The sequence below is a fragment of the Uloborus diversus genome, chromosome 5, assembly GCF_026930045.1.
Source record: "Uloborus diversus isolate 005 chromosome 5, Udiv.v.3.1, whole genome shotgun sequence".
NCBI lineage: Eukaryota > Metazoa > Arthropoda > Arachnida > Araneae > Uloboridae > Uloborus > Uloborus diversus.
Window position 1 is genome coordinate 33,630,025 of NC_072735.1, and position 57,565 is coordinate 33,687,589.

Sequence of the window (57,565 nt, forward strand, 5' to 3'; positions counted from 1 at the left end):
AATCGCACCCTGCATGCTTGTGCAAGCATACCCATGCCTTTAAACTAACATATGCAAATTTTCAGCTTCCAAGATCGAAACTCTAAGGTTACGGATCTGTACAACTCAAATGAAGGGTTCCAAACGTTGCCACTGCTTAGTAATACATATTGCCATGTTTAGGCTAAGCTTGCAGAAAATTTAATTATGGAAGAGAGGCTGAAATTTTGAGAGCTTAAGAGTATTTTTTGCTGTATACGAGGTGTGGCTAGAAAAAAACCGAACTGATGCTATAAAAAAATTTTATTTTCCATTATTTACAATTTGATGTTATCTCCTTCAATGTACTCTCCTCCTCGGTCTATACACCGCCCCATACGAATTTTCCACTGTTCATAGCAATGCTGCAGATCATTTTCGGTAAGTCCATACATTACTTCCGTCGCTTTTTCTTTTACTGCTTCAACACTCTCAAATCTAGTTCCTTTCAAAGCTGACTTGACTTTAGGGAAAAGAAAAAAATCACAGGGGGCCAAATCAGGGGAGTAGGGTGGATGGTCTAAGATGGGAATGTTGTGATTGGCTAAAAACGTCTTCACTGGCAACGCATTGTGAGCTGGGGCATTTCATGTGATTCAAACTTTCATGAAGAATCTGCCTAACACTTTCCTTGTCAATTCCTGTCAACTCAGACATTGCTCTGATTGTTAAACGGCGATCTTCTCGAACAAGTTTACCGATTTTTTCAATGTTTGCTTCAGTTTTTGCTGACAATGGTCTGCCAGTGCGAGCGTCATCACTTGTGTCTTCGCGGCCATCCTTAAATCGTTTAAACCACTCAAACACTTGTGTTCGCGATAAACAATCATCGTCGTAAACTTGTTGCAACATTACAAACGTTTCACTTGCAGATTTTCCAAGTTTGAAAAGAAATTTGATGTTAACACGCTGTTCTTTCTGTACACTCAACATTTTTCCGACGCACAGACAAAACGTCAACTACTTAGAACAGACGCCACGGGCAGACTGAGTGCAGGAGGCAGATCGGCAGATGATACTCGAGCAGTAGGCGGAGCAATAAGAGTCACGTGACAGGCCAGGCGACTTTCAGCGTTATTCCATTCGTTTTATTGTTTCACCTGTGCTAGTTCGGTTTTTTTCTAGCCGCACCTCGTAAATACAGTCCACAATTTTTGTGTTTAACCACGATAACTTTCGTGTAGCAATACTTGACAAACTTCCGTGGTGAAAAGCTTATTCAAGTTTTAGGCTGTCATAAATTCTGAACAAATATCATTTAAAAGCTCAATATTTTTTCAATCAGCAGGGGTTACAAAAAATGTCAAGCAGATCTTTCTGACATTTAAAACTCTGTTTTCCAACAACAAAAGATCCGTTTCTTATATGAGTATCAAATTAACTTCCTCAAATTATTTAGGTTTATTTTCGGTAAATTTAAATTATTAATGAGTTTTCCATTGGAACACTTTAAATTAAGGTATTCTGACAAACATTCATGGGTATAATTTTAAGAAGCAAATTGAAGAGCAGATTTACAAATAAAAAATTTATTCCAACAACAGTTAATTTCGGATCTGGAAATGTAAAAAAATTAATAAATATACAAATAAAATGACAGAAGCAATACAAAGGCAGTTAATCTATTATTATAAAACTTCTTAGTCGTTTGCGAAATAAAAAAGTAACTCGGATTTCTTTGGGTGTTTTTCTGTTGCCAAGCCTTAAAAAAATACTAACTTTAGAAATAAAATTAATATATATATATATATATATATATATATATATATATATATATATATATATATATATATATATATATATATATATATATAAACGATATTAATAAAAATACATCTAAATGATACATTTTAATCAAAAATAAAATCGGCTGCAGCTCTTTCTTACAGATAAAAATAGAGCCATCTGAATTTCGTTTTATTTCCTGTTGCCAAAAAGCTCAAAGAGTTATTGACCAATCGTTCTGAAAAATTTTGTGAATATTCTTTATGCAATTATAATCTATATGAATCTAACTCTGGAATGATTTTATTAATAAAAATATTTCTTTTAGTGAAATAAATGAAAAAATGGTAGAAAAACATCATATTGTAATCAAACACTTCAAAAACATACAATTTTCAACTCTTTTGATCACAATTAGGTTTATAATCTTAGGAATATTTTTTTAACGAAAAAGAAAAATTGTAATCATTACAGATAAAAAATGTGGTTTCGGTAATGCCTACCAGATGGACAGTAGCGTTCAACTCCACTATTTCTGGTGGAAATGACTTGAAAAAATCATAAAGTGTACTTAAAAGATGAAGAAAATATCCTCCAAGTTTGAACACTCTTATTTATCCCTCTCTGTTAAGAAAAAAAACATGAAAAACACTGCAATTTCGGCCTCTTAAACTAGTTTCCAACCTTAAATTTCCTCACTGGAATCAACGTTAATTTTTTTTAAACTTTATTTTAAAAGTTTTTTATGAACATGTTCCTCGTCAAGAGGTTGTTCAAAAAAAGTTGTTTCAAACACACCGGCGTTTAAGTTAGGGATCTTTGGCTTAAATTTCTCACTGGCCTCAATGTCAAGTTTTTTTAAACTGCTCAAAATTGAACGAAAAATTGTTCAAATTGAAAAAGGAAATATGGGAGTTCTTACCGAGATCATTCAAAAAAAAAAAAAAAAAAAACATTATGTTTAATTCTCCAAAAGTTAATGTGGGGGGGGGGGGGCACACACAAAAAATCCTACTTTCTAAATTTTTACGCATCAATATTTGTTTATTTATCTCTTTCATTAACATCTGTGTGCGTCTGTAACCCTATCTACCAGGTCAATACTTGTACCAGGGAACAGGACAACCAGGGATAAGAAAAATTCAAATCTTCCAACTCCTAGTTTGTGAGCGTTTTAATTTCACATGGAAAAGTAACAAGTGCATGATATACGTAGAAGAAAACAATTAACTTTTTTTTACACTTAAAAAAAAAATGCTGATTTTCTGCAATTCAGACAATTGTTTAGTTTTTCAATAGGATATTCAAAAAAAAAAAAAATATTTTGTATCATAACCAAGATAAATTTGTACTACTTAGAAACTTAGATGATCTTAAAAATGAAAATTTACTAAAGTTTTAATAAATTTCCTTTAGAAAGAAAAGTTCTGAAGCTGTTATGAAATGAAATCTAATACAAAATGAACTTTGTATTATGTTTAGAGATACAACAGATAAATTTGAGTACTTTATTTAAATGAATAATTTTATTGAAGCTATTGAAAACTATATGTTGCTTCACTTTTAGAAACTAAAACAAATTCTAAACCATATATATATATATATATATATATATATATATATATATATATATATATATATATATACATATATATATATATATATATATATATATATATATATATATATATATATATATATATATATATAATAAAAGTGAAAAATATTGAAAAGACCACACCAAGAGCCCATAGATGCGCAACATAGCAAAACTAAAAAGCCAAGTAAATATAAAATTAATCAAACATTCTCTTTTAGTTCTTAGTTAAAAATTTTGGTCTCTTGACCATATTTAATGAATCCTCCACGGCTGATGAGCTCTGGATTCATACTTTATCTTTTTCTACTTAATAGTTGTTTGCAATTTTCCTTTTTCTCATCATTAATTATTTATAATTTGTTTAATATTTGCAATTCTGTTTGATTAATTTTATATTTACTTGGCTTTTTAGTTTTGCTACATTGCGCATCTATGGGCTCTTGGTGTGGTCTTTTCAATATTTTTCACTTTTATTATTATATATATATATATATATATATATATATAAAGTATTTTTCACAAACAAAGGATTTTAAATTGAACAGCAAAATTTCAACAACCTAGAAAATTAAAAAGTCACAACTAAGGGCTTCATATTTTATATAGAACTTTTATTTTAGCAATGTGAACAAAATATCACAAAATCAAGAAGATAAATTTGTCACAAAATAATATTTGTCATATAAAAATCAACACTTGCTAAAATTTTAACTAATTTTTACATTTATAACAGCACATTATTTTTAAAGAATAGTCATTGATAAAAGCACATTTTAAACATAACAAAAAATTATTTATTGCATTGTTCATTCAAGCTAAGTAAAAAAATGTTTCACAATGAATACCAGGTTTTAATGAACAATCATATTATTTGTCAAGAATGAAAGATATATGGAAATGAAATACATTATGTGAAAATGAAATATATTAAAATTTCAAAAAAGGACTCAACATGATTTCGCTGTTTTGGTGGAAGTTATGATGTAACTGCAAAATTAATTGAAAATGAGTTATTGGGTCCAAACATGGTCACCTCATACGGAGGAACACTGGCTGATGAGTGCTAATAAGCACAAAACTGCAGTCCTCGGCTGGAAATGACTGAGCTGGCGGTGCATTTCACGTATTTCTGCTTTAGCCCTGGCTAATGGGCGGTAATTTACTGAATATACCTTGCCTCGCGTTCAATCTTCGAGTTGAACCGAACCATTGCTTCGGTCACTCGTCTGGTCTGCTAATTCTATATTAGCTACCAGTTTGTTTCGCACTCTTGGCTTCCTTAAGAATTTTTCCATCTCCAGCTCAGTCACTTTCCTATGCCGGGCTGATGAGTGCTAATAAGCACGAAACTGCAGTCCTCGGCTGGAAATGACTGAGCTGGCGGTGCATTTCAGGTATTTCTGCTTTAGCCCTGGCTAATGGGCGGTAATTTACTGAATATACCTTGCCTCGCGTTCAATCTTCGAGTTGAACCGAACCATTGCTTCGGTCACTCGTCTGGTCTGCTAATTCTATATTAGCTACCAGTTTGTTTCGCACTCTTGGCTTCCTTAAGAATTTTTCCATCTCCAGCTCAGTCACTTTCCTATGGCTGGCTGATGAGTGCTAATAAACATGAAACTGCAGTCCTCGGCTGGAAATGACTGAGCTGGCGGTGCATTTCACGTATTTCTGCTTTAGCCCTGGCTAATGGGCGGTAATTTACTGAATACTGACAGATTTGTTTTTCAACTTTTAGCCACCAGGGCAGTAGCTCAACTATATGTTTCATTGTATGAGGTTGTTGCATGTATATTTGGTTCTACTGTAAAATTACACTTTTTGCAGTTAGGTCAATGTTTCACTGGAACAGCGATTTGATCTTTGCACAGAAAACACAATAGTTACAAAATATGAATTAAATCAATGCTGGATATATTTCAATAAATAATCATCACAAAAGTAGGGATGCATCGAATATTCAGTTCGTATTCGGTATACTGCATATTTGACAAACACACCGAATATTTGGTTCGGTCGAATATTTAAATACCTCAGCAGCCAAATAATTAACAAATTTAAATATTTGCCAATTGTTAAACAAACAACTATTTTTTAAATAAAAAGTGAATGAAAGTTATGGTATAATACCATGCAAAAAATAATTCAAATTATTACTGACTAATTAATATCAAATTTAATAATTTTAAGTCTTTAGTAAATATTCGTTGCATTTAAATGTTAACAAAACAATATGTATGTATGTATATATATATATATATATATATATATGGCAATGTTTGAATTTAGATTCAATTTTGATAAAATTGATTACCATTTATTGATGAGACTAACTGAGATAGAAGAGAATAACTTGAAAAAATTGCAATTTGTAATGATATTTTAAGCAACTTTGGGTTTGTACTTGTATGTAAGGGTAGTTCTCAAAAGGGGGGAACAAGAAAATTAGTTCTGAGCAATTTTGAAAATTTTAAAACTTGACATCAATTTTGTTTTTGTTGCATAGTACCACAAGCAGATGGCAGCTGGTACCACTAGATGCACCTAGAACATCATATACAAACATAAAAAGACAGCAGGTATTTATAAAAATTAATAAATAGCAAATTTAATGATCGGTCTGTATCTAACAGATTTTGGACATCATCAGAATGCAAGTTTCACAGTTTTTGAACTTTTCCAATGAAAATTTTATCCGTTTTTAAATTCTGCAATGAAAAATTGAGGATTTAAAGTACTTTAATGACTTTATATACTGGTCTTTAAATAATAAAGTTTTGTTATAGTTTCCTAGAATCCGGAAAAAAAAAACATCCAATTTGCCAGCGCAGGTGATTAAGTCGCCAAAACTGACGCTGTTGGCGAAAACCGGAATTCCCAACTGGTAACCCTTTGGTTATCGTACGTTGCGAGGTCGCCAATAGGGGTTTGCTTGGTGATTTTTGTGCAAAGAGAGAAATATCTAAATATTAGAACATGGAAGAATAATTTATTAAATAATTGCTGTTTAGATATTGATTTGTTATCGTAATTTGAAAACATTTTATACAAAATTTCAGCAAAAAAACAGATAATCATGTTCGAAATGTTGCAGAGTTGTGAGCTGCCGCCGTTTTGTTTACTTAAATGCGTTTGTTACGATCGAAACTTGTGTTTCTACTGTTATTTATGTGATGTTTGTGATGTGGATCGGGTAAATACCCAGTGGGTAGGTAAATATTTTTTAGGTATTTACCCAAGGCCTCGGTAAATACCCAAAAAGTGGGTATTTTACAAAAAAATGCAAAAAGCGAATGGGAAATTTTTTTAAAAATCTAAATATGAAATAATTGGTAAAACTGATACATACATATGTATTACACAGTTTATAATATTTTTTATTGAAAGACTTGATGAAATTATGAAAGAAACATATTGTGAACCAAAGAATCTTTCTTTTCAATGTCATAACTCGAGAAGTATGAGCAATTCAATGATGAACTTCAGGATTTCAAAATCAAAATTTAGGTTAGTCGTATCCAAAATGAAAAAAAAAGGAAGCATGAGGGATGTTTGGAAGAACAAACTGAGAATTTATTAAGACTATGATGTTATTTATTTATTTATTTTTATTGCTGTTTAAGTGATAACGTGGCAAATATAGAAACAGTTTGCACATTAATAAGCAAAAAATAAAATCAAAATACTGTTTTCTGTTGCCATGCTCATTTGCATTTGCTCCCCGGTACAAATTTATTCATCATGAAGTTGCATTGAATTTCATCTTTGAATTGCTTATACTTCTCCAATTATGACATTGTACGCATATCATATACATATATATATGAGATGTAGAATTCGCCTGTACACTTGAACTAGTTTTGGAGGAAATTTCTGCAAAAGATATAGGTAAATAAATAGTAATAATAAATTGAGCGACATTTCGTTACATATTACTGGGTTATAAAAGACTAGGACCTTAAAAAATTGATGTTTGCTTTTTTTTGTAACCAGTTAAGCTTTTTACTTTTTGTAGAATAACTTTTTATGTTTGAAATTTCGCTATCAACATTGATTAGGCATATCAACATTTAATATGAATATCATATTAGATTGCTAAGTTGTTGCACACAATAATTCTTTGAATATGTGATCAAAATAAATTTTTTTGGCAAAAATGTTTTTTTTTTTTTTGTATATGATTGGTTATATATATACATAGTGGAATACATACAGAAAAGTATTTTAGTTGAATATAAATTTTTGAAATAAATACCCAGGTAAATACCCAGTTTGGGTATTTACCTTGGGTATTTACCCCTAAAAATAAATGCCCGGGTATTTTACATCACTAGTAATGTTCAATGCATAACGTATTAATTGAGCAAAATACAAATGAATTAAAGAAATTAACATTATAATACTAATTTTATTAAGGTTACAAGACAGAAGATCATTTAACATAATGAATGAATGGACAGAATTATCGGCGTTCAGATCGTAACGCGATTTGGATATCTCACATATATGTTTAAGAAAAATGATTTTGCTTCAAAGATACTGCATAAAAACAAATGAAAACACTTTAAAATAATATTATTATTTTAAAGTGTTATATATTTAGTTCTCAAATAATAGCATTGTCTAGATCGTAACTTTTGGACATACATCAAACTTCCAAATTCCTTTTTTTCTAAGATAGTTTTCAAAATAAATAATATGACTTTACTTGTTTAATTTATGGAAAATATTATCAAAAAATTATTCAGTTTGAGATTTATACCCTTAATTTTTTTTTTAAACGTATGAAAATAGTTTAATTTTTTTTTTTTTTTTTTTGCATTTGCTCAGTTAATGTTTTGAATGTCCAAAAAAAAAAAGTGTGCCTTTTAGCAAAGAAAATATTTTTTAAGGGTATTTGAAGATCATTTTTTCCATAATTTATGTCAATTCTTGTCTCTATACAGTATTATAATTTAACTCAAAAACTTTTGAGTTAATTAAAATGGAAGTTATTTGGTGTTGAAGCTTCAAAGTTGAGGTCTGTGTTTGCTCCCACCTTTTGAGAACTGCTCATAAAAAAATATAAGACTTTTTATCTATAAGTGTTGCCATGACTTTATTAGTGATGAAACCATATAACAAAAAAAAAAAAAAAAAGAAACTGATAAACAATTTATGCAAGATTTCATATAAACTTAATCCATATTAGCAATTTCAGTGCCTTTGAGGTAAACTGTGATACATCACAATTAGGGGATTATACATGACTGCTATTTACGCTACCAAAAATCTAAATCAAAGATTTTTTGGGGGAAAGGGGGGGGGGGGGTTGAACTCAACAAAGTTTACCTCTAAGGATTGATTTGCTTCTGGAATGATTTATTTTAAATTAATAATTGTACTTCATGTAAATATATTTAGGGTACTAAATCGAAATGAATTCATATTTTACAAAAGACCCAAAATAAATTAAGCATTTGGTGTTTTGAATTGGCATAAAATAAAATAAAGTATTGAAGTCTAAAATTTTTAACTAAATATTTGGTAATTGGCTGAATGTCCGGTTACAATTTTAACCAAATATTCGGTAAAATATGGTATTCGGTGCATCTCTAATGAGATGTTTGTTGTTCTATAATTCTTGAGAAAATATGTTTCATTACACATTAAAATACATTGATCAAGAAAATATCGATGAAAATGTCAAATTACAATACTTTTAAAATTAAAATAATTAGTGAATAATGTTACATATAGTTTAACTATATCACTTAAACATACTTTGAATTAAAGAAAACAACTATGTTCTTTCTTCGGCAACCAAACTTTCTGACATTACTTGGGGTCCAGAGTGACTATCATTATCATTTAATGACGTTCCATTTAATAACTTTGAGTTTTCAAGACTCGGGGACACTTCAATCTCAGCTTTATTATTTTCAGCTTGTGTTTCATTTGTTGACACTTCAGTCTTTGTCTCTCCATTTTCAAGGCTAGCAAGTTGCCATACTGGTATGGAAGGCGAGGATACTTTTGGAACAGCAGGAAATTGGTGCCTGTAATATTTTTATACATAAAATGAAGCATAAGAAGAAAGAAAAAAAGAACTTTAAACAATGTTTATGAAGAAAACTTCTCAATGGTACGGTACAACTGCTGCAGGCAGGAAGGCCCCAAACGACGAGAAAAATTCTCAATTAACAGAATGATAAAATACGAGCGTATACACATAACTAAATCTGATGAGAAAAGACCGTAGCCATCATCAAAAATTAAAAAGAAATTAAAAAAACCAACAACAACAATATTGCAATACTGTCTTCAAGAGGTCACCTAATACATTTTAGAGTTATATAAAGTTAACTTTTCAAAAGAAAGACATAAAGGATTTAACTACTCCAAACTTGATGTTATTCAATCTGCAAAAGCAAAGTTTTTTTTTTTTTTTGTAGTTTTCTTGACAATTCTAAATTGAGTTAACTAAAGGAAAGCCTTCTATTCACCTTCTTACAATGATTCAAATAAGATAGGAGCCATAAAGAAATATTAAAGATTCAAAGAGTGTAAAAGTACTGTTAGTGTTAAGGATTACTTACAATAAATATTTTTGATTGTATGTACTGCTTGAGCTTTAATGGTTACGTTAGTCACACAAAACCTGAAGTAAAAGTAAAGCTTAGGACCAAAAGAAATTTCAGCTTTTATAAGTGTGCAGTACATTTTTAACGTTAAATTGTTTGCCTTTTTCAAAAATATCAGCCAATTTTAAATGCCCGCTGAACTTTTTAAAAAATCTGCCTCATAACATGAGCCCCATTTTTCTGGGTTGCAAAGATGTTACGTTAGTCATAATGCCTTTTTTGTTTAAAAAATATCTATCAGCAATTACTTTCTTTCAAATTTCTTGCAGATATGACACATTATCAACCACGTACATTGTAAATCCACACACAAATTCAATCATTAATTATTCTTCATACTTAAAGTTTTAAATAAAAAGAGATGAAAACCGCTGTGAATGTTACGTTAGTTACTAACGAATGACCCTCGTATATTTAAATAACATCAAATAAATTAAATTTTTCTGTAGTTTTCTTAATGTGACCGATTACACCTTGGAAAAAAAAGTCCTCCTAGTTACTTAAATAGCTACATTAGTGATAAAATACATTTTATTTTTAACCAACTTTAAATAGGAGGTTATGATTTCGTATTGCGGCTTTTTATGTGTTTTTCGAATTATTCCAACATTACTGGACTGATTTGAATTTTTTTTTTTTTGTTTAGAAGGGTATACTTCCCAGATAGTCCCATTGTAATTTGGTCTGGATCTGATAAGGGGTCCCGGAGAAATCCAAGGAACTTTAAATTTCATAGGTCATAGTCACGTGATGTTGCTGTGATCGGTGTATTTTCACATCCAAGCTTTTGGTTTTCTCTTGAACGATATTTAATTCTCGCGGCACATGGATGATTAATTTTCTCAACGCTGCGCCGCATGGTAATTTTTTATTAGAGGTATTACTAATGTATTTATTACTGCGTAGCAAAACAGTAAATTAAATATATTTTGCAACTTTAATAGTTGAATCAATTGCCTTAATATTTTATTTAACTAAAAAATAACTTTATTTAGGCACTAAAATATAAAGTTCTTTATTTAATATCCCAATTTTTAAATATATTTGGTGTTCAACCGAGGGGGAATTGAATACAGAACACCCCTCCCCCACGATTTAATTTATATTCTTCAATAATATACATTACAACTGTGTATGATTTCTGAAGTTTGACCAATATTCTGGATTTACTATTTCACGATGCCGCCAGTTCAATTTGAAATTAGGGTTATATTAATTAGCAGGCTTCAAAAAAAGGAGGAGGTTCTGAACTCGTCGGATTTGTTTTTCCTTTGTACAATGTTCCATAAATACTCGAAGACACCTGTACCCAGGGGCGTGCACAGGGAGGGGCACCTGTTGGCCTGGGCCTGAGCATGGAGGGGCCAATATTTTTGTAACTAACGGTGAAATATAGGAGTAAACAATATAGAGAGGGGCCCGGAAAAGTCATTTGTGATGGGCTCCAAAATTTCTGCACACGCCCCTGCCTGTACCGATATGGAAAAGCCTTTTTTTTGTTTCAAACAGCATAGTTCCTTGGTGGTCTAATGTTAATCAAGCTCAGGTTTGATGAAATTGAGGGAACTCTTCAAATATCATAATCACATTTAAATCGATTTGTACTTTACTAACTTTGTATATCGTCTCACTTAGTGAACCGGTTTTGATGCTTTTTTTGTTTTGTGGTGGTTTTGTTTAGGGGTGGTCTAACTTAGGTTCCAAATCTTTGATTTACTCTATTTGTTCTTTAGGGAAAAGTTAAGGGTAAAACAATAAATTTCATGCAACTTCCCACACAAACGATTAAATATAAAACCCATTGATAAACAAAGGCCATAAAACAAAGGTTTATACTTTCTTTACCTATAGTTAAAGAAAGTACTAAAAATATATATTATTAAGAGTAACGGTAATGAAACTTTTCAATTAAGGATTCTCTGAAGCAAATGAAGCAAACAAAAAATTCATTCTAGTGGAATTTTTAATCTTCATCTAGGGCCATGTGAAGAAACATGCGACTTTTATCACAAGTTACATGACACTAATTGCGAAGCATAAATTACAATTTACAATATTACAATTCTAAAATTTACAATTTTACAAATTTAAACTTAAAGCGATTTTTTTTTTTTAGTGACTCGTGCATTTGCTTTTGGAAAGCAAACTTCGATAAAGTTGAACAAATGATGAAGACAATTTTTTTTGTACACAGTTACGCATTTGAAAAAGGCTTTCTTCACAGTCGTCGGAAGTCTCTAAGACACTCGCCGTGTTATTTACACCACTAAAAAGCAAAAAATAAATTATTTTTAAATTAAAAAAAAAACACCTTCAAAAAATACCCAGGAACTAAAAAGCAAAAAATAACTGATTACACTTACATTCTATTTCCTACCGAAACATAGAAATGAAATTTATTTTACAATTCCAGTACAAAAATCAGCTAAACATCAAATTATAAAATAACACTGATTTAAATTAATATACGATGAATTATTTTAAATACTTAACTAATTATATAGGATCTCTTAATTTTTAATAGCCTTTTGAAGTCGGGCCTCCTATAAACTACTACCTAACTGAGTAGGTTTAGTTTTAAAGACTAATTTCACGTATAGTTAAATTAGTGTTTAATTCAGGATTCGCTGGGTTGTCCGACTTCAAAAGGTTATTAAAAATTATGAGATCGTATATAATTAGTTAGGTATTTAAAATAATTCATCGTATAGTAATTTAAATCAGTGTTTATTTTATAATTCAGTGTTTAGTTTAGTTGATTTTTGTACTGGAATTGTAAAATAAATTTCATTTCCATGTTTGGGTAGGAAATAGAATGTAGGTGTAATGAGTTATTTTTTGCTTTTTAGTTCCTGGGTATTTTTTGAAGGTGTTTTTTTTTTATTTAAAAGTAATTTATATAAGTACACAGAACACTCCAAAACAATTTCGGTACCTCTAGCACTGATAGAATTAGCAAATACTTGATGCATTTTACTTTTACCCAGGAAATGCACAGGGTGACTTTATTAATTAAAACTATTTTAATATTCATAAAAAGTCCAGAGCTTTAAAATACAGTAATTATGTATAAATATATTACATAATATTATAATTTTACATATGAAGATATTATTACCTGTTCAGTAATAATGATTTAACACAACCAACTTCAGCCTTCAAATCCTTTAAAGCCATTGGGGTGGGCATATATTCATTCACCTGAAAAGAATATACATATTTGTTTACTATGTACAGTATTACCCCGCATTATCCGGCATGCTGCAAAATTTGTGGGTAACCAGATTTTCAATAACACTTCCCTGGTCTTTTCCGGCATACCGGAAAAATCAAAGTTAGAAAAAAATTTGAATACTGTAAAAAAAATATATTCAGCTTAAAAATGAGTATAAGTTCCATACGTAACTTATTAGCATTAATAAACAGTTTAATTTTGCAAAAATAATTACTAACAATATCATTTATTATTTTAACAAGAAAAATATTGTTTAATAACGAATAATTTTATGAAAATTGAATTAAAACTAAATAAGCAATTATTTAAACAGTAAGTTACAGCCCCTAAACCAAGAATTTACCATAACTATTCAATAAATTAAAAATTAAACTTACCTTTCTAAAAGGAACCTAAAATAATTTATTTTAAAAAATTAGGAAAAAATCACTGTAACAATGATTGCTTCTGAATTGATTACTTTATTGGCATATAATTAAATCCATTCATAATGCCCTACCATAAATAACAAGCACATATTAAATGCAATACACATTTTTTTTTGAAAGAAGGTTACTTTCGGGATTTATTATTATTATTTTTTTTTTTCAGTGGTTTGCTCTCTAATTAGAACTGAATGGGGAAACTTGCTTTTGTTTTGTTAAACCTCAAATTATCCAGCATGCCGAAAAATTTGAATTTCCCAGCATGTTGGCCAACCTCGCTTTTAACCCCATTTTTGCTCATTTCATCAGCTTTGCACCAAAACGAAATTGTATTTATATGAAATAATAATTAAAAAAAACTTTAAAATGTCATATTTTTTCCATAAATGTAGATGAAAACAAAAAGCTAGTATATTGTAACACAATATGACGAAGAAAAGCATGTGTTAAAAACTAAAAACTAATTTTACCAAAATTAACTTTAAAAAAAAATCTTTGAATTTGATTGATGATTTTGACATCAGTAATAACTTTATGAATCGTAAGAGTATATCCAGCTTCTGGTTTTGGAGAGGGTAATTTTTAAAATGTGACCACATAAATCAGAATGGTGGAGGGGGGGGGGGGGATAGAGAGTGTTAGACATCAAGTAGGGGTCATGGCATTCTACTGGTAGTTTCTCAAAATTGAAGTCCCCAAAACAGTTTTAAAGTTTCTTTGGTCCATTGGAAGGGGGGGGGGGGCATGAGCCTTATGATTCACATGCTGGATTGATGTTTAATCAAAGGAATAGTATTTTAAATGATACCACTTTTAAAACATAAATTTTCAATACTGACCATAGTTTTTTCTTTTCTTCTTATGCTTTCATATGTTAGTAAAATAAATTACACACTTTATAATTTTTCAAATCAATTCAATTCTTGCCTAAGCTTTTTCGATAAACTATTCGAATGCATAAAAAAACAAATAGCATTTAGATGTATGACCATACTCTCCAATAATTGTAATTGTTTCATAAAAATGTCCTGGTGCTCCTGAACATCCAAGGCACCCCAGTTCAGAACTTAAAGCTACTTTTGCACAGAAGTATACTAAACACCAGAAATCTTTGAAAACTAAATTACAGCTAAAATCCAAGTGCTGAAAGAACAAAGTTTCTAATATCAAATGAGACAGCTATATAAACTTACCTCATTTTGCAAATATCTTTCTAACTGAATTTTCTGCTGATTAATGGTTTCTTCCAATGCTGACACAGTCTTTTTTAAGTCAGATAAGGAATGATTCATTTCAGAAAACTGCTGTTCCATTTGATTCAATTTATTTTGGGGGGACGTTTTACCAAATAGCCAAGGTTCAATGTATAGCTGTAAAAATGATACCACTCATAAATGTAAAATAAAATAGTATAAGTATCCAATGAAAACACAGCAAAAATAATGAACAACAAAACATGGCAAGTCACCTTTATCATTAAACTTTAAAAACTCATTGAACACAACTTGACACGTTTAAATTTTTATTCTTCACCTGTTAAACAAATGCTTTGATCTTACTATATTATAAAAGTCTACTGACTGTCGTTGCAGCCAATAAATCACTGAAACATCATGACGTATGCACTAAAAATAACCATGTTCAGCAATGACCACTGTTTCAAGCTGAAGATTCACCTGTATTTCTGCTTGAAATTCATTTAAAACAATTATAATTCATGTTCTAACTACTTTGGAAAATTTAAATAAATTTTGTTTCATGTAGAAAAATCAGGGCTTTCCATTGATACATAATTTTAATATGTATGAGTTTTTTTTTCACCCACATATTCGAGGGTTAATGCGATTTTTTTTTATATGGAAGTAAACTAATTATTAGGGGTTAGATAAATTAATCTTATTACACCATATTAAATGGTCACCAGGATTATGAGGTCGCATAACTAACTTTCAAAAGAATCCAAGCACAGGAAGTGGGTGAAAATTGACTTCAAACATTTCAGTGAAATTGTTGAAAAGTTATGAGGTAGACAGGTCAAGATGAATTTCTATATCAATGTTCAAAATTTTGGCATTAATTGGGAAAAGTTTGAAATAGATCAAATGCTATATTTTGTAATAAACTTAAGTAATACTAGGGTACCAATGTTACACAAATTTGATGCATAACAATTTTGCATTTGTTCAACAAAATCATTTCTAGTTAAATTTTGCTTTCGATGAGAGACATTTTGATACTTGAAATTTCGGCACAATTGCAAATTTTGTGTGTGAGCAATTATCCTTTCACTCTGGCAAGATCGACAGGGCTGAAAACACTTACTGTTAGAATATTCTATTATTATTAAATCGATATTTTACTTGCACATGCTAGACTATAATGATGAAGGAAATGTGGTGACCGAGAGCGGTGAGTTTGGATCAAGAAGCCAATCAGGTGTAATTGCTTGCAGTTTTATAAAATTTGACTTTACCAACCGCTATATTGAGAATTACTGACCGCACACAGTGATTGTATTCTAAGTTAAACAGCTTGAAAAATACTCTGTATGACGCATTTAGGGGAAAAAAATGCCTTAACAGCAAATTTTCCCAGCTTCTAAGAACAAACTGAATATTTCTGATGTCTTTATACATCAGCATTTTGTACAAACAGACAGTATGACAACTTTCGCAACTTGAAATAAAGCTGAGTGTTGAGCAATTAGTGTGAATTGAATTTTGCATTGAAATGAATAAACACAACACAGATAATTTTAAAACAAAGTACTGCTAATTCTGTTTGAATTCTATTGAGAAAGCAATAAAAGGTGGAACAAACAAGATATGTAGAACGTTATCTTTTTTAACAAGTTATTTCAAATAAATAGTACACATCCTGCAATTGGACCAATGCCCTTACGCAATAAGAGTGTCAATTACCCCAGCTACTGCACATAAGTAATATAATGCATTAATTATTTTTAAGGATCTTAATTCAAATAATTTTACAGTCATAGTATAATTTAGAAATTCAAACACAGGCTTGTTAAAAACTGAGCATAAGCTTATTGTACATCACATAGCAAACAAGATGTGCAATAGTAACTATTTTTAGGAAAAATACGTTTAAGATTTCTGATGATGCAAACAGATATGAAAGTTCATCTCAGGGATTGTGCGCTGACTTGAAAGAAGAATGAAAATATAAAATCAAATAATAGGTTCTTAAGGCAAAAATATTCACATGAATAAAATTAAGAAATAATGAGTCAGAAGTTTATTTCTTTTCTGCACAAACTCAAAAGTATAACCGCAAACCAGAAGTTCAAATTGCTATAAAATCTGACGTATAAGTAAAAAGAAATACACGCCAATTAATCTGAACAACTGAAACAGTTAAAATGTCACTTAGTATGTTATTCACTACCGTGTAGCAAAACCGTATCCAGAAAGGGGGCTCGACGCCCCCCTCCCCCCGAAACCTGAAACGTTTTGTACCATAAAACAGAAGATTTTTGTTTCATTTTTAATGTCAGAAAAGGAAAATAATCAAGTTTTTTTTTCTTAATTTTGTAACTATTAAACAGTGCAAATTTGAAGAAATACAGAAATTTTGGGGCTCGTCACAAATGCCTTTTTCGAGCAGGGGCGGATACAAAAATAATTTTTGAAGGGGGCACAAGAAATTGAAAAGCTCATCCCCCCCCACCCCACATTTCAATTTTTCTTAGCGCTTTTCTAGACACATCTTCACACATTTTTTTCAAAATGTCAGTTACTGATTCCATCAAAGAAGAATTAATAGAAGAATGGTGGCATTACGTTCCTTTGAGTTCTGAACCAGTAAGGTTAATTGCCGCTCAGGTCTCTGACTCCAGCTTCTTTAGGAAACAAAAATGCTTTTATTCAAATAAGATTTGTGTCTTTTGTCTTCTTTTTAAACCATGAACTGTAAAACATTTCTTCATGTTATATGGAGAAGTCAATTTAAAAAGAAAAATAAATAGATTAATTTTTCCTTTATTAGGGGGGGGGGGGTTGGGCACATGGACGGATTTATGGGGGGCAGAGGGGGCAATGCCCCCCCAGTTTTGGGAGGACTTTATATAGTAACAACACATCTTCCAAAAATTTTTTAAAAAATAATTTTTTTTTCTTTGTTGAATAGTTCAGAAGGGCATGGGTGGATTTATAGGGGGGGGCATAAAGGGCAATGCCCCCCAGTTTTGGGAGGACTTCATATAGTAACATTACATTTTCCAAAATCTTAAGACCAAAAAAAAATTTTTTTTTTTTTTTTGAATAGTTCAATGAAAATGAAGAGATTAGCAAATGTCATTTTCTGATAGGAGAAAAAAAAAAAGAACATTAAATATAAATAGTACAGCTGTCACTGGGGTGCTGAAAATATGTCTAAATTCACTATTTGACTGAAAACCATTTGGGCAAGTATATAAATGGAAATATAGGCTAAACGATTTATGCATTCAGCTGCAACACTTATAATAATTGACGATTATTGTTACAAATTAGAACCTAAAACAAAGGAAACTCTCCTCCCCCATTTGCGCTAACAGAATGATCTACTCGTTATAATTTGTTTTCTTCCTTTTCAGAATGTTTATTTTCAATTTGCGTGATTTCAAAAACTAGATATTTTGTGCTGTTACAGATGAAAGATTTTGAAGAACCTTCTGAATTCACACATTCAGATTGGTAAAATTGTAAAAATCCTTTAACCGTAAAAACTGACGAATTTTCGTAAAAATTACAAAAATCTGCAAGTAAGAGTGAATCACATACAGGAAAGGATTTGCCTATAAGATAAACAAGCTATAGCTTAGGGTCACTACTTTGAAGTGGGCCCGTAACTCGCAAAAAAATGCATCATTCGCTCCTTTTAAAATATGGAAAGTGCTTGAAAAAACTAATTTCATTTTCAAGAGCTTGAAAGCCTTGAATATTTGGAAACGTGTGGCTACAAACCTTAGAACTACCTACAAACCATTTGTTAGAAATTTTTCAAATTTCTAACAAATGGTAGGGAGAGGAATACCAAAGTGTGTCAAATTCAGCTCCTTGCTACATATTGCATCAAAAAAGTAAAAATCATGGTTCTTAAGTTTGTAACATATTGCTTGAAATAAATTTTTCTGACTCACATGTTTCATATCTTGCTATTTATTTAATCCCGAATGCAGTATTTTGGAAGTTCTTTTGTATTGATTGCTTTTATCTTGCTTCTACTGCATATTGTTAATCTGTTTAGCCCAGGAAAAAAAATGATACACTACCGCCATTCCTTTTCGTTTTCTGCACTGCTTATAATTTAAAAAAAAGTTATTGTAATGAGAATTCTATAGTTTATTTTTTCTTTTAAACTTAAAATAGCTGTTTTTTTACTAAGTTTGAACAATACTGTACAACTGTATAACCTAGTACTCAATTTCAGAGACTGGAAAGTGCAAATGAGTTGCCTTAAATTATTAAATGTTCTAAAATCCCTGAAAAGAATTGACGCAGTATAACCTATTAGGGCTCTTGTGCCAAAACACCCAATCTAACCAACCAAATCTTGAAAATAATATAATAATAAATAACAAGTCTTTGAAACTCCTAAGCAAAGTGTGCTTCAATTTTATTTCTTATCAAGTGTATAAATTATGAATTGTTCAAATAAGTAGTATGTTACTCTCATGTTACTTATTTTCTAAATCTGTACACCATTTCTTTTAAAATATTAACTTACATCACAAAGCACATTTAAATCATAAAACTTTTTTTTAAAAAAAATTGTCTATATTTTCCTAAGATTTTCGTCTATCCAATTAACCCTTATAAGGCTTCAAAATGCAGAATTTTATATCTATTTTACAAAATATCCTCCGGGGGAGAAACCCTCGGACCCCCTAAAACTGGAGATATTCTATATCCAACTTAAAAAGGAGCCCTGCGTCGCTCGATACCAGTCACCCCTCTTAACGTAAATTCAAAAAGGACAGCATGAAAACACACATTAATGAAAACGACACACGAAAAAAAAGGGCAAAGCATGGTCTTATTCATCACAGGAAAACAGATCAAAACATGGGGGGGGGGGGCAATTAAAAATGTTGCTCAAAAAAAAAATCCTGCCCCCAGGAACTTAGTCCTAAATCTGCCTATGGCTGGGCACCCATAAAGCTGCTACTGTTTTTGGGCCCCCCTCCATATTGATTACCCCTATTTTCAACCCTAGTTTTAAAAATATTGGGCCCTCTTCAGGCTCGGGCCAGGCCAACAGGTGTCCCTTCTCAACCCTGTGCATGCCCCTGCCCCCTCCCTCTAAAACTCTTATAAAACTTACACTGCACAGATTTTGAGTCGGGGTCTCCCCAACGGCCGGAGCCCTAGTTTCCGATTAGGCTAGTATCTGGTTACCAAGATGTGCCAAATTCAGCTCCTTGATACACCCTGAGTAAAAAATGCAAAATCAAAAATATGCTCAATGTCTTGCCATTTTTATAATACCGAATTCAGTATTTTGGAAGTTCTTTTATTATTGCTTGTTTTTATCTTACTTATACTGCATACTGTTCATATCTTAAGCATGAAGAAAAAAATAACACTTACTCGACTCTATTTCATTTTCTGCACTACTTGTGATTGAAAAAAAAACAGTTTGTTTTGAGAAATATTTCGTTGCATTTATTTTTAACTTAAAACGGGTGTGTCTTACAAAGTTATAATCATTTTGTAAGACTGTGCAATCAACTTCTGAAAAGTGCAAATAAAGTGCTTTAAATAATTTCAACTGTTCTAGAGTATTTGAAAATTATTTAAATTTTTGAAATTCCTTGAAAAGTTCTTCAATTTTGTCTCTTACTGAGAATGAATTATCCAAATTGCCAGAATATTACTCTTTCATTCTTATTTTCTGAATTTCTGCACCATTTCTTTTAAACCATTTAGTACAATTTTTATACTGTAAGACATTTGATGAATAGGGGGGAGGGGATGTTGGGGAAGTGATCAAAAACAAACTACACTAAAAGCCGATATGAACAAATGACGATGTGCTTCTCTTTTCTCCTCTCTCGTTTTTCTTCTCTGTCCATTAATGTCAATGATTTGCCAAGCAAGCAATTTTTCTTTTGTTTGATCTTGATTTGCAAAAGAATACATGACTTTTAAAAGACTTTGTTTGCCTATTTTTCTTCATATTTTTGTAGCCTCAATTACCCCATATAAGGTCACAAAATACAGATTTTTATATCTATTTTTCAAAAAATTTCCCGGGAAAGAAACCCCCAGACCCCCTGAAATTATGAATGTTCTACATCCGACTTAAAGGGACACTCTCCTGTTATCCGTACCACTAAAAGGTGAATAAAAAAATAATAAGAAATAAAAAAAAAAACAGCCCAACAGTGGAATCATTAAAAAATCGAGACAAAAAAACATTCTCTATGTTAATATTTTTATGCTTGTATGTGTGACAATATGTCTGTGTGTGTTAGGGTAATTTGCGAATCCAGGCCTCTCCCAGAAAAAATTTCTGTATACGGCCTTGCCGTGTAGCTTAAAAAAAAGAGGGGGGGATAGCATTTGAAGTTGGAAGTGCCATTTAAAAAACAATTGAACTAAATCAATACAGCAGCAAAGTAATACAAAAGTTTTTAATATGTTAAAGAAAAAAAATTAACTAAGACTGATATTCTGCTTTATTAAAATTCTGTTGATTCGGTGCAGTTAGGTATTTTCTCCCCCTCCCCCACACCGGGTTCCAAAATATTGAAAATATCCAATATTTTGTATAATCGGATATTTTGATATGTGTCTGATATTTTCAATTAGCAAAAACTAAAGTCTTCAAAGTAGTAAATGCATCCTCAAATCATCAGATATTTTCAATAATGAATGAACAATATTACTATGATCAATATAACTTTTAGATTGAAAATACCTTAGTTGAAAAAATAAATATTGAAAATATCAAAATATGATATTTTCAAAATAAATATCAGATATATATTGTGATATATATTGACTGATATATATCGCGAACCCTGCTCCACACACAAAATAATTCGCTCTTTTTATCAATAATCATAAAATATTCTCTGTAAAGAGACTGCTGAGTTACTAAAATGTTTTACTTTAAGAAATACAAAAGTAAATAACTCACAACATAAAATCTGTGAAGGCCATACAAAGCAACTCCTAAAATAATGAGGGAAGAGCTAAGGTTACTTATTCTCATAAAGAGTGAAGGCTTTGAAGGAACATAAGGCAGAGGAGGAGGTACCAATCTGTTTTCAACCACACTTCCTTTTACATTGTTGTTAATGTAATCTGGGTCATTTTGTGCTTGCTTAAATGCTTCAGTTATCTCTTCATCTGTTAAGCCTAAGGGATGAAAAAGAAAAGTAGAAAAAAATTATTATTCTTTTACCATGAGAAAAACTCTTGTTACATACTGTAAAAGATGAAGATAGAAAAAACAAAACATTAGCATTTCACGAAAATTATGTTTAACTAACATGTTGACCGCAATGTACGAGATAACTCGTAGATTGCGTTCTTTTCTAGGATGCCAACTATGATTAGACTATAAGTATATCTGTGCTAATATCGATATATGGCTTCTGAGAAAAGGACAAAAAATCAATGCTGGCTTGAATAAACAGAAAATTTATTAAAAAACAAACAAAAAGTATAATTATAAAAATCAATTTAAATTCAAGAACAAAAGATACTTTATTGTTTGCGGAAATTCTTAAAAAGAATTTCCACACAAAGGGCTGACAGTTCTTCATAGGCTGGACAGAAACAACACGTTTTTTCGTCCGTTTTTTGCTTGGATACATAAACCACATGCTTTGTCAGGCACTTTTTTCTTAGGGGTGGTTTCATTTTCTATGCTTTTTAATGATAACTATGCACTAGAATTGGAGTTTTTAATAATGTAATGTGGTTAAATCAAATTGGCATTTTAGGCCAGGTTTTTGAAAATAGCTGTGGCAGTCAACGTGTTGACTCTTAATGTTCCTTTGGCTCCACTGCACACATCATTTGCTCTGTAACTTCAGTGTATCTGTTACATAAAGAGAAATGTTTTCTGCAAGATTTAGCTTAACATGTTATGTCATTGTCAGCAACTGATATAGTTAAAGTGTGCTAAGCATATAATATTGTGCTCAAACAACTTTATCATCTATTTTATGGTTAGGAATGTAGAAAAGAATAAATACCGTATTACCCAGCATTATCCAGCATGCCGGAAAAAAGCGAAGTTGACTAGTATACCGGGAAATTCAAATTTTCCGGCATGCTAGATAGTTTCAGGTTTATTTTGCAACAAAACAAAAATAAATTTCACCATTCAGCTCCAATCAGAAAGCAAATTCTTTCAAAAAATTGTGTATTGCCAGGGTTGCTCACCGGCAGGGGGGGGGGGGGGTCATGAGGTAGACTGCACCATTAAATTTTTAAGGGTGGTGTTATTTTATAGGGCATTATTCCATTTTTTTGGGGGGGGGCGGGCGGCAGCTTTTGATTTTGGGAGGAGGTCTTCCTGGTACTGAAGGGGGCGGGAGGTGCGCCCTCGCTCTTAGGGATGGCACGCCTGCTATTGCATAAATATGTGCTTGTTATTTATGATAGGTCATTACTAACAGATTTAATTACATGCCAATAAAGTAATCAATTCAGAAGCAATCATTGTTACTGCAATTTGTTCATAATTTTTTTAAATAAATCATTTTAGGTTCTTTTTAGAAAGGTAAGTTTAATTTTTACTTATTGAATAGCTTTGGTAAATTCTTTAGCACTGGTTTAGGGGCAGTAACTTATGGCTTAAATGTTTGCGTAGTTTGTATTTAATTTTTATAAAATTATTCGTTATTAAACAACATAAACAATATTTCTCTTGTTAAAATAACAAATGACATTGTTAGCAAATATTTTTACAAAATTAAACTGTTTATTAATACTAATAAGATATGTATGAAACTTATATTTATTTTAAAGCTGAACATACATTTTTTATAGCATTATTTTTTTCCTAACCTCGATTTTTTTGGCATGCCGGAAAGGACCAGGCAAGTGTTATTAAAAATCTGGTGACCCCCAAATTTTGAGGCATGCAAGGTAATGCAGGGTAATACAGTAGTCTGAAGTGAATTCAAAGACATGGAAGAAGACGGTACTGATTATGACTCTGATACTTCGTGCAGTTGTAGCAAAATTATATTACCTAAGCAACAAAGAATGAAAAATATTGAAAGTGTAAGTGAAGATTTGAAAGATTTGGATTAAGTTTTTTTTTTTCCAAAAAAAAAAGATAATCTAGAACTAGAATGTGGGGGAGGGGGGGGGGGGGAGAAGAGGCATAATATATATTTATTCTGTCTTGTTGAAAGTAAAATAATGGATCATAAGGGCTTTTCTATCCATAATTACATAGATTAGCATGTAAACCTAGACCCGTTTCCTTATTCAGGATAATATGATATAATACTTACAAGAAAATGTAAAAGAAACTGAAAATTTTGATATATTTCAGGAATAATTTTTAAAGAATAGTCTAAAAAAGACTCTAATTTTGAAATTTGATATATTCTGTCGTGGGAAGGTAAAGGGCAGTACTGTCCGCCCTGCTTAATCTAATATCATTGGTTCTAAGAAACATTATTCAATTAAGTGGGATATTTGATTAAGTGGGGAAATTTCCTTTACCTTTCTAAATTAACAACATTTGTCTTAAAAAGGTAGTAATAATAAATCAATAGCTATAAAAAGGGGAATAATTAATGTTTTGGATCAAAAAATTTTCAATTGAGCTAAATAAACATCAAATTATTTAACATATGAAAATTATAAAAAGTAACTTACAACTTGAGTAATGAAATACAGTGAAACCTCCCTTAACGGACACTCCCGAATAACGGACACCTCTAATTAACGGACATTTTTGCAAGTCCCAGTCCCTCAATATAGGCCATTCCATGTAATTCACTCTAAATAACGGACACTCCGAATAACGGACAGTTATTTCACAAAAAATTTCCCTTGCGATCGAAGCACTTACGGTTTTTTTTTTTTCTTTTCACAGAATATCTTAGTAACTGCTTGCTTTTCATCCTCCACAACTGATATCCCCCCCCCCCCGTGAGTTCCTTATCACTGTTTCTTGGAATTAAAAGGGTGGTAATGGGCAGAGGCAGCGATTGGGGCTTAAAAGTTGGGGGCAGAAAAAAAAAGAACTAAAAGGCATGGTACTTTTTGCGGGCAGCAAAAAATGAAAAAGAAAATAAAAGTCATAATTTTGTAACGGCTAGTTTTGAGAGTATTGAAGCAGATAAGTGAAAACTGATGTCAGTCTAACAATTAACGTACGTTTTTCTTAAGATTTTAATGAATTTTGCACACAATAACTATTCAAAAGTTACGATAAAAAAGAGGAAATTGGGCGCTTTTTCTTACTGGGGCTCTCAGGAGATGCAATTGAGGAGACCGGCGCCGGTAATAGTCGGCTTTATGGCGCCGTGGTTTCGTTGGGTTGTTTAATTTTTAGATATGAAAAAGATTTGCCCATATTCAAGGTCATATTGCCAACTGTCAATCATGCATCATGCAATAGTGATACTTGAGATAAAATAAATAAATTAACCATAAAAAGTGTGGGGGGGGGGGGTGCTCCGCCGAATCGCCGCCGTTGGTAATGCAAAAAAGAGATGTCAAACTGTTTTAACTGTTTACTTTAATTGATTAAATGCTTTTTAAGACAAGTGTGTGCTGTCAGTATACCTTTATTAAGAAAAAACAGATTAATTACACTTGACGTAAAATGTAGTAAACCTTTCGCAATTGTTTCGATTGTGTTCTAAAAAGGGAACAACAGCCCATTATGAAAAAGGTAAATTAAGTAGTTCCTCCTAATAGCGGACACCTCCCAATAACGGACAAAACTTCTAGTCCCTTGACTGTCCGCTATTGGGAGGTTTCACTGTATTTGTTTTTGCATGTTTTTTTCCGTACATTATTTTTTAAAAAATTCCATAATGGGGTATTGCTTGCTCAAAGCCTTTTGGGAACACATTTTCTGACTCTCTGTTTCCCCTCCTCATCTACCATATTTTACATTTAATCTTTATATATTATTAGGCAAGCCGTTTTTTTTTTCGGTACCGATTTCTCCTCTGTTTGTGAACCGATTTCCTTCATTCTTTTTTTGTTTAGTAGCTATTGCCGAGTTTTAGTGTCATCAATAAAATTTCTTGAAATCAAACCCTAATTAACGAAAACATTAATTAAAAACGTATTTTCTACCTAAATGGCTCCTTCTATGCGAACGGATGGTCCATTTTTTTCGAATTTGATATTGTTGGAAAGGTCTTTGAAAAATACTCTTAACAAAGAAATTGTCAGGGCGCCCAAGGTTCAATAACCTAAATCCACTAGAAAAAAAGTTATAAATGTGTTTTAGCTAGCGAAGCTCAAAAACTTTAATTTTATCTCTTTTCCACTGTTAAAATTCATTGTTAGAAGCTGAAACATTAAGTTTTAATTCTTTTTTAAATCGCTTTTTCTACATGAAAAATGCATTTTAGTGCTTCGAACTTGGCACTTTTTTTATTAGCTATTCTAGAAAATAATCAGTGAAATATGACGGGTGCAAATTTATTGGCATTGCCATTCTATTCCATTTGTAGAAACAAGAAACCCAACAATATTGTATTCATTATTTAGATATTAGTAAACCAATTTTTTTAATTAAACAAATTATACTTGTTTAATGAAATTGTTTGTGACATCTTAAAATACTTTGGGGTAAATATTGTAATTTTAATTTATGTCTAAGTGTTTCTTCGGGAAAGTTATCGAGTACGTAATTCATCAAAATCTTAAGACAAGTGAGTTAAGTTGCTAGGTTTACATCAATTTCCACTTATCTGCTCTCAAAACCAGCCTTAACAAAATTTTGAACTTTTTTTCTCTCTTTTGTTTTGTTGTTGTCACTACAAGTCCTATGGCTTTTAGCTGTCTTTTTTTGTCCTCCCCCCTATAAGCCCGAATTGCGGCCACTCTGTACAATAAGTATCATTTTTACCTACTATTTGGATTATCAACAGTTTTCGCTCATCTTCATGCCACCCTATTCTCATGGCTCAAAAATTACATTACCCAACATGCCCCGGGGCATGTAAAAATTCCTGATTGGGCATGAATCTTTTACATTTACATACCCAGCTGGGCATTTAATTATTATACTTTTTTAATTAAGTATTGGTAATCTTAATGACTTATGCACTATTTATTTTAACTTTTTTGTATGTTTCATATTGAAACAGTTCTTGATTCAGATATAAAGCTGTTAATGTTATGCTATATGACAAATTCAAATATTTTATTATTATAAAAAAAAAAAAAAAAAAAAACTGGGCAGGTAAAAATTTTATTCGGGCATGTTTTTTTTTTTTTGACACATATGCCCAGCGGGGCATGTATTATTTTAAAGATTTTTCTAGCCCTGCTATTCTGCGGATGATCAAGAGTTTACACCACTTCTAGAAGATTATATTAAGTTTAAGCACAGTCGAGTGTTCAAATAAAGCACATGATAAAGAAAACTGAAAAATAAAACATAATTTAAAGTTCTTACCTTTCTTCTTCAAAAATGCAATTTTTTTAAAATCAGGTCTGTTAATAACTTCTGGATTCATAAGGAAAGTGACAGCAGTATGTACCTGTAATGAGTAAACAGTTAAAAATAAACTAGCTGTCCTTGTATGGCTCTGCTCGAGTGTTTGTGCTATAAAAATAAAAAAGCCCTTAGAGCAAAAAAAGTCACAGCAATCAAAGTAAAATGCTTCTTCGATTGAATTTTTTTTTTTTTTTGTAAAATGCTTCTGAACTGTATGGAGCAAAAGAGTTTATTTTGCAAATAGTATTCAAAATAAATTAAGTGTCACTAAACACAAAAAATATCGTGTCACACTCTCATAATGGAAACTGACAACATTAACCTTTAGCCAACGGCGGTACATATGCTGTACCGACAAAAAGTGCTCTCTTCCTACGGCTGTGGTACAACGTCTGTACCAGTCTTTCCCTTCCCCCTCCAGTTACTTCCCGCAGTTGATAATCCTTTCACACACGCCTACACAGGGAGAAAATGAATGAAACGCACTACACCCCTTTTGGGGGTCTGTCAATCAGAGGCGTTTGGCATAGTTTTGTTCCCAGTGAAGGAATGTGTGGCGAAGTTTCGAAAAAGAGGGGAGAAAGTTAAGCAGAAGTAAAATACTTGAAGGAAAGAAAAATTTTTGATAGCCTTTTTCTGTTTAATAACCCAATAGTAAGGCTTCCTATAATTAATAACAGCATATTTTACTGAGTACAAAACACCTATTTAGTTTAAGCAGTGTAGATATTTAGGGAGCAGAGCGCAAGAAACATCATTCTCCAAAATATTTCTTTTGTTATGGTTTTATAAAAATAATTAAACACTTGAAAAGCATATCTTATTTTGCTAACTTTTCGAAAATGAATATCATGCTGAATAAGAAACAACTTATCAATTTGCGATTTGCCACGTTTCATTTATTTCTTTATTTACATTTTAACTGAAAATTATTTGTAATACCGTTTCAACAAAACATGGAAAACATTCTAAAATCAATAAATTTGAAAGAGAGGTTCAATTAAGAATCTGTGTCGTAAATCTTTTGGTTTGAAAATTGAAAGTTAGACTAAATGCTAATTTTTTTTTTTATAAAAAGAGTCACTAGCACAGCCAGAATTATCTTCTGCAGGGGGTTTTCTGTTCAAAACGAGCCTTTTCATATGTAAAAGTTATTGCACTAGGGATGGCAAGAATGTTAAAATCAAGGGCTCTGAGGGGTGTTTTTACCCCCCCCCCCCCTTCGCTACGCCTAAAAATCTATCTAATTGATCACTTATTGAGTGAAAAGCATAAAAACTTAATTTTGATATTTTAGAAAATATAAATGTATTTCCTTGATATTTTGTCCATAGCGAATATTATTTCAGTACAAAGTCAAAAGGACTAAGGATATGCTGAATGAAACAAAATAAGTATGGTACACCGGAGCACGTTTACGAGGGTTTTTTTCGCTGAATTTTTTAATTTTATGGTTCAACTTAGGAATTCTTAAACGTTATGGCCTTACAAAGCAGTTAATAAAGTATAAATTTGTGCATTCAGTTTTCCCCCTGTTTGTATTTAAGGGGCTTAAAATGTTAATTTTTAAGTCAAAGTCGGTTGCTCCTCTTTCTTCCTTGCGCAAAAAAAAAAAAAAAAAAAAAAAGAGGTTAAGTGAAAAGATTTATAAGAGCACCTGATATATCTTACTCAGTTTTCAATGAGAGTCTAATGTCTGTTTATTTTTTTTTCTGTTAATTAATTCTTACATTTGGAACTGTTTATGCCAGTAAAAAATGGAAGAAAGAAATTGGTTTTCTGTTTACTCATGCATATTTTTTTTTTTTTACTTATCTTCTCTTACTCACAAATAACAACGTACTGGGTAGTGAAAATGTATTATAAAGATAGTACATAAATAGGAAATGTTGAAAAGAGGAAAGACTTGGAATCTAAAACAAATTTGCCCAGATATTTTTCTTGTGCATTGTGAAGGGAGCGGAACTTAATCCTTCAACAATTACTAGAGGTATTTCAACCACAATTAGAAGAAAGAGTGAATGGTGATATCAGGGGATTTGTAGGCTGTCTCTCCATATTATCTCACTCGACAGTGATTGACTTTGAAACGCCAGCTTCATATACAAAAAAGGGTGCCTTGCATGCTCTAAAAGATAGATAAGCGCTAACGTTCTTTATGTAAATGAATACGGTGTTCAAGCATATTCCGCTTGCACCTGCTCAGAAAAGCAAAGCAAGGAATTGTTCGCTATTATTGTGGATTCTTTCTTGGACACACGTATTAGTGTCATCATTTTTCTGAATAGCCAAGCTGAAAAGCAAAGTTGCCTCCCTTGAATCTAAGGTATTCTACATTGTATTTACAATGGCTTTGGTCTCAGTTGAACGCTATTTACCTCCGCATTTTAGCGCATAGATAAGGACATCTGGCATTTATTGAATCCAGTGGTGTACCTCACAAATAGAGTTTGATATTTATTATTTTGTTGTCGTTAGTCTTAGGTTAGATGAGAAGCGTTATTTCAGTGATTTCACTTTAAAACTGAACCAAATATACTTACAGAAAATCTAAACCTAGAGAACCCCATAAGGAACAAGGAGGGAAAAAAATTATTTTCAAACCATTGAATAAGTGATGACTAGCCATGTATAGTGTCCCACTATAGTAACCCTGTATTGCGGAGAGCTCAGCGGTCGAAGTGGACATCGCCCCCTTTATGCTGTCCTATTCGGGGGGGAAGGAACTAAGAAAGCTTTGAGCCGCAGGGAGAGGGAAAAGATAATTGTATAGTTGCCGTAGCCTAAAGGTTAATAACTACAGGGGGGCCATTCTCCAGACAAACTCAAATTCTCTGAGATTTCCATGAAACTTATTTCCGATTTTTTAATTTGATTTTGAAACATAATTAAAGCACTACCTATTGAGCCCCGGTGGTGTGCACCTGGGGTTTTATTTTTTAAAATTCAAATTTGTTTGTTTGTAATTAATTTTTTAAGCTCAAATTTTGTGTAAATTGCCTATTAAATTGGTGAAAAACTACTTGCACATAATAGATTATATATTGTTGGAAAGGGTAGAATTTTCTGCGTTCTACACAATTTGTTTCAATGCTCTAAATTAATTACTGCAGGCGTTATTTGCGTTTTTAGCTTGAACTTTTTTAGGCTAAGCTAAAATTTAGGCACTACTTTCTTCATTAAATCTATCAGTAAAAAGCAAAAGAATTGTCCTACAGTTTTCTTCTTGACACCACTGAAAAGAGTGGCTTTTTTTACTCCAGATCTAACTCGGTTTATGGTCGAAAAACTGAACTTCTATCTCCAAAGGAAAAAAGTTACAAGCCGTTAAAAATCAAATTCGAATAATCCTCATCTCCATTAAGATTGTTGATGTTTTATTTGGCGTTGCCATAGTTACGTCTTTTCAATTCGCATGTTTCTTCATTCCCTTATTCAAACTTTAAGGGTTTCGATTTTAACAGAAAATCTTAGGCTCAACTCAATTCAAGCCCCAAGGTAAAGAGCATAATTATATTACTGGGATCATGAATATACAAAACTGCAGTTTTGCAATGCTCAGGAGCCCTTTAGCCCTTACAACTCTGCAAGTTGGTACAAGTTATTTTGAAACCCAGGGAAGGGGTGATTTTTGATCCAAAGGGAGCTTATGATGCATTTTTAATCTGTTTCTTTCTAACTGACGATTTAAATCGTTGTGAATCAGATAAGACTGCGAAAAAATCTTTGGGGGTTGGTGAGCGGTAGCAAGCAGAGGGCAGAGCCCTCTATTGTTCTAAATAAAAATAGCCCACATGTGCCCCCCCTTTCCCCTAAATACTATTGAGATAAAGTTTAAAATACCATGAAAAATGTCATTTAGAATTTGTTCTTCAGATTTATTCAAATAGCATTACAGTCATGTTGCCAAGTGACATTTTATTTTACTTTTAATCAATTAGTGAATTTAGATACAGGCATATGCACAAAACTCCCCCCACCACATACATTAAAAATAAATAAATAAAATAATAATAAAAGAAAAGATAAACTGATTATAAAGTTCTAAATGGGAAAAATACTAAAATTCCAATAGCAAATAATTGAACAATTTAAAACTCTTTTGCTTGAAATTTAGTGTGTTCCCTCCAAAAAAGTATAACTTCAATAATTTAAACTAAAATTAAATTAAAAAAGAAACTTAAAATAAATAATTTTAAAAAAAGATTTAAGCTAGGTGTTAATGTTAAAATGGCGTCGTCCAACTTTCAAAATAACTAACTCTTGTAAAGAGTTCAACTCTTTACAAGATGCAAAAGGCTTGGAATCTAAAATTTTGTACACAATTTTTAGCAAAACACAATTTTCCAGAAATAGATTTTTACTAAATGAGTTAATTCCAAAAATAATAGGATTTTTCTGAAAAAAAAAGTGGTTTTCAGAGAACAGAAATCTAATTGGACAAATTTCGGATGGAAAAAAAAAAAAGAGTACTTTGCAGCTATACGAGTTGTTTTGAATATGAACGTTGTAATAATTCATATAAATTCGCTCAAGAAAGTTTCTTAATGCACAGCAAAAATTACAAAAAGAATCTTCAACTTTAGCAACAAATAACGCTAATTTTTAAAATGTTTATTCATCTCGTTAAATGCTCACTACATTTCCGTATTCTTCTTTTTAAAGGGCCTACTTTCAAGAAAAAGGCAGCAAAACATTTCCTTTTTTTCTATTTTTCAAGTATAGAGTGAACTTCCACAAAAATTTACATTTTTTTCCCTAAAAGTAGAAGGATTGAACTTTTTAGTGACTACATTGATATTTAAGTTTTCAACGAATTTTCCCAATGTAGCACACAAAAAGCCAATTGATGGAAAACCATGTCACTACTTTTGGGTCATTCTCCAAAAAATAACTTTTGACTGCAAATATTTTTCAATTTCGAAATCTTTTTTTTTTTTTTTTTTTTTTCATTCTTACATGAAAGTGTTACCTACTAGAAGTAACCATAAACAATGGCTCAACTAAATTCCAATTATTTTACTCATAAATAAAAAAAGTAATAAAAAATGCCTTATTGACAGAAATTTAAAAAAAAGAAAAAAAAAAACATTTAATGTTTAAAAATTCAGGTCAATTTATTACCAAAGTAGTAATTTTGTTAATAGTGCAAACAATGAGTTCTTTTAATGATAAGTGGGACTCTAATATTAAGCTCTCCTAATTAAAGTACGACTACATTAGTAGTCGTTCTTTTAGTTCAAATGTGTGTTAAAAAATAGTATATTTAGTAAATTCAAGAATATAATGGCAATTTAAATTTTGGTAGAGTGCCCAAGATTGATGTATTTCTCCTCCATCATTTATTTTCACTAGATATAATGATATTGATAAGGTCTGTCATGGAGGTGAGGATTTTTCCATTAATATAGGCCTAATTGATACATTTTTCAGGGAAATATTTTTTTCCTTCGTTGCTACAATCTGCACATGTTAAGCCAATGAAAACATGTTCACTTCCTTTTTTTTACAATAATTTACATCCCTGAAATTTAAGTTCACAGAGGTGAGAAGTCAGAATAACTACACTAACTTTTTAAAACAAAATCTATCTTCATGTTCTTCAACAAAAATCTCACAACTTCAACTATGGCTGAAAATAAAAGGGAGACCAACAAACAAGGGGGCTCTCTTGTATCATAGAAAATAAAATTTGATGCAATTACTGCCACATGTTATGAGTAATGGCATTCTGTGTTTAAGTAACGGAGTTGAGAATTTGTTGTGTGACATGACTTCTTGTCCTGCTAAAACGAACTAAAACACAATATTAAAAAATTAAATATACTCAAACAATTAGTATTTGAGTCACTTGTGAAAGGAATAATAAATAAGTACTTATAATTAAACAAGTTATAAAGCAACATAAGCAGTCACACAAGGTGTGTGACACGCCACAGAAATGAGAATTCACATGTTGTGAACCAAAAATATACTTAAATAAAAATTATTATTAAAAAATAGTTGGCAGGTTTAAAGAGATATATTTTTGATGAAATTAAAAAGCATTGTTAAATGAATTGTGTCTTAAAATCTTTACTGTAAAAGGCATGTGATAGAAAAGTTACTTTTTGAAGAATGACCCATTTGTGATAAAAGCCGATACCTTGCCTGTCTTAATTTCCAGAGCAAATCACAAATTTCACTAAGTTTTTCGTTGTATTTTAAAACTCCCTGAGAATTCCCTGTTTTCCAGGTTTCCACAGTGAGTGGCCACCCGTAAACCAGTTTTGAATTGTTGATATTGCACAAAAAATACATTCCTGTTTACAGTTTAAAAGATCACAAAGTTTGGGAATATTATTTCCCAGTTTGGTAATCTCAATTTTTACGAAACAGACGTAAAACGAAGACGAACACAAAAGTGTTAAACACTATCGAAAGTGTAGTGCTTCGCTCAGTTTTTTTCCATGTTGGTTGCATTTATGAGAAACATGACATAACGCATGACAAATAATAAAACAAGACAAAAAACAAAAATTATATCAGTTTACCAGATTTGTACGTATAGATGGTTTGTTCGCATTTAAGTTTTCCGATTCTTCAATTTCAGTCATCATTAACTAATATGACAATTCTAACTTCTGTTATATACAGCGAAATCTGGAAATGTATAAAATATTATTTTCAAAGTTATAAAACTGAATAGAAATTTTATTAACATAAAAATCAGTGATCAATAAAGGATAAGGAAATGTTTACCAAGCACATATTACATTAAACTACGCTCAGTCGTTCAGAGAAAAGAGCGAAAATAATGAGAGGTATTGACTTTAGGCTTCTCCTATCCATTTTATTCACGTGGCGTTACTGTGGGTACATGGTGTCTCCGAAATTTTGATTCTCCGGTTCATTTTTAACACCTATTTTAGGCTTTAAAACTCTTCTTTCCATTCAGAAAAGACGTCTTTTATCTATTAGAACTAACATCTAGGAAATACGAAAGTCTTACTTGGCTTCAAGTTCTTTTAAGAGTATTTTTTTGTTCGCCTTATCTGAAGAAAGACATTTGTGTATTCGCAACTCCAACAAACTATAGGGGGCACTGCAGTCACTGTCTAATGGCGGAATTGAAAACTAAAACAAACGCACATGGTAACGAAGAAAATGCTAAAAGTGTTGTGATTTTTGTTCGTATGTATGATTTTTTCGCTTTATTCATTTGAAAAGATTTTTCAAAGTCTTTTGGTTATTCTGACCCATATAGAAAGAGATTAGAAACCAAAAAGTATTACGAAAGTAAACAATTAATGCAGGACACACAGTAAGTTGTTCTGAAGCAGCCATTTTCACGATGTTGAATTCGGAATTCATAAATTTTTGGTTCGCTTCGAACGGCATTTTCATTTTGTACCGTTTTTTCTATACATTAGTACATATTAAGTTCAGTTTCGTGACATTTCCAGCATTTGTTGACATTTTTGTCACATAGTGCACATACGTGGCAGACTGTCAAGAGTAACGTTTAACACTAGATAATTTATTTCTATGACTATATGATTGGATATCCAAAGAAATCATGCATTTAATTCATTCGTCATGGAAATGATTTACCTGATATGCGAAATCTTGTCAAGATACATTATTCTTTCACATAATTTTAAAACCATAAGCCTATAAACAGATTTTTGGCGAACTTTTATTTTTTATTGTTCAAATTCTTAACGTTCTTTCTGGATTTTCAATCTGTTCTGCGATAAATATTTTCAAGAAAATTTATTTGCATACTGTCTATTTCAGTAGGATACTGTAGTAACAAAGGTTATTTAAATCATTTATGTGGAATTAGGTTAAGGAAAAGTGTCCAGTCAATGTTGTTAAGTTCGTTTTTTTTTCCCATCGAATTGAAAAACTGATTCAAATTCACTCAGAACAAAATAAAATAAAATGTGTACTCACAGTTTATATGTGGTGGTAGTTTTCTTTTCAGTTGATTGACCATTATTTCTTTTTGCTTATCGAATTCTGTAATCTTACTATCATTTTATTCCACTCATGATAAAAATTAAAAATGGTTTAACTAAAAATGCGAAAACTCGCCAAGGCTACTTTGCTTGCACAATACTAAAACTACTATAACCCTAAACAAATTTGGCGAAACCTTTCAGCTGAGAATAAAAGGAATAAAGTAAATTCTTTCTCGGTGAAACATTTTTCATTTTGTTCTACGATAATAAATTCAAGGAAATATTTTGCATACTGTCCATTCCAACTAAATGCTGCTGTAAAATATGATTAGTTAAATTAATTTAAGATTAAAAAAAAACTCATATTCTTACAAATTCATACAAAACAATAAAAAATTTTACCTGGTATTACGTTATCCAATTTTGTTAATCCAGACTTTTCTTGTTTACGCTTCCACCATTTAATACTTTTTTGAAAGAAATAAGAAAAACTAACATTATTTTGAGAAGCTCGAGAATACTACTAAGGGACGAATTAATTTCTGTAGCTGAAAGCAAACTAAGACACATCGATTGCGTTAATAAATACTCAGAACAAACTGCCTGTGTTTACGTCAACAGACACACGTGATGCGCAACGTGGCAATGTTTTAGGTGCAGACGCAGTTTTATAAATCACCGCAAGGTAGCGTATTCGAGCGCTGGAGTTCCGAATTGGAAAGGGTTCAGAGATAGACTAGTAAGGGAACTTTCCGAAGACTATGATAGCAGACTTAATAGGCTTAATATATATAACCTGGAGCAAAGGAGAGTCAGAGGGGACATGATTCAGTTGCTTAAATTTATCAAAATGAACGATATTAATGGATTAAATTTTTGCACGGAAAGCAGAACGAGAGGTCATTGCAGTGGCGGATCCACAAGGGGGGAGGGAAGGGACGATCGTCCCCCCCCCCCCCAAAAAATTCGTAAATTGGCAAAATTTTCGAGAAAAGGTCATTAAACTCCCCCCCCCCCCCCACCCCACAGCAACACATCACAAAAAATAACCTACAACTATATTTTTATGACTTTAAGGGCCGGATTCAAGTGAAACACTACACAATCGCAAAAAAGACAATCGCAATCGACGAGATTTGCAATCGCTGTTGGGAGTCGAATTCAAGTGAAACAATTTGGACAATCGCAAGTGAGAAGTCGGGGTAGGAGCTACTGGTCGATGATAATCGCATGTACTTGGAGCGATTAACTGATGTCAACCAATGAGAGAATTAGGTTTGAGCTCCCTGGGTTTGAGATGGTTAAAATCGTGATGCAATATTTGTTTTGATGTTGAATTCATGTTCGCTCGCGTAATGGATATATTCCGTGCTATTTTTTTTTTTTTTCAACTTTCAGTTCTACTGTTGGAAAAGAAAGCAAACTGGATTCGGAACTCCAGCGCTCGAATACGCTACCTTGCGGTGATTTATAAAACTGCGAATGCAACTAAAACTTTACCACGTTGCGTTCCACGTGTGTCTGTTGACGTAAACACAGGCAGTTTGTTCTGAGTATTTATTAACGCAATCGATGTGTTTTAGTTTGCTTTCAGCTACAGAAATTAATTCGTCCCTTAGTAGTATTCTCGAGCTCCTCAAAATAATGTTAGTTTTCATTAATTTCCTTAATAATAGGTGAAAGCGAAAATTCTGGATTAACAAACTTGGATAACGTTCTACAAGGTAAAAAATTTTATTGTTTTGTATGAATTTGTAAGAATATGGGAGTTTTTTTAATCTTAAATTAATTAAACTTACCATATTTTACAGCAGCATTTAGTTGGAATGGACAGTATGCAAAATATTTTCTTGAATATATTATCGTAGAACAAAATGAATAACCGAGAAAGAATTTACTTTATTCCTTTTATTCTCAGCTGAAAGGTATCGCCAAATTTGTTTAGGGTTATAGTTTTGGTATTGTGCGAGCAAAGTAGCCTTGGCGAGATTTCGCGTTTTTAGTTAAACCATTTTCAATTTTTATCATGAGTGGAATAAAATGGTAGTAAGATTACAGAATTCGATAAGTAAAAAGAAATAATTGTCATTCAACTGAAAAGAAAACTACCACCATATATCCGTGAGAATTTTGTTGATGATTTGCACAACATGACACAATTAAATCGTAACTCAGAAATTAGAAAAATCGAAACAGAAAATTTTTAAATTAACCGATTCGGGAATTCAAGAAAAAAAAAACTCTGCTACAAATGGAAAACAAGCGCTAGCCAAAGCAAAGCAAAGAAGTATCATCTTCTTTTGGTAATAATTTGTAATGTCATATTAAATTTTCTAGCATTAATTGTTATTCTTGTCAGGCCACAATTATTATTTAGTTTTATCAAGAATTGATAAATATCGAATTCAACATCGTGAAAATGGCTGCTTAGAACTACGAACTACGTACTTTGCATTAATGTTTTGACGTTTAGTAATGCTTCTTGAATTCTCATTTCTTTCTACGTGGGTCAGAATATCAAAAAGACTTTGAAAATTAATTTAAAAAGAATAAAGCGAAACAATCATACGTACGAGCAAAAATCACAACACTTTTAGCATTTTCTTCGTTACCATGTGCGTTTGTTTTAGTTTTCAATTCCGCCATTAGACAGTGACTTCAGTGCCCCCTATAGTTCGTTGGAGTTGCGAATAAAAAATGTTGCCGTTTAACCGTTTAACCGCCGAACTATTGACGGATGATCAAATTTGAGTAATTTTTTGAAATTATGTCTATTTATGTCTAGTAAATACAGAAATAAAATAAAATTTCCAGAAAAAAAATTTTTACTATGATTTTCAGTGTGTTCCATTTTTGGAACATTGGCGTTTTGCATGAAGTTTTTTTTTTTCAGAGAATTTTTTTAAACTAAGAGGTTTTGAATGCGGTTTTTATCTTAGCATACTTTATTGCGGAAAAAATAATATTTTAAATTGCATTTGTGTACATATCAGAATTCAGAAAATCCAATACTGAAATATCTAATGCCCATCATATGAAAGGAAGCGTTGCTGGTGAAGTCGTTTGTCGCAATGGAAACATTTCTTAGTCGTATTTTTTTGCACACCGCGCAACGTCCTTGGGATGCAGATACAATATAATGTCCATCAGACATTCTTGACCGTTTATGTAAATGACAACGAGGCCCTGGAGGACTTTCCACTCGTACTTTTTTTCTAAGGAGGTGAGTTATTTCTCTTCGGAACTCTAAATGCTTCATCTTGACTTCGTGTAAATCACAATGAAGTAACCAACTAGCTACAACTGAAATATTCAGCGCATTACTAAAAAGATTCCACCACCATTTTTTACTCCTCAAATGAGGTCTGTAGCTCCCTAAAAGTTTATCCAAGACGTCCACACCCCCCATTCCTTCATTGTATCTCTTGATAAGATGAGGTTGTGGCACAATCTATCTTGCATTTCTGCGCATTTGAGTAACATTTTACAGATGCAAGTGGCTCATGTGTATAACAATTAGATGCTACTGTAACCACTGCATTATCTTTCCAGCTGCACATGTACACTGATCCATCAGATCGATAGTAAAAATTTCCGCGATCTTCTTTAGAAAGGGCTTTTTTGGATTTCCGTGGACAATGGCCAGTTCGGTTTTCACGAATTGTTCCTGTTGCTCGTACACTTTTTTTTTTTTGATAGCTGAGAAATTAAGTCATATGATGTAAAAAAGTTATCAAAGTATACTTCATGCTTAGACGTGTCAGTCAAAACTGATAATAGATCATTTACAACTCTGGATCCTAATTGCACATCAGGGGATCCTTCTTTTTTGCCTGAATAAATCTCCATGGAATATGGGTATCCACTTGAAGAGCACAGCATCCAAATTTTGAAGCCGAATCTTATTGGTTTTCATCTAATAAACATTTTACATGAATGCCGACCGTAGTAGGGAACCATAGATTCATCTATGCTTAATTTTTCATGAAATACACCAAATTGTTGAGGGTTTTTACACAATTCTTCGTAAATAAGGAAAACTTTTCTTAGTTTGTCATTTTGTTTTAATTCATGGTTGTCCATCAAATGAAAGTTGTTTTTTATTTTTCGAAAACAATTTTGAGGCATAACTGTTAGTACAATTGGCACAGATGTATCTTCTGCACTGCTCCAATACATATCTTCAGAAGGAACAGAATGGTACCCACTCAATAGCAACAAACCAAAAAATTGTAGGATTTCATCTCTGTCAACAATTCTTCCTCAGTGATATTGCCTAGTTCATCAGGGGGTAATTGGCATATATCTACATCTGACAAATCCGAATCTGACAATGTCTCTAAATAAGCCACAGCTTGTTCTACAGTAAGAAATCTTGTAGACATTTTTTAACATTTATGAACAGTTGGTATTCGTCAAACAGAATTTCGTTTCGCCCGAAAACAAAGCTAGCGAATTATTGAACTGCATTTAAAATATGAAGAATAAAACTCTCACTAATATTATTTTTTATTATTACGTGACAATGCAGCTGTCCGAGCAGGTGTGGATTCGGAGCCATATAGTCGGTCAAACAGAAGACTTATTATTTTCTTTGCTAACGAAACGAAACGTCATATCCTTTCAAAATATAAACTTACTTGGTTTTGCCAACATCTACATCAGAGTACATTCAAAATGAGAAAAAAAAAAGAAACATATATTACGAAAAATGAAATTTCCCCTTGGAAATCGAACGATTTACTTCTTGGAAATTTGACTCCCTAAAAGCGCCAATGTTCCAAAATTGGAACATGCTATTTTGAAGGGGTACACCTTTCGGAAATATCATTGTACATTTCTACAAGCATTTTAAAATCATACATTGAAGTATTTTTCACAACTATAATAAATATCATCACATTTTCTGAAAAAACCAATTTTTGGTAAATTTTATAAGAAAAAGTTGCAAAAAGCTAAAAAAACACTCATCTTTGAAAAATCGCAATAAATAATTGAAAACATATAAACAATCAAGCAGGAAATCAAAAAATACTTTGAAATAAGACTAAACTGTGTTAAAAAAAACTTGTTTATTTTAACGTTATTTCTTGGGAAAATTTTCACTTAAATATGATGTTCCATTTTTGGAACATTGGCGGGTAAACGGTTAAGAAATGCTCTATATGTTCCACATGCACATTGTATTTGTTTTGAATAAAACGCATGATGTTTAAAGGAAAATTACGATTTGATAATCATCCGATGAGAATGAATCTGATGAGCATCAAAGATTTTCAAATAATTTTCTCACAACGACAATTGAGTAATACTTAGAGAATTTTGAATTTAAACTGCCTATTGTAATATCTGTTTGATTTGAACATGTTTTTTCCCCTACGTTGAATACATTTGCACAAGTAATAAGTAAAAATATGTTTACTTATGAAGCAAAATGAGAGTTTTTGTTAATAGATGTTTTGTTAATAAATGGTTATGTACAAGTTTAAATTCAAAAGTTGGAGCCAATTTCTAGAATAGTTACAAATAATCACATTGATAAGATACATCCAGTTTTGAAATGCTGATACACATTGTGCAGAGATAAGTTCTTTTTACTTCAACTAAACACATTTTTAATTTATTTTACTTATTTTAGTTCATCTAGATCATAATAGGTCTCTTTGATTTCGTTTAAACAGGTGTGATTGCAGTATATCTTCTTTGTTCTTAAGGGAAGTCAGTTGTTTTTTCAACAGTAAAATGTAAAACTAATTTCTTGTTACCCTGAAATAAGTGTAGCTTCAAAAAAGAAATTTTATTCAAATACAAAATTATAAAACTAATTACACCTACATGTACTGTAATACGAACAATGAAAGAACACAGTATGACCAGGGTCGGGCCCGAATCTATCAATTTTGAGGCCCCCTGCCAAAAATCAGCAAGGCGGCTAACTGCCTACTAAATTTCTATGTCGCTAAGGGCCGGGGGGCACTTTCAGTGGCATGCCCCCCTCCCCACACACACTGCAGGGTCTGCGAGTATGTAGATCCGGGCCTGACCAAGGCCGCACAGAGGGTAGGAAAGCAGGGGCAGGGCCGTCCGAAGAGACTGACCATGTTATCTTTCCTTTTATTAAAAATGATAGGAATGTGTTAGTATTTTAAATTAAATCTGTACTAATAATAAAGCTGAAAGTCTCTCTGTCTGGATCTCTTTGACTCGCATAGTACCTAGACCATTTGGCCAATTTTCATGAAATTTAGCAAAGTTTGTAGCATGAGGGTGTGCACCTCGAAGCGATTTTTCAAAAATTCAATTTTGTTTTTTTTTAATTCCAATTTTCAGAAAATTTCCCCGAACAAATTATCACAATGTGGAATAGTAAATTACGAAATCATCATAACGCGGAACTGTAACATGGGCAAGTGAATTGGCGAGAAATTCACCATACATTACTTAAATATAAAGGCGAACCAAAAGACGTTTCAATTTTCTACTATGGGCAAAGCGGTGTGGGTACCACTAGTACTGAATAAAAGTAAAAAGAATACATTTTAATGCAGTTAAAGCTCAGTTTAGAGCTCGCTGTCATGTCTTCACTCCCGCCCGGCGGGGGATGCCCTGCTCATCCTTCTCTTTGGACAGCCATGTGCCAGGCAAAAACTTTGAAGCTGGCTCCCAAGGGGCCTGCTAGCCCTGGAAATGGACACAAAGGGGTGTTTTTGGGCATTGTAGCATAACGAGAAATTTTTTATACGGAGGTGAAGGTTTACTTATAACCGGGGTTGCAGTGTCAGGCCAATTTTAGGTTAGGAGATACGAGTTGGAAGCTTTGAAATTCTAGAATTTGGAATCTTTTTCCCTCTAGACTATAGCTGTTTCAGGGATACGGAGTAATAGTGGGAATTGGTCTGCTTTTGGGGTAAAAGCAGGGCAGCTGAGAGCCAAGGCGAACCTGTTGTTAATTTGGTCTCCAGCCCCCACTCTCCTCATAAAACTGAGCTGTGACCCCTAGTTTTCGACTAGGCTGCAATGGTCTCTCGTTGGCCCTGCGTAAACATGTCTGAGATTTAAAAATTCAAATGCATTGCTGTAATACAATTTTCCCATCACTGCCGCACGTAAAGGCATACATTGGCCTTAAAACCAGCCATGTACTTCATGTAGTATTACCGCGCTACATGCTGTATAACCCGCCACAAGTCGAACCGCACCATGCTGCAGACACCCACTGGTGAGATAAATTTACTTTGTCTACCAGTTTGTTGGCGCTCTCAGCTCCAATGAGTTGATATCTGCCTCCAGCTCGGTTGTTCACACTATTCCAGACTGATGAGTTCTAATAAGAACCAAACTGCAGTCTTTGGATGTGATAACCGGACTGTCTGGTACAATTGCAGGTTATTCTCTCGTACATCAAGTGCCGGATCCAGGGCGAAGGAAGCATGTTGTAATATAACTAGATGCAAAACTCAGCTGCAGCCATGGACCGTGCAAATTTTGAAGTAAATGGGCAAAAACATAGCCAACGAGGATACAATGCTGTTTCCATCCTATCAGAGGCTACGGCAGAAGTTGTTTCTGCACATCTTGTTCGAGCACTTGTCTATTTACTAAAAGGTCTAAATTACCTACGGAACCATTTCTTGTAGTGTATCTAGTTAATACAGTCGAATTTGCTTATAACGAGCCCTGATTTAACAAGAACTTGGATTTAGCGAGGGAATCAAAAAGCTTTGGCTGGTACAATGTTAAGCCTATAAGAGCGTAACTCACCTTATCGAGCAAACCCCGCTTCAAGCGAGCAATATTTTTGTCAGTCATAAAATTTCTGTCAATTTCCACTGCAGAAAACATTATTCTATTTCTCGAAAAATTTCATTAACATTTTGAATTTAAAAAAAAAGACATAAATCCTGAGAAAAAGTGACACAGCCTTTTTTAAAAAAATTTGTGGAGTTTAGGAGGATTTAGAAATTATATTTGTTGAAGCGAATGTTAAATCATTTCCGAGATATACTTCCAAGGATATTGTAGCTCTAAGCCTTAAGCCTTGGACATACTGTCAGACCGGCTTAATCGAATATGGTCGGTTCCAAGAAATATTATTTGATTAAGCGGGGAAATTTTATTTACCTTTTTAAATTTACAACTTGTCTTAAAACATAATAATAAAAAAACAAGTTTTTAAGGGAAATAATTAGTGTTTTTTCTTTTAGTTTTAGAAATAAGCTAAATAAACAACAAAATAATTTCTTATATAAACAAGTATATTACAAGTATGTATGAAAATTATAAAAAGCAGCTTACAACTTCAGTTATGAAATCTTTATTTTTGGCACTTTTTTTCAGAACAACATTGTTTTTTGAAAAATTCCATAATAGGCAATTGCTTGCTCAAGATCTTTTGGGAACACTTTCTGACACCCTTTTCCCCCTCCTTGTCTACCATATCTTACATTAAATATTTGTCAATTTATCATCGCCTAAATTGTGTACAATATTCATTTGTGTTATTTAATCAGGTTATCGACTGCGCTATTTTTCTTAATGTAAAGACAGTTGACAATAAATACTACTTTATAGTTTAACTCGATGCTTGCTTGCGACCGGCTCAACCAGTTAACTGATGACGTGCTTTAATCAACCAATCAACAGCTTACAATGGTAACCGAAAGATGATAGAACGTTGCGGTTAGTAACCCGTTACTCACCGGTCGACCGGTGAGGTTCGTCAAATGCAAACAATAAGTGTTCTTAATTTCGATTATCCGGGGAAATTATTCGATTAAGCGGGGATCTTTAGTATGGCATCTATGGGGAAATATTCGGTTCCAGGAGGTTCTATTCGTATAAACGGGTTATTCGTTTATCTGTTACCCGATTAAGCGGGGCTTACAGTATTCAATAGTTTCTAAAGTGCAGAAAAAATTCGAACTATTTAAAGCCGCAGATGCTCAGGGGTGCAGAAAATGTTTCTACTGCCAACATTTCCCCCAATCTATTTGAAAATTTCCCCAAAATTTTACAATATGTTTTATGTTTCAGATAAAAATTAATTCATTACTATAGGTATAGACAATTTTGAAAAAAGAAAAAAATGCATCTTTAAAACTAATAGAATGAACTGGTAACACGTAGAACTAGGTATCTAAAAACTAAATTAAGTTTTAATTAAAATATCCTATCTAATATTTATTATTAAATGTAAATTATTATCCAACAAATAGTTAATGAAAATATAAAGAGTGGTGATGCAAAAGAAAATGCATCCAAAAAACACTTGCGAAAAAAATCGGAAAATTAAAAAAAAAAATCGAATCTGCAAAATTTTCCCAGATGGTTCAAATTTCCCCCAATCCTAGATCGCCGGATCGGACATATTCTGCACCCGTGCAGATGCCATTGGCGATGTTCTTCATATCACGAAATCCTTGAAAAAATAACAAGAAAGAGAGAAATAAGACAGTTCAAAGAAAATAGCTAACTTTGGTGTTATATTGAAATATAAAAATAACTCAGTATGTATAAATTTTGATGATTTTTTCCACAAACCCTTTTTTTTTACGAGCACTCTGGTATATATAACAAGCAAATGCTACGGTCTCTTTGCGCTTGTTTTTAGTGAGTTGGACTGTACTACATATATGGGAGCAAGCCCTTGCTACAGGCGGCAACTTCTGAAAGGTGGCAAAATTCACCATAATTATTTTCTTCAAATTTGTTCAAACTTGATATAAAACCTTGAAGGTAGATGGGTAAGGACTAGTGATGGGCATAATCGAATCACTCGAGAACTCTTATTGTCACAAATTCTTGGTTATTGATTGACTCAGCTGGAGTTCTCGATTTCAAAAGATCTAGATTATCAATCGCTCAAGTTCTCAATTTGGAAAGATATTGATTATCAAAAGGTCTCGATAATGCCCATCACTAGTGAGGGCATCAGTTTCAACATTTGCCACAGACATATAAAAATAACAGAAAAATTAAACATCTGGCACTGCTCGCTTTTCACTATCACCCCCTCCCAAACCAGTATTAAACGACTGAATTCGAAATTTGCCCCCCTTGTCTGACTACGTTTTGCATATGCACCTTTGTGAAGTACTGCCATTATTTTTTTCCTCATTGGAAAAAAAAACAACGGGATTTGGATTGTCATTTATTTTTTCATTTATTTACAGCGAAATGTTTCTGCCAATTACTTTTTTTAAAATCATGGATATGCAGTACATATATGTTACTGCAAAACACCAAAATTAAAGAATGTCGACTTTTACTGACGATTCACCAGAAATATTAAGTATATCACCGATGCCTTTGGTATGTGTATGTTGATATGCACTGACTAGTGTCGACATTTACCAGATTTCAGACTTTCACAATTTACCTTTTAATGGGAGTACAATGCATGTCATAGTAGGAACTTATGCCGGGGCCATGTAGCTAAGTTTGATGCATTTTGTTATTGTACCATAATGCGCAAGTAAATGCAATTTTAGCAAATAATTGAAAAATACTAGCCTAGAATTGAGATTTTATATTAGTAAGATAGTGAACGTTAAACAAATTTACTCACTTTCAACAATCCCTTTTCTTTTTCTTTCTCAACTAGTATAGTACTAACTAGTAAAATTACAACAATGAAGAGAATTTAATTATAATTTCTCATCACAGTCGTAATTCAACTTGTATTGTTGTTCAGCCGGAAAAAAATTCCGTTGATTTCTTCAAAACGACGAAGTAGTATAATGACTATGCAGAATATTATGCCATCAAGTATTAAGTCATAATTAAAATAAGTACTGCATTTGTGGATGAAAACAATGTTAAATTGAAGAAGTATCGCATATTTTAAGGCTCCTGCAAAAATGCTACGGTTACGGTAAACAAAAAACGAGTCTTGCATTGAGTTGCCAATTTTGAATTGAAAATTTTCAACAATAACATTCCATTAATTCTAAAATCAACTTTGCATTCAAAACAGACGCCATTGATGTTTTTCTGCACTTGCGAGGGATTTTCCAGACTTACAAGAGCTCGAGAGCAATTGCAAATATTGCGAGGGAATCGGGACTGAAGACAATCGCAATGTTACACTTGAATTCAAATTGGGGAAATAGCGATCGCATCGGTGCATTGCGATCGGCCGTGTTTCACTTGAATCCCTGTGTAATTCCAAAGTTTCCAGGGGAGAGTCCTTCAACCCCCTCTATCCGTCACATCGAAGATTGCCTAAATTATGAATTTTTAGAGCTTCAATTTCGAAAATATCGGCAGAATCGGAAACGTTTTCGAAAATGTCGTTAAGGAGGGCCTTAAATTACGTTTTTAGAGCTTCAACTGAAAAAAAATACCGGGGGGGGGGGGAACTCCTTTGTATTTGTATTTGTTAAGAGAAAACAGATGTTTCCCCTTAACAGTTCAGTTTTCATCTGACAATGAGCAGTAGCAATGTACATTAGGGTGTCCCAAAGAAAATCGAAAGTCGATGTTTCACATCGCACGGCATACCCTCTAATATTTTTCCTTTTAGGTAAAAGCGATTGTAAAAAAAGTTTAATACAATTTGAACAACGGCAACCCATACCGACTTGCGCCCGAAAGTGTAAACCAGTACTGTTTACAAGGTCGAAAAAAAATATTTTTTAAAATTCGAAATTTTATTTGATAAAACGTTGCCCTTGTAGCCCCATATGTACCACAAAAATATTTATCCAAATTAAAAAATATTTAGATGTCCATCAGGTGGCCTGACATTTATGATTTTCTTCAAAAAAATGGATTTTTTTTTCGATTTATCTTTTAAAAAATTACTTACACGTTTTAATAAAATATCAAATTCAAAAATCATTAGCGAACACATTTTTAAATCAACAATTGCAAATGAATAATAATAAAAAAATAATGTTTTTAAAATGAAAAATTGAAGCTTAAAAAAATTCATATTTTGAGTACTATGTGGGAGATTTAAATATTGTAATAGAGCAAGCTAATCACCGAGTTTACTGTTCATATTTTTTTCTCTCTCTCTTCTTAAAATATATGTCACAATTTTATAAATTTGTATAGAAAAAAAATCTATTTTTTGAAGAAAATTATATTTTAGGCTTCCTGCTAGACACCTCAATAGTTTTAATTTGGATGAATATTTTTGTGGTACACGTGGGGCTATAGGGACAACACGTTTTATCAACATAAAACTTCAAACTTCTGTTTTTTTTTTTTTTTTTTTCGGTTCGGCGTAGTACGCACACTTTCAGGCGCAAGTCGGCACGGGTTACTGTTGTTCAAGTTGTATGATTTTTTTACAGCTGTTTTGAGGGGGGGGGGGATAATATAAGAGGGTGTGCGACTTGAAACATCGAGTTTCGTTTTTTTTTTTTTTTTTTTGGGACACCAGGATTCGCTATAGCATAGAATTAGGAAAAAGAAATTGAGATGACGCGCCTATATATGGTAGAAAAGAGATGATTTCAAAGGCGCCGTTTTGCTTTCTTAACACATGTGATCTTATATAGTGGCTTTGATTACAACACTAAAAAAAAAAAAAAAAAAAAAATCAGATTCTCTTATTATCTTCATACTTATGATAATATGCTAATTCTAAAGCAGCCAATAAAACTCGACACATCGCGTGAAAAGAGAAGGTATAATTTTAATGAACGTCTTTAAACTATCTTTGACAATGTTAATGAGAGCAAAGATCCGGTGCCCCCCCCCTCCGGTAATTTTTTTAATTTGTTTTCTTAGAAATGCATACTTGATGATCTTAGGTAATGTTAGTGAGAGAAGAGGTTCGAGGGTGCTCTCCAGGAATTTTTTCGAAATTGAAATCTAAAGAATGGGATTGTAGGTCTTCTTTGATAAAGTAAAGGGGACCGACACTTCTTCAAAATTGAAGCTTAAAAAAAGTCTTTTTCGTTGACTTTCAATGACGTGAGGAGGATTTGTTTTGGAGATAATTTGGAATTGAAGCCCTTAAAACAAAATTTAAGGCGACTTGTAGTGATGCTGGCGAGCGTGCTGGAAATGCTCCAACGTAAAATTTTTGAATTTAGCTTTAAAACCCAGTTTTTGACAAACTTTGGTAATGTTAGTGGTTTAAGCTGTTCGGGGACCTTCTTTCGGTAAATTTTCGAAATTTGAATTCTAAAACGCAGTTGGAGATGTTATTCGCTGATGTTACCAAGGGTTCAGGGGCTCATCTTAAAAATCTGTTCGCCTTAAAATCTTAAAGCCCTGAAAAAAAAAAAAAAAATCAGACCATCTTTAGTGATACAAGGGAGAGGAGAGATTCGATGACCTCTGAAAATTTTCCAAATTGAAGTCCTAAAAGCGAAATTTTAACTAATTTTTAAAAATGGGGTGAAGGTGCTTCTGCAGGATTTGGATGATCTCTCTCTCCCGGAAGCTTTTCAAATTTGAAGTGCTAAATACAAATTGTAGTTCATCTTTGACAAAGATAGGCGATAGAAGATGGAACTGGGTTCCGATTTGGAAACTCTTCCCCTGCACTCTTTCAAAATAAAAGTTTTAAAACGCGTTTGGAGGTGTAAAATGAAGGGTAAGGCTCAAGGACCTCTCTCTCTCTTCCTCATTCTTGGCTAAGTCCCTATCTTTTCATTAAACTATTAATACAAATGTTAAGGAAAAACCTCCCGCCAGTATTTCTTTTCCAAGACCATTTTCAGTTCTTTTGTTTTTTCATAGAGAAATTTTCAATTTCCAATCTGATGCTTGAATTTGTTTGAAATTAAACTGTTTGGGATTCGTTAAAATAATCTTTTAACTGATGTGGTGCTTTTCAGTGACACCGTAGGTCTTCTTCTTCCAAATTTATTTTACTTTAAATATCATGCCTCAAGCTAGAATGTATTGAAAAGGTTTTGGTTTACTTTCGTTTTCTACATTCAAACGCTTTGCCTATTCATTGCAATATTTTAAGTCTCCCTTACTGCATTTTAACTTTTTTTCTATTTAAAACATGCTTCGGCGGCTCCTATGAAACCGTCATAATTATTTATCTATTAATTTATTGTATCAAGTTGAAACTTGTCATAGTTGTACTATGTACTGAATACTTTTTCGTTAAAAAAAATGTTCATAATTGCCAGAATGTCTTGAAAAATTTCAGGTGCCTTTAGTTAAGTAAATTATAATAAAGAACCGTGGATGTTCCTAAGTAATATTAAAGGTTTAATTGTTTAATACTCAGGGATTGCATTTTCTTTTACAGTTTTGCTGAAAAAATTCTTTTTGTCACGGGAATTTTACTTGGTATTTTATTATTACTATTTATTATTATTTTTTTTAATACTGAGAACGTTTTCTTTCTCTCTTTTTTTTCTTTTTGTTCATTTCTAAATTAAAATTGGCAGCCTCGGTCAGGCCCGGACTGGCTCCTTCTGGGGTGGTCGGCTAGGTGCTAGAAAGGGGCCCCGGCCTCCTGGTACGGAGGTTCCTGGGGCCCTTTCCTGCGAAAATGTGAGAAAGTTATTGTTTCAAAAATTGCTTTTTCTTTTTGGACATGTTAAATAATAAAACTAAAGTTAAATTTATGTATAAAAAACATGTGTTTGAAGTTTTACTTGACTTACCCTTTAGCAGAAGGAAATTTCATACCATTTTTACAAAATCTATTAAAGGTGCGTTATTTTATTTATCATTATTTCTGAATTGAACGTTTTTTTTTCTTTATTATTATTTTTTTTTTTTTTTTAAATTTTATTTACCTTGTAAGCGAAGACTATGTAGAGAAGGATTGTGATGCAGGGCCAGGGTTGGAAAGATTTTTCCCACAACCGGTATTTTCCGTCCTGGGAAATACTATTGTTTTTCCCGCACGGGAAAACTGATTTGCTTATTAAAAATATAAATTCAAAACAATTTTTGAAAATCAGATGTAAAATCCTCCATTTTTAGGCCTAATGGGGGGGGGGGAGGGGTAGCTTAGTCGGAGTCTCCGTGGGTAAGTATCCTTACCCACGGAGAGGATAAGAGATCCTCTCCGTGGGTGAGCCACTGTTGGAAGGGGCTGAGATTTTTTTTACACACGCTATTTTAAGCTTAAAGCAATGCCTTAATAGTAGAAAATTATCATACCTTTTTTGCTTCATCTTGTCACTATTTTGTCCCAATGTATCTATCTTTTAATTTCCATAATAAAAATTATAGTTGGCTTGCACGCAAGTAAAATACAAACCTTCAATTATCTTACTATAATGCAGATTGCAGAAGACAAAACCCCACGTGGAATAGTTTTATAGCCAATATCCGGTCGGACCCTATCGGAAAGATTTCCATATGCATTCAATTTTCCCATTTATTTACTGGTTTAAAAGCAAAAGGAGATGGGGCACTAAAGCAATCAACATGAACCCATTGAGTCTTGAACGAGTCATGAAGATTTTATTGACTCCTATTTTTATTACACCTGCATTTCTCTTTTGTTTGAGTTTTTTCCACACGGTCATCATCCATACCCAAATTCTAAGTTCTTGTCTTATCTCATCTTTTTGATTCTACAAGAACTTGTAGAAACGTGGAGAAACGCACCTTTAGCGGCCTGGATCACGAAAGCTGACATCACTCTCCAAGGGGTCCTAATTTACTCCTGTCACCGGAGTAACTTAACCATGCGTGGAACCAAATTGACAAAGACAGAACTCCTGTGTAGTACCACCAACACCCCCGGAGGCCTCGGTAGTACACTTGGAGAAAGAAGGAAGGAAAGAAAAGTTGTTGGTTAAATTTTAATTTGTTGGAATTTGCAAAAGATAACTTTTTTCAACTTTAGGATTACTCTGGAGATCTGCGTACTCGCAGACTCTGTAATGCGAGGAGGGGGAGGGCACACCTCTTAGGGGCCAATGGTCCGAGAAACCAAAGAATCTTTTTAAAAATGAATCGAACACCTAAACACCTCCAGGATCTGATTACTGAACAGGCCAACTATGCCGTAGCCTAGGACCCTCGATATTTAGGGGCCCTCAAATGGCTGAAACTACTTTAGTTTGCGGCTAAAATTGTTTTAGCCAATGTATAGATTTTGAATACAGGGCTCCCCAAAACTTGAACCTAGAAATATTGAAGCATACAAACACAAACAACAACCACTCTTTTAATTTTTTTTTTTGAGCGGGGGGGGGGGGAGGGCAATTCAGTGGGCGGTTAGGGGCCCAGATAATTTTTTGCAGGGAGGCTGAACATTTCTGTTGGGGACCCTTAGGCGATTCCTAAGTTGCCTATTTGTTAATCCGGCCCTGTTTACGGGACAAATTCAGAGAATTTAAAGCCCTACGGGCCTCTAACCTAAAAATAATGTTTGCCCCGGGGCCCTACCTGGCTTTAATTAGGTCCAGTGTGCTATTTGTATAAAACTAGAGATCAAAAGCATCCCAGACAGGGCCTGATTAAGATATAGGAAGGTTCTAAGCAAATTTTTTTGGAGCCACTATGCAGTTAAATCTTACTTTTAGTCATTAGCTAAAATAACTTTAGCCATTGGAGGGCCCCTAAAAATCAAGGGCCCTAGACCACAGCCTAGTTGGTACATTCAGTAATCAGGCCCTGATCCTGGCAAAACGTATAAGGAAACAGATTGAAATAGTTACAAGGAAATCAAAGAATTGTAAAATCATTTTTTGCTACAAATTTTTTTTTCGCTTCATTTGGGGGCCCTTCCTAGCTTGGGGGCCTTCGGCGATCGCCGACTAGCCGACCTGACCAGTCCGGGCCTGGCCTCGGTTCTACGTCTCCCTTGGCAACAGCCCTGCCTTTACGTATTCATTTCCTGTATAGACTATTATTACAGGCAGCTGTTAGGTACTTAGGACAGTAATGCAACATATTTATCTTCTCTGCCAATGAATTTACATACACACACTAAAACATCTTATTACTCACAGCATGAGTTTGCAGAATTCTTTTTTTTTTTTTGTAATCATTACTTTTCTTGCAGCGATTTTCTTTTAAATCGTTTAGAAATATAGCGGATTATTATAATATTTTCAGAGATATTTAAATATTTTTTTCAAAAAGGGGAGAAAACATGAAAAAGAAAATATATATTTTGTTTTACTATTCAACTGAAAGATTCAATGCGGCCCACCGGGCATTTGCCTGGCTGCCCGCCGGCCCCATCCGCCACTGTTGACGATATAGTAAAAGCTATTTGTAGAAAACTGTATGTAGCATACTTCTTCTTTTCTCGACACTATTAAAAATCATCTGCTTAGAAATGAAAACATTTATCCTCTCATTTTTTTTCAAGCTGTTTTGACTTAGAAATAAGTAAATATAAAATTTAAATTCAAGTAAGCAGACCATCTCAAAAATAACGCATGCGCAGAAAGGAAAACGGGAATTGAATTTCTCCTTTCGGCATAGACACTGGTGTGAAAAATATCTTTATCTACCAGTTTAAAGATAAAATGAGTGTATTTATTAATTGTATCGTTTTAGATCGGCTATCGTCCGTCCAGGCTGACAAAGCTCTCAGTGGGAGCTAATAAGTCTCTCGATAGCTGAAACTCTGAATGACAAGAATTGCTTGTCAGAGACAGGGGCGAATTTAGAAATCTGGAGGTCCCGGGGCAACGAAGGAGTGGAGGCCCCTAATCAGGGTTCGAAAAGATTATCATATTTTCGAAAATATCCGATACTTTGATATATATCCAAATATTTTAATATATATGTATATATCCGATATTTTCGACCCGTGAAAGTTAGGATATTTTGAAAAAATTTTATTATCGGGAGGGGGGGGGGGGCTTTGTTGTGGAGGCCCCGGGGCAGTAGCCCCGCCTGCCCTACCTTAAATTCAGCCCTGGTCAGAGAGATGCTTGACACTACGCCATTCTGTCTCAGAATTGCCATGCTTCAATACTGCATGCATTCATGGATTAATGCATGTCCGGAGCCTTCTTACTAATTGCATAAAGACCGATGTTCCTTTAGAGGCTGCAGACTGGCTTTAACCGATGAGATCTCCATATTCTTGTCAATGATTCTAAAATGAGAATATGTCGAATTGATTTGAGAATACGAATGTCTCAAAAATAAGCAGATGTTGTACGATGAGTAGAACGGTATTTCAAAAATGAGAACTTGGTGAATCGTTTTCGATAGAGAGTATTTATTTTCAAAAGTAAAAACTCTTACTACTCCGTGGCTCTATGGTAGAAGCTTCGCTTCATATGCCGGAGGTTGCAGGTCCGATTTCTGCCGTATCCTGGGTGTTATTTCCTCTCTATGTGCTGTAAATCTTTCTTGTGTTGTCTTATCTGTATAAAAGAAGTCCAACCTTTTGAGACAATGGCATCACTTGTGTAACTACGTACCCACAAAGCGGAGGGGCCCAGAGTCGGAAGGGGCCCAAAAATTTTTGAGCTTTGTTTTCATTCAATTTTATATAAAATTTCCGCAAATCAAACTTAGTTTGAAAAGCTTATATTGGTTCTGGGGCCCCCTAGAACCCTAGAATCTATCGTCGTGGACCCCTGATTGAGATATCGGGGGGCCCCGGGCCAGACATTTTTTCGAGGCCCTCTTGTAGTCAAACATTACAATTTTTGCCATTTGCTAAAACAGTTTAAACCCATTTGTTACTCTCAAATAGCAGGGGCCCTAGACCACGACCTGTACAGAAATTGGCCTATGAGTGGAAAAAGGGGGCCCCACGGCTCACCTTCTATGTGTAAAAACCAAATCTTGGCACGACACAGAGCAAAAAAGTGGAGAGAATGCGAAATCCCTGAAAAAGAAGAAAAAAGTCCTGACCGTAACCGTAAGGTACCCTGGAAAAAACAGTCAAAAGAAGTTTTTTTGTGTAAGATCTGGGGGGGGGGGGGAGTTAGAAAAGCCCGAAAATTTTTGAGCTTTGTTTTTATTTAATTTTATTAATTTTTTCTATAAATTGAACTTGGTTTGGAAAGCTTATATTGGTCTTGAGGTCCCCTAAGTCTATAATATCATTCAAGATAGTTTAAAATTGAATTTTTGGAGCAATCGTGAAAAAATTCCGTTAAGAGTCCTGAAAACCTTCTCTTCTTATTTAGAAAAAATTTCAAGGGAGGGGCTCGAACCCTCCGTCATTCCAATATCATCGAAAATCGCATAAAATTATGGGCTTTTAAAACTTTGATTTTAAATAAATCCCGGGAGAGCTCCGGAACCTTATCTTTCTTGTCAGGACATGGGCTCTTACCCGGATTCTTTTTTTTTTTTTTTTTTTTTCAGAATTGAAGTTCTAATAACGAAATTAAAGGCCCTCTTTAACGACAATTTCGGGGGAAAAAAAGTTGATTATGGTGTATTTTTTCGAAATTAAAGCTCCAAAAATTCTAAATTTCTGACGATCTTTGATGACACTGGAAAGAGGGGTTCAGCAACTCTCCTCTGGAAAAATTTTGGATTTTTAAAGTCGTAAAAATACAGTTGTAGACGTTTTTTGTGATGTGTTGTGTGTGTGGGGGGGGGGAGAGTTTGGTAGTAGGACCGATGCATTGGCGCCGATGGTTCGGCAATTTAGCCATCGGCATCGGCGGCCGATGCTAACTTACAGGAAACATCGGACAATCAACCTTAAAAAACATCGAAAAGCCGATGGAATTGGCCGATGTTTAGGAAAAAAAGGACCTTTGCTCTTTTACTTCTTAATACGAAGTAAAGAGAGTTATTGTTTTCATATAAATTTTTTTTCTTAAATTTCAGTATGAGTTTCTATTTTAGTCACCCCTGAAAGAATTTTTAATTCTGCATTCAGGTACAAACAAGTTAATCACTGCGTTGTTTTTGGCGGCAGGACGTACTTATGTATGTATCTCTCATTAGTTATAATTCAAAAATGATAATCTGTAAAAGGTTAAAATTTCGTATGTGGGGTGTGCGTACGTTCAAGTTGGGCACTCCCCTTTCTGTTTTCAATCGGATGTTCTAAAATGCCTATTTACTCATTTATTTTTGTGGCTGTTAATTACCTATTTCAATGCGAAACTAATATATAGGGCATGTCCATGAAAGAAGAGACATCACAGTAAAAAGAAACTTCTTTGTATCAGTAATTTTTTTCTTTCATATGAGGTAAAAGACTATATTTTTATAAAACCATGCGAATAAAGTTATAAAAACATTTTTTGTAAGTTTTATAGGTAAATTTTGACAACCCTACTCAGTGCCCATGTGTCGTTGCATTAGCGATTAAAAAAAAAAAAAAAAGTCATATTCTCTTCATTTATGATGATATCTTTAATATTAATCCATTAAATATTTAGAAATAGTTACATTAAATTATTTTAAATTTATTTGAAATATGTAACATCAGTCACAATAACATCAGTCACATTTCTCTTTTCGTTAATAAACCTCAAACAAATTGCACAAATAGCATTGACTGCTGCAGAAAGGCACAAAAAGAGGCGATATATAAATTTCGAAATAAAGGAAAACATGAAAATTACAAAAAGTAAAACAAAGTAGAAGCTGAAAAGAGCGGATGATGAAAAATAAATAAAAAAATATTAAAAATCCTAGCATAAATACCAAAGTTAGTTTAGAATAAAATTAAAAAGAGAAATTAGGTGAAGAAATAGAACAAATATAGATTAAATTTAAAGTATTGAAGTCCCAGGTTTAAATTAGCAGCTGCATTCATTGCTCCTCATTAAAATAATGAAACCTTGGTAAAATCTGTTAGCCATTCAAAGCGCTCTTTGTTATATCTTCACAAAAGAAAATTGCTGCTGTAAAATCTTTTGTGGCATGAAATTTGATAAACAGATACTCCTAGTTCTTCATGGAACATTTGAACATTTGAATAAACGTGCTACATCATTGATACAGAAATATTTATAAATGTCACAGCTTCATGCAAATTTCAGAGCTATCACCATCCGACTTGCACACACACACATTCATGTTATAAAGAGTTATATTTGAGGAATACTTTTTTTTTTCAAAAGCTGTAATAGGTGTTTATCAACAGCCCCCCCCTTTTTTTTTTTCCAGTTAAGGAGTTAATCACTTCCAGCAGAAAATGTTCCAAAATTGTTGACTGCAACTGGAGAACGGGTTCTTGAAAAATATGACAAACAATTGTATCACGAGAAGTTAGATGCATTGAAATTGAAAACTAGGAGGATTTAGTAACTGTCGAGATTCGAGCAGTAAAACCTTGCAAATAGCCTGCCAATGTGGACGAAATTTAGTATTCACATGAGAAAGGAATAAAATATTTAACGCACTAGATATAGTAAAGGCAAAACAACTTTTTTATTTTGTGAAACACATCAAAAATATAACTTTTAAAACTTTATAAATGAACTTTTCTAGTATTTGAAATACAATTTTACAATTTTAAATGCTAATTTTATTTTCAAGGAGAAATAATTTACAATTACAGCAATTCATTGTAAATGCAACATCAGTCACAAAATCTTTTTATCACCAGTCCCGGGTGTTAAAATTTTTTTATACTTTTAGTTTTTAAGTTATTTCAATAAAACAAAGTGTTTTCATCGAGTCTAAAATCTCTATTTTAAGGGGAAGAAATCTGTTTAGGTTTTACATTATTAGTTTGAAGAGAATTTCAAATTATATATAAGTCACTTTTCTCAATGTCTCTTCTGCGTAACATCAGTCACGTTTTTTTTTATTCCCCTTAATTGCATACAAAAACAATTTCCTCAAGTCTGAAAACAATTGTGGGGGCAGTGATGTACCATATCATGATATTTTAGATCAATTTCAGAAGAAACGAAAGTTAATTTCGAGACAGTGCTGAATTTATAAGTTAAAAAATTTTTTTGAAAAAAAATAGAACCGACTTCAAAATTGCTCTAAAAAGTGAAAAAAATTTTGTTCTTTAAACACCATCGATAATGCTTTTAAACATAATTTTTGAAGTTGGCGCAAAAACAAAATGTAAAATCCAGTGTAACCATGCTTCGTTCATATTTTTTTTCAGAAAAGCACCCAAAGTTACGAACGAAACATTTATATCGCTATTCAAATATGCTGTCATCAATGCATAATGTATGTGATATGATGAAACTGGTCCTGGTTAAATTTATAGTTTTATTTGAGTTATGGCTGTGAATGATTTTATCTATCGTTTTTGCGCCAACTTCAAAAATTATATTAAAAAGCATTATCGATGGTGTTTAAAGAATAAAATTATTTTTCACTTTTTAGAGCAATTTTGAAGTCGGTTCTTTTTTTTTCAAAATTTTTTTATTTCATTCTTTTTAGTGTAAATGTAGGTATTTCAGAAATAATAAGAAGTTACCATCACGAAACTTCACATTTTTTTCTTAAAAATGCTCCATACTAAAAAA

At 32.7% G+C, this 57,565-nt stretch overlaps 1 protein-coding gene across 1 annotated transcript; it reads right to left on the reverse strand.

Annotated features, from left to right (window-relative positions):
- Window positions 1-8,240: 8,240 nt before the first annotated feature.
- LOC129222647 (peroxisomal membrane protein PEX14-like) lies at window positions 8,241-33,942 on the reverse strand. Its single transcript, XM_054857177.1, has 6 exons — window positions 33,828-33,942; window positions 27,253-27,337; window positions 21,775-21,995; window positions 14,820-14,996; window positions 13,085-13,167; window positions 8,241-9,381 (listed from the first exon to the last, which is right to left on the reverse strand). The coding sequence occupies exons 1-6, from the start codon at window positions 33,891-33,893 to the stop codon at window positions 9,126-9,128; spliced, it is 888 nt and encodes a 295-aa protein (XP_054713152.1). The 5' UTR covers window positions 33,894-33,942; the 3' UTR covers window positions 8,241-9,125.
- Window positions 33,943-57,565: the final 23,623 nt, after the last annotated feature.

Excerpts from the sequence above, each read along its gene's own strand:
- LOC129222647 (XM_054857177.1), bottom strand. The coding sequence starts at position 33,893 with ATGATGACTGAAATTGAAGAATCGGAAAACTTAAATGCGAACAAACCA. Across the intron at positions 13,168-14,819 it reads AAAGATATTTGCAAAATGAG|GTGAATGAATATATGCCCAC; the intron begins GTAAGTTTATAT and ends TATTCTTTTCAG. Across the intron at positions 9,382-13,084 it reads AAATCATTATTACTGAACAG|GCACCAATTTCCTGCTGTTC; the intron begins GTAATAATATCT and ends AAAATATTACAG.